This window comes from Monodelphis domestica, chromosome 6 (assembly GCF_027887165.1).
Source record: "Monodelphis domestica isolate mMonDom1 chromosome 6, mMonDom1.pri, whole genome shotgun sequence".
Taxonomy (NCBI): domain Eukaryota; kingdom Metazoa; phylum Chordata; class Mammalia; order Didelphimorphia; family Didelphidae; genus Monodelphis; species Monodelphis domestica.
This window is the reverse complement of record NC_077232.1, coordinates 54619731-54691819: the sequence shown is the minus strand read 5'-3', so window position 1 is coordinate 54691819 and position 72089 is coordinate 54619731. Positions and strand designations below refer to the sequence as shown.

At 35.7% G+C, this 72089-nt stretch overlaps 1 long non-coding RNA gene across 2 annotated transcripts; it reads left to right on the top strand.

The window, feature by feature from the left end:
• The first annotated feature begins 20017 nt into the window (after positions 1-20017).
• Positions 20018-52988, top strand: LOC103093346 (uncharacterized). 2 transcript variants are annotated; one of them, XR_469396.3, is made up of 4 exons: positions 20018-20166; positions 25702-25811; positions 52124-52267; positions 52689-52988. It is a non-coding gene; the product is annotated as an uncharacterized LOC103093346 (long non-coding RNA). The 2 variants fall into 2 exon arrangements; XR_008912770.1 differs by lacking the exons at positions 52124-52267; positions 52689-52988 and adding an exon at positions 44196-44469.
• The last annotated feature ends 19101 nt before the right edge of the window (positions 52989-72089 follow it).

Sequence of the window (72089 nt, the reverse complement as noted above, 5' to 3'; positions counted from 1 at the left end):
GTGCTTGATGAAGCAGCAGAGTAAACGATTATGCTATTGGAATTATAATCAGGAAAACCTCAGTTCAAATATAATAATAATCAAATAATAATAATTCAAATATAAATAATAATCAGAGATACAGAGTTTTATGATTTGGCAATTGTTTTACATAGGGTTTCTCATTTTATTTTCACAGCAACCCTAAGGGAGTAATTTCTAGTATTGTCCCATTTATTGATGAAGAAACTGGGACAGACACATTTGATTTACTCAAGGTCACATGGTTAGGATCTGAGGCTAGATCCCTGGAACTCTCAAATGTCTCTTGACAGAGACCTCTATAAGCAAATATCTGTACTGGTGATATATTACCTCCATCAAGTCTTAAATACAAATTGATTTTTTTTAAATTCTTAACACAACCCAGGGTTTTATTTAGGAGAAAAAATGGAAAACCACTCTGGTATTTTTGCCAAGCAAACCCCATAAAGGGTCATGAATTGTTGGACAACTGAAAAACATCTAAACAATGAATAGAAAAGTAAAAACTTTGAAGAAGTCAGGATCCATATTAAAACACCACTACTTTTTTTTTAAACTATTTTGATCATCTCTAATTAAAAAAACTCTCCCAGGTTAAGTGGCTTGATTGTAAATTAGTTACAAGTAGATAGATGTTAACTGTCTTCTCCAAGTTAGACAGGTTCCCATACATTAGGCTCTGTCTTCAGTGATCTCTTCCCCATAATCAAAGGCAATGCATGCTTGCTGGTAATGTGTCACCACGAATAATTTAAGACTACTGCTTTATTCTAGTTTTAGTTCCTATAACTGAAAGGACCCAGATTCTAATAGTATGAATCAGATATGATCCTCTAGCCTGAAGAGCCCCCATTGTGAAACATTCTTGTTTTTGTTTTTTTTTCCTCCTTGTTTGTATTCATGCTGACATCTGTTTGTTTGTTACACGTGTAGTTAGTATCTTTGCTACAACACTACAGAAATGCCATTTCAAAGGGTCTTGAAGTTCAGCACCAGCTGGACTTCAGAATCAGATTGGTTCCACACACTGCTTAGACAAAACAGTGTTGTTATCCCATCACTTCTGGAAGAAATACAAGAAAGTGAGTGGAAACTGAGAGAATACATCTAAATCAGATATCTGATGGAGTATAGACAAAGCACTATCAATACTGACCAAATTCTCCGAAAATTTTTTTTCAGAGACCATAGAATCATATATTGTAAACTAGAGTGAATCTCAGAAATTATCTACGACAGGAATTTTCTATCTCATTGCCTTCTGGACCCCTTTTTTCCGGTCTGATGAAGTTTATGGTCCAATACTTGGAATGCTTTTTAACTCATAAAATGCAATTTATAGGACTAAAAGGGAGCTAATTATATTGAAATACAGTTATCTAATCAGAATGCACTTAACTGAAAGAGAGAATACAAGTTCAGATGGGGACTTAATATGTTTTCTTTGCCCAAGAATGAAACAGAATTCAAAGCATCTTGTTTCCTTCTCCACTTTCTTAGACTTACCATTACCCCTTATCAATAGGTGGAGGGTAGTTTATAATTTGGAACTTAGAGGCAGTAAGTCTACAGATATTTGGTCTAAAAACATCTTCCAAAGAACCAAAGCAAGTTGGAGAGTATACAGAATGAGGCAACTAGGAAAAGCCTTGAGATCACATCATTCAAGAATAGGTCACTTGCTTAACCTGGAAAAAGAAGACTTGGATTAAGAACAGATGGGAGCATTTAGAGAAGTGGTAAATGGAAGTCTTCAAATATCAGAAATGTGATCACAGAAGTCTACTCACCCTATTACCTATATCCACACATATATGTAGGGATGTTTTTGTATATGTAAAAGAGATGATGGATGGATAATTCAAGTTATGAATGGAATTCCCAATGGAATTTGGAGCATGCTCATATATTCTTGAGGTTGTTCTAGTCGATTGATGTAGTGAAGAGTGCTCTTATTGGCTATGCAGCCAAAACTTGGGTATGTTAATAAGACACTACCTGAACAAAGAATTTATTGCTCTAGCCCCTTTATGTCTTAGTGTTCTTCAGTGTGATAGACTGTAATGGAAAGGAGGACTCTCAGCCTGAGATCAGCATATGCTCCATGATTATTGGTCTCCATTCTTTACTTCTTTACAAATGTTTTCCTCCTGTTTATATGAAGGTATATTGGAGAGAGCAATGAAATTGTAAGCTTCAAAAGTCAATAGAATGAACCATCAAAAGTCATGAAACTGGAATCTCTACAAGGGTTTCCCAGAAGCCAGATACTGAGGGCTAAGTCCCCAGGGACTTGTCCACCAGTAGCAGAGCTGCTGACCCATTCATTCATTGTTTATGCTGCATTTGGAAGTGAATTTGGTGGGATTAATGGTATGTAGAAATTCCTTCAAGTGTTGGAATTCTACTAATTCCCTGCTTCTGTTACCAGTGGGTTGAGCAAGCAGCTAATCATAGTTCCTCCTCACCCCCATTTCTTTTCATGTATGTGTCAGGACCTGAACAAGTTTTTAGAAATGAAGCTTTTCTACTGAAGAAAACCTTAAGAAATCAAGAATTGAAGAAAAAAATAAAATTTACTCTAATCTGTCCCTTATTTTTGAGCTTTAAAAATATATCATCTGGGGACACTAATACACTGTTGGTGGAACTATGAATTGAATTAGCCATTTTGGAGAATAATCTGGAATTAAGCCCAGAGTTATAAAATTATGTATACCCTTAGGTGCAGTAATAAAACTATTGAATCTGTTTCCCAATCTAATCAAGGAAAAAAGGAAAAAAGAAACCTATGTATTCTAAAATAATTATAGCAGCTCTCTTTGGTGGTAAATAACTAGAAATTGAGAGAATGGCTATCAACTGGGAGATGGATGAACAAGCTGTAACATATAATCGTCATAAAATACTACTCTACCATAGGAAATTGAGCAGTTTAATTAAGAAAAATATGGAAAGATCTATATGAAATTATGAAACACAAAATGAGTAGGACCAAGAGAACATTATATACAGCTATAGAATTGATATTTGAAGAATAACATGTGAATGTCCACCTACGGAGAAAGAATTGATAAATAGAAACATGAGACAATGAGATATTGTGTGTGTGGGTGGGAAGAGGAAGTGAATAAGATACCTGTAATTATAATGTATATAACAAATAAATCAACTTAAAAAACAAACATGATCTGAATTAGTTGAGAATTCTTTTCTTCATTCAGTCAATCAAACATTAAACCAACCTATAAATACTGTGTTTCTACTATATTAAAGGCTTTGTGTTTTGTGATTCTTTTCCTTTTGGCTATTTCTGATTTTATTTAAATAGGTCAACACCATCCTTAAGCTATCATTTTCTTGACAAAATTTAAAAAGCCAAAAAAAGTCAGAGAAAAAAGAAAATTGAGTAAAACAATAATAAACAGGGGCATTACTGTTATTTGTTGTCTTCCTGAGAATATATTAGTGATGTGCCAAGGAGAAAGATGTTTAAAATGACATTTACTTGTTTTTACAAGAATCATGCTTCCAAAACCCTCTTATCCAAGGTTAGTCAGGTCTCAAAGTCCAGCAGGGCTGAAAAATATGATGATATTGATTTTTTTTTTCAAAAATCAAGATTGCTTCTATTATCCTATGGGCCTTGAACAAAAAAAAAATGATCCAATTCACCCAGCTGCAACTCTTTAGTGAGGGAATCAATAATCAGATACCGATTACGTGTCAATTAAGAATATATTAGTTGAACCTTTCTACTTTTCTCTAGGTGGAAATTACCAAAAACAATAGCCATGAACCAGACTGAAGAACATGCAGATATTAAAAGCATTTTAAAACCTTATATTCTGTCTTAGAATCAATATAATTCTAAGACATAAAAGCAGTAAGGGCTAGATAGTTGGGGTTAAGTGACTTTCCCAAGGTCACAAAGCTAGCAAGTGTCTTGAGTCCAGTTTTGAACCCAGGGTCCTCTGTCTCCAGGCCTGGCTCTCTAACTCCTGAGCCATCTGGCTGCCTTGGGATATTAAAATTCAGTTGCTTCTTCAGATGATCAGAAGTCCCTTTACTCTACCTCTAGAAAACTATAATCTATTATGATTTAAGACCTCTAGTGAAAAGAAGGCCCACCATTCTGAAAGGGGAAATTCACTTTGGGATAACTTACTGAAAATAAATTGTTTCTGACTTTTCTTCTCCATCTCTAGAGAGTTTTCTAAAGGGCAGAGTTCATCACTTTACTCACATTCCAATGGCTTTCTATTACGCAAAAAGTGAAACATATTCCCTTTCATTTGGCATTTAAAAGACTTCATTACTTCCCTTCATCCTAATTTTCCAGATTGCTTACATATTAATCCTCTTTTCCCATTCTATTGTCCAGCTAAACTGATCTTTGTCTATTTCTCACTTATGAAATTCCATGCCCCATTGTACAGTCAGTCTTTGAGATAGAACAAGTATAAGTGACTCTAGGTTTTAATCTTGCTCACTCTTTGAGTATGGTGTTCAGCTAGCCTGAAGGAGAGGGCTCAGTCCCCGTTAGGACTAATCATTTCTAGACTGGGCAACCCTGGGCAAATCCCTTAACCTTGCTTGCTTCAATTTCCTCATATGTAAAATGAGCAGGAGAAGAAAATGGCAGACCACTCCAGTGTCTTTGCCAAGAAAACCCCAAATGGGGGTCATGAAAAGTCAGACATGACTGAAAAGACTGAACAACAATGAGGCTTCTTGAATAGAGCAAATGGCATGGTCAGATATGTCTTTAGGAATATCAATTTAATAATATGAAGAAAAGATTGATAAGAGGAGAGACAGGAAAAAACAACTGGAATTAAATAAAGCATTTATTAAGCGCCTATTGTGTGCCAGGAAGCATGCTAAATGCTTTACAAGGATCATCTCCTGTAGTCTACTCATCTCTCAATGATACTTCTAAATAGGATGAGGGAGCAGAGGAGACAGTAATCTTGCCTCTTCATTGAGAGATGCTCTTATCAGGATCATCTTCCCTTTGTACATGTAAATTATTTTACTCCTATCTATAAAAGCAGCTACCAGCTGGGATTTTGCTGTCATGTCCACCTCAAGTTTGAATCTTTGTGGAGGCCAAATGAAGATTTCTTTTAACACCGTCTCCATGACTTTCCCCTTCTCAGCTTTGATTCTTTAGTTTCCTTCAAAACTCAGTTTCAAGGACCATTTTGTTGTCCTTTATGATATTTCCAGCCAGTGTCTGCCCAACCCCAAATACATTAAATGTACTTTTTTATGTGTCTTTGTTTCTCCAGGCTGAAGGTGAGTTCCTTTTTGTCTTCATATCCACAGCAACTATTGAGTATCTGGTAATAACAGTCACTTAGTAAATGCTTAGTAATTGATTCCTTTCATCAAGCTTAATTGTAGCACTCACTGTTCCTATGTCTGTGCTCTTAGCCCCAGAGAAACAAATTAAATCCTTCTTAGACTTTAGAATCCATTAAAGACAATTGTTATTTTCTTTTTCAGTTTTAACACTCCCAGGTTCTCTTCACATGGCTTGATCCCTTTCCACCCTAATCCTCCCTTTCTATATTCAGTTCTCCAGCAGACATTCCCCTTCCTAAACTGTGGTTTTCAGAATTGATCACAATTCTTCAGATTTTGTCTGGTCAACCAAGGCAAAGTATAATGGGACTAGACACCATTAACATTATTGCATAAATTAGATTAATGAATTAATAAATTGTCAGAATAGATAGCAGGGAACAGGGTCCTCAAGGAATGAAATGAATAGGGAAATTATTGACAAGGGAAAAGGATTTACTTTCTGTCCCATTCCCACCCTTCAGAGGAAATTTCCACTGGGAGCACTATCCTATTGTTTCCTAATAGAAAGTAAGGCAATGTCCATTTGTTTCTTCTGGAAGTTTTTCAGGATTGCTTCTAAGTTGATTTGATAAACAAGGACATTATGATGAGAGTGAAACCAATCACCTTCTCCAAGGTTCTTTCTTAATTGTAGCGCTTGGGATAATGTAAAGGAAAATTAAGGCTAAAAACATCAGACTATAACTCAAATGAATTTAATCTGAGAGATCCCAGTAATGGCAAAAGAAAGGGAAATAAAAATACTTTAAAAATGCTTAAAGGCTTCTCTAGTTAGCTAACTGGGTAGCATAAGTTAGGGTTTGCATCACAAAAGACCTAAAAAATAACCACTTTCAAACTAAAGAGCTCTGATGGAAGTTGTGGCCTATGCCCATTTCTGGAAACTTGTCACTTTTCAGGTGGTTGTTGCTACTGTCTAGTCCTTCAGGCAAAGATACTGGATGGTTTGCCATTTCCTTCTCCAGTGTTACAGATGAGGAACTGAGGCAAATAGAGGCTAAATAACCTGTGTAGGGGTCACACAGCTAATAAGTATCTGAGGTCAAATTTGAATTCAGATCTTACTTCAAGCCCAGTGCCTTTTTCTATACCCTAACTACTCCAGTCAAGTTTATTTGAAGATTTCTTTACCTGAACATAAAATATTGATTTTCAGATTTGCCCTTGGAGAAGATTTGCCTGAAGCTATTTCAGTTCTTTCACCTAGAAAAATCTCATAGACTTGCATTCAGTCAAAGAATTTGACTGCCTTCTAAATGATTTAATTTAATTCAACATATTTTTTATTAAGTGTCTACCACCCACCGAGTTCCATGCTGGGCTCTGGCTTTTGATCTACTTATTTCTGAGGCTTAAAATCTTGACTTTTCTCCTTTCTATGAGCCCTGCTTGCTTTTGGGTCACTACCTGCTGGCTCATGAACTTTTATTACCTCATCTCATATCTGCTATGTGAATAGATCCCAGCTCAAAACACCAGGTCATCTCAGCCTATGCCTCATGGGTGAACAGAAGCCAGAAAAATGAACTATATAAGGACCAAAATATCATAGAACTATGCAAATGAATCTACAAGAGGCATTAGAAATCTATTGATCTAAACTCTCTTACTCTACACAAAAGGAAACTGAGCCCTAGAGAGGTCAGATGATTTGTCCAAAGTCACAGAGCTAGTAAAAGCATTTTAAATCAGAATTGGAACCCATTCTCTTTAATGCCAAATCTGGTTACTTTATACTTCATTTTTTTCTAATCCATTCTTAGATTTTTTTGGACATGTGTATTTGGGAACTTCAAATAATTTCTGAAGGAAAAAAGTTTTCCTATCTTAGTGAAGAAAAGTTTCTCTTCCTTTATGGAATGTTTTATGTATCAATGTGAAAACTATTGTTAACTTTAAAATCTATTCTAAAATATATTTTACTAAGTTTGGATTTCTATATGGAAATGAAGATGGATCCCTTTAAAACACCTCAGGCTTCATTTTTCTAGCTTCCAGGCTCTGTGACTTTATGTGTCAATTTAAATATTCCATGCAAATATCTTATGGAAGAAGAGGCTCTTTTCTTTCAAGAAGATTATAGGATCCTGAGACTGAGAGTTGAAGGGACCTTAATGATCATGTAGTTATGCTCACTTATTTTACAAATAAAGACCCAAAGACCCCCCAGAAATTAAACAATTTTTTTCAAGGTTATACTTGTAGTAAATAGCAGAGTTCAGATTCAAAGACATCTCATTTGAAGGAGAGATTTTCCATCACAAGATTTTCCAAAGCATAAGAATTATACTACATTACACGTTTCTCTGATTCCCAAAATGACAGGTAAAACATGAAAAATACACTTAAAATGGAATCCCTAATAAATGATGTGTATGTTATGTGAGAATCAACTAAATTCAAAAAACATTATCAAGAGATTGGTTACTGGGTAATGATTTTTCCCCAAAAAAGATTCTGAAATGTATTTGTTCTGAACTAATTAGCTATAGTAATTGAATTACATATTTTCCAAGTACTAAACGATTTCTTTATATTTTCTTTTCTGATTCTCACAACTGATTAGTAAAAAGATTCATGTCCCCATTTTACAAATGAAAACAATGACACTAAGAAAAGGAAATTGACATATGGCAAATAATCCTGCTCATTGTATCATTGCCGGAACCCCAACCCATTATTATTCTAAGTACAATATCAGTATTATTATTGGTAATATTAATGATAGTCAACAGTTCAATAACCTTGTAAAGTTAAAAAAGTAAAAATATAATTATCTTATTTAAGAGATAAATTCATGTGCCTATCTTTTAAGAGTAAGCATTCTACAAAAGTTTCAACTTAAGCCAATGATGTTAGAGTAAACTTGATTTGGTTACAGAGGTTGAAATGATTACAACTTTTTGAGCTTGATTGTTATTTCTATCATTTTTCTCTTATGAGACTCATTTTTCTCTATTATTAAAAGGACTGTATTTGATCAACTCTAAAGACTTCCAGCTCTAAAATTCTAACATTCTGTGACTTCATAGCAAATCAGAACACTATTAGGCAACTCCAGCACTCTTTTGCATGATTTCTTTATTTATGTAACTACATCCTAAAATTTGCTTTTGAATATAAACATTTTTGGTGATTACCGAGGGCATTTTGGAGATATGGTATCATAAAAGTTAGAATTCAAGTCCCAGTTTTGCTACTAGCTTTGTGACTTTAGACAAGTTATTTCCCATCTTTGATACCATGAGGGCTATGACACAATGAAAGATTTGCATTGTACTAAAATGCCCTGGTTGGTTTTGTAAATCAAATTTGAGAATGAATTTAATGTTCTGGCCCATTTTTAATGTTTTTTTTTAATTTTACATAACTTTCATTTACTAATATGTCCCTCTACCCTACCTTACCTGCCCTACATAGAGGTCTTATTCTTGTAACAGTTTTTTAAAAGAGAAAAGCCAAGAAAAACAGATCAGCAAAACTAACCAATTTGGGAAGTTGTAGATTTAGAGATGGAAGATATCTCTGAGGTCATATAGACTAAAATTCTCTTTTTACAGATGAGGAAAGTGAAGCCCAGAGAAGTACAAGTTATATATTTACCTTGTTTCAGAGTAGAGGGGCAGCTAGGTGGTACAGTGGTAGAGTGCCTCAAGTGAGGAAGTCCTAAATCCAGAGATAGCGTCAGACATTTGCTAGCTGTGTATCCTTGTGAAAAATGCCTAACTTCATTTGCCTCAGTTTGTTCATCTGTAAAATGAGCTGAAGGGCAATCCACTCTAGTATCTTTGCCAAGACAATCCAAAATGGGGATAGAAAGAGTCAAACATAACTGCAACAACAACAAAAAAATCCAAATTTCAAACCTTAATCCCTTGACATCTAATCAAGAATACTTTTAATCAAGCCCCACTGCTCCTCAAAGTCTGATGGTATATGTAATGTTTGATATTTATATACACTGACCTGAGCTAAGAAGAGAGAATAATACATTTTTCTTCTTTAGGAAAAAGCATGATTATAATTATAGCAACTAGGTTGTTATTTATTTTAATCCTTTCCATTTACATTTTCATAGTAATTATTCATATTGTTTACCTGCTTCTGATCTTTCACTTGGGATAAGTTCACATAAGTCTTCCCAAACTTCTCTGTAGTCTTCCTATTTATCATTTCTTAGAGCCATAATATATTGTATTTTTCAAACATGGGGAACTGACCTCACTTCCATTTCTGTGCTAACAAACACGCTTTTAGATCATAAGTGATGGCTATAGAGATATTAGTGATGGTGATGATGATGACGATGACGACGATGATGATGTACAAGGTGTTAGCTCAACGATCACCCATTGCTGTATTCTGAGAATGAGCCCACATGGGCATGAAATAAACCACAATGATTGTTTTATTATGGCCAGATGCAGCCGATGTGAGAATGTGCTCTTTAGGGCTCTTGACGGCAGAAGTCCAGGAAAACAGACCTCATTTGGAGTTAGTCTTCTCCATCCTGAGGCAAGACAGGAAATCAGATCATTTGATAATTGCTTTACTTAGTTGGGAAACAGGCTGGGCAGTTTTCCAAGGCAGAGCCAGTGGTAATAACACAGTCCAGCACCAGCCCCTACCCAGGTTTCTCTATTCTCACCCTCCACAGGTTGCCACAGGAATAGCAAGTGCCCTGGTGCTGCTGCTGTCCAGCAAACGCCAATCTTCCCCCTCTGTGCTGCATGACAGTTCACCCTATGGAGCTCATAATCATTCTATTTCAAAAGCAAGCCCCTTCCAATGCATCTCAATGGGGCAAAAATCCTTTGCTTATGAGGAATAGCTTGGTGGAATGGGCTATTATAATGGTCACATAATAAGAAATGAGTTGGTCACCATCTGTTCCACCTTCCAATTACCAAACTAAATGGAAATCACATGGTTGCAGCATGTGAAATTCTAGATAATACATGGAGCTCATTGTGCCTTATGAATGTTATGTTTTGTATTTCGCATGGAGATTTATTTGGGGGGAAAGTTCACTCCCATCCTATTAGTAACTTTATGATAAGAAAATTGTAATCCAGAGTAGAAGTGGATTTGCTGTCTATGAAATCCATTGTATAGCAAAGCACATGGGCATTTCTACTTTTTTTCCTTAATCTCCTCCCCTGAATAGGAGGAAGAGAGAAAGCTGATCACATTTTGGAAACAAGTAGTGTTTTCAACAAACCTGGAGCTGCACCTTTCTGTAAAAGCCCATCTTTGTCACACTAATATTCTCCTGAAGTTGCTCTTTGGTTGAAAGCAAGCAATCCATCAAAAAACATATGTGGAGTCACTATCTCAGAAGAATCTCAATTACAGAGGACCAAAAGCAGTGGAAAAAACATATTGGGGGTGTAATCAGACTACAGTATATGGCTAACAATGGCATGTGCTTAAGTAGTGGCTTAAAATACTTTATCAATTGTTTCTAGGACCAGAAAAGGAGATGAGATAATAATGTAGCAAGAGGTTGGGAGAATAAATGAACACACTAAATATTGGGCTCATATCCACTAAATATTAAAAGATATAGAGGGTGGTTTCTAGTATGATGGGCAGATTCCTTACAAAATTTTTGGGGAAAATAAAGAAGAGAATGGTATAAGTTGAAGTCCAGTGAACCAGCTGTTAGCTATACCATTAGTACCACAACCACTATTTCTGCTACTATTATTAATTCTACTAGCTATTATTTATATAGTATGATGCCTGGCACATAGTAAGTGCTAAGTACCTTAAAATTACTATTTTATTTGATCCTCATAACAGACCTGGGATGTAGATATCATTATTATTCCTGTTTTATTTTTCAGCTGAGAAAACTGAGGCAGATAGAGGTAAAGCGACTTATTCAGGTTCACAAAGATAGTGTCTAATGCTAAGTTTAAACTCAGGTCTTCCTGACTTCAGGCTTAGCACTGAACCACTTAACCTGCTCAGTGATAGAAGGAGTGACTATACTGACAACTTAATAGCCATGGATATACTGAAATAAACTGGTTTTCCATAGTCCTATGTTTTGAATTTGTGTTTGTTTTTCTTTTGTTTGATAATTACTTATCCTTGTGTTCTGATTAAACATGAAATTTCAAACTAAAAAATTACTCAATTTCAAACTAAAAAAAATCTCCTCCCTTATCTCCAATGGAAGCCTTTAAAGTGGAACTATAGGATATTGTAGCAAAAGGAAAAAAAAATTAGACCACAGAGCCCTTGGCTCCAATAATCCCTTTCTTATCTCATGCTACAGTAAGTAAAGCAATAATCAGGTAATATGAAATCAAATCTGCTGCTAACATGTTATATGACCTTTTGACTAGTGACTTAACCTTTGTGATCTTCAATTATATTATCTGTAAGATCAAGGTTTTGATGAAAATGTTCTTCAAAGTTCCCTTCAGATTTAAAAATCTATTAATATCTTGATGAGTTTATCAATCATTTGAGCATATCTTGTAGGAATAGATTTAATTGGGTGAAAAAAGATAGAAATAACATTAAACCTATTAGAAATGATAAAAAGTATCTGGCTCTTGCATTTATATTTGTGTGTTTTCAGTACATTAGTTAAAAGCCAAATTCTATTCTTGGAAAAAGAAGATGCCTAGTATAATTTATGATAAGTAAAATTTATTTTTACTAATTTAATGAGCAGAGTTTTGAAAGTATCTTTGAAATACAGTAAATGTGAGACTGATGCACACTATATTAATATATTCTGGATTTATGAATTTGTCAATGTGATGACCCACTCTATCTCAAGGGATATCACTAATTAATTTTCTCCAAATATCTGTTAGCTCTAATTTTTCTAATATTTCATTCACTTCACTTCTTCCTTATTTATTTTTTCGTTTGAGTTATCTAGTTCTGATAGGAGAAGGTTAAGATTTCCTACTAGTATAGTCTTATTATCTATTTTATCCTTAAGTTCCTTTAGTTTTTCCTTTAGAAATATGACTGCTATACCATTTGATGCATATATGTTGAGTATTGATATTTCCTCATTATTTATATTGCCTTTCATCAAGATATAATTACCTTCCTTATCTCTTTTAATCAGATTTATTTTTGCTTTAGCTTTGTCAGAGATTATAATTGTTACTCCTGCCTTCTTTGTCTCAGTTGTAGCCCAGTAAATTCTGTTCCACCCTCTTACTTTTACCTTGTGTATATCTACCTGCCTCAAGTGTGTTTCTTGTAGAAAACATGGCAGGATTCTGGTTTTTAATCCATTCTGCTATCAGTTTCCTTTTTATTGCTGAGTTCATCTCATTCAGATTCACAGTTATGATTACTATTTGGATATTTTCCTCCATTTTGACTTCCTCCTTAGGTTTTGCCTTTTCTCTTATCCCTCTTACTCTCCCTTCCAAATTTTTATTTTTAGTCAGTTCCCCCCTTTTCCCTTTCCTAATATTACTACCCATCCCAGCTCCTCCCCTCTTATTGATTCCCCTCTGTCTTTTTAAACTACCCCTCAACTCCACCCTCCTTTGTATTGCTTCCCTCCCCACAAGTTTGTTGATTACCTTTCTACTTCTCTGGCATCAGACATTTCGCTACTCCAATGGATCTGATTGTTCTTCCCTCTTTGAGTCAATTTCAAATCACCTGTCTCCAACCTCTTTCACCCTTCCATTGTATTGGCCATCTTCCCCCCTCCCTCCATTTGATTTTTTATGAAATATAAATTTACCCTATTTTGTCTCTTTACACATTTCTCATAATATTATCCTCTTTTTTACCCCTAGTTACACACACACACACACACACACACACACACACACACACATATATATAATTAAATAACCGACCATACTTTCCCCTCCAAGAATATCATCAATTTTGTTGGGTAGTTGTTTCTTTGTTATAGACCTAGTTCCCTTGATTTTCAGAATATCCTATTCCATGCCTTGTGGATGCAGCCAGGTCCTGTGTTATCCTGACTGTGGTTTCATGGTATCTGAATGATTTCTTCTTAGCAGCCTCTAATATTTTTCCTTAATCTGGAAGTTCTTTAATTTGGCTATAACATTCTTGAGTGTTGTCAATTGAGAATTAAATGCAGGAGATGATATGTGCATTCTTTCAATTTCTCCTTTTCCTTCTTGTTCAAGAATGTTGGGGCAGTTTTCTTAAATAATTTCCTGTAGAATGATGTCCAGGCTTTTTTTTTTTGTCTTGATCTTCCAGTATTTAATAATTCTTTAAATTCTCTCTCTTGGATGTACTTTCCAGGTCTGTAGTTTTGTCAATGAGGTTTCATATTGTCCTCAATTTGTTTCATTCTTTTTTTTTTATTTTATAGAATCTTGCTGCCTTGAGAAGTCATTTACTTCTAGTTTTTGGATTCTAATTTTTAAAGATTGAATTTCATCTCTGGATTTTTGGTCATCCTTCTCCTTTGGGTCTGATTTTCTTTGTAGATCATCTTTCTCTTTGCCTTGTTTTCAAGCTTTTCTTGTTTTAGCTCATGAGCCTCTGTTTCCATATGACTTATTTTGCTTTTTAAGTTCTTTTCCCAATTGTCTTCAGCCTCTCTTGTTTTTTGAATTGTGTTTTGAGTTCTTCCAAAGTCCTGTGTCCAATTTGCTGGAATTTCTGTATTTTTGCTTGGTATTCCTTGGTCTTCATCTGTTCCATTTACTCTTTGTTCATTACCTGGATAGAAGCTATGGATTGTAATTTCTTTTTTTTTCCTGTTATTTATTCATATTTTTCCTTCTTTCCCCCCTGTGATTTGCTGTAATCCTGATCCTCTGATTATTTGCTGGATCTATGGGTTTGGGTTATTCTGTCCTGAAGGGGCTTCTTCTCCACTCTGCTGACTGACTAGATTAGGCTGATGTATTTTTACAGAGATCTGAAATCAGATCTACCCTAGCTGGCAGCAGAAGCTGAAGTTATAGGTAAAGGGGTGGAGGCTGAAGGGAGCTGGACTTCCCACCTTGTTATCAAGGTATTTTGAAGTGACTGCAGCCTTATGCTAGAGGGCTTAGTCAGCAAGACTCTCAGTGCAGTCAGTGCAGGAAGGGTGTTAGAAATAGAACTTCATTGCCCTCTGAAGGCTTCTTTTCTGCCCTATTGATAAGATTAAACCATGGCAGAGCTTATCTGGGGAGCTGGAGTTTCCCCAATGCCAAAATCTCAAGAAGTGGGGTGCGCCAAGATGGAGAGTTTTGGCTGGAACTGGCTTCTCTCTTGACGCTTCTCCTCCAGCTGCCTCCTTGCCAACTGTGGTCAGTACCCTGAGCCTGGCACAGCTGTGCCAGCAAGGCACTCCCTCTGGGCCCTCACCCCAAGATTCCAGCTACCACTGGAGACTCAGCATAGTAGGTGAGGGAGGCATCCTGGGATCTTCCTTCTTCCTTTTCCTTAAACCCAAGAGTTCAAGAATTCAGGCTTTTACTGGTGTACCTTTTAAGTTGAATCCAACTAGAGGGTCCCCCAGCTCTTACCTGTTGTTAGATTTGGTTTTCTGTCCCCTAGAAGCACTCCATTTTTGATTGGTATGGAAGGGTTTTCACGGAGGTCTGGACTTTTGCTGCGTCTAAGTGGCCCTCTTGACTCCACCTATTTCCTTCCATTTTTAAAGAACATTATTCTAAGAAAGTTTCATCAGCTGGCCAGACATGTACATAACACAAGCAAAAAGTGTGAGAATACTTGCACTATGGGCACAGATTGGTCTACAATTAGTTGTCTTAGAAGGTTGCCTGAAGCTTAGAGATATTAAATTGTTTGCCCTCATTGTGTCACCAATACTGAGTTTGAGATAAAGGTCTTCTGGTCAAGTCTAAAGTCTCCAACTACGACACAATTCTATTAGATGGGGCTAAGGACGCCACTGTGTGCAAAAGGCTACATGCAAATCATAGTGACCAAGGAAATTCTATGAACTTTATACATTTTATAAGGCCATAGTTGCTGTTGTTCAGTCATTTCAGTTTGTGACTCTTTGTGATACCATTTGGAACTTTTCTTGGCAAATATACTGGAGTTATTGGTCATTTCCTTCTACAGCTATGAGAATTTACCTTCTCATATACTGTATGAATTCCTAGATATTAGGGATAACTACTGTATATTCCTCTGTCCTGGATCTGGGTCAGAAATAGCCTCTAGTCTACTATTTTTTGCATTTTCTTTGTCCTTGATCATACCAAAAAATGCCTTCTTTTGTTTGTTTGGGGTTTTTTTTAATACAATTTGGCTAATAAATTAAGGAGACAAGGGTTCTTTTCCTACAGACATGACTCTCCACCTGTCAGTTTGGGGAAGGGTTGAGGGTCTTGTGGACCACCACTTACTTAGCTAATACAAATTAAACGTCTTGGGATGATCAAGGGAGAGGATGAATAATGAGCTCCTAAAAATTATTTATCAGTTTGCCTGACCCAGCTCAGATCATCTCTGGTCATGAGAAATAACCATGGAGACCTATATCTCTTAATGTGTTATGAGGTTGGCCTAACCAATAAACCCAATATATTAAACTTATATTTTAACCCCAAAATCAGTGTCTCCAGATAATTTTAATCATAATACAGATCAGTATCTAAAATATAATTAAAAAATAATATCTATAATCATTAAAAATCTTATAAATTAAACATTTTAAATATATTTAATTTTAAAATAATAATTTTAAAATAATTTAATTTTTAAAGTATAAAAATAGTTTTACTGATGAGAAAACTGAGGCAAGAAAGATTAAGTGTCTTTCCCAGGGTCATATAACTGGTAAGTATCTAAGACCAAATATGAACTCAGGTCTTCCTGACTTGAGCCCTGGAGGTCCCATTGTATAACTAGCTTTCTTTTTAAGTACACAGGGGACTCAACTGAGCTACAAAATAATTTCAAGCCAGAATAAGACCACAGAGAAAATAACTAGAATCTTATCCTTCATTCATGGCCCATATTGGAGATTTAAAATTTTCCTTCCATCTTAAATGAAAATCAACCCCATGCATTCCCAACATGCTTTGTTTCTTAATGGCACTGCTGCTAAATCTACATAGAATTATCAGTAACTAAATTGTCAGTCCTCACCTCCTAGTTTGTCAGCAAAGTGGTATGCTTTGACTGCCTGACAATATCTGAACAATAGAACATTCTCTCTATACTGAAGCAAATTTGTTTTGAGTGTTAAGATAAGTCAATAAATCCGATTATATTTTCAGTTGGCCCTTGGGATAATGGAGTGGTGTTGTTTCTTTGTTTTTTTGGAATGTCCCTGAGCCCCTAGCTTCAGGGACTAATCATCAGCTCCTCAGTAAATAAGCCAGTTGACTATTACCAACCAGCTAGTTGGATTTGGAATGTCTTGTCTTAGAATGGGATGTGGAGAGGTTATACGATGCTCATGATAAGGCAGTATCTACACACTATCAAAATATCTGGGCAATTTTTTACATATTTTGGCTCTTGTAGACAAAACAAATGAGAACCCCAAAGGTTTGTTTTGTTTTACAGTTTTTAAGTATTTATAATCATGCTGAGTAGCCAGAAATCAAGACAGATTTAGGGGACAGATATTCAGAGAGTGAAATATAATACCAGTTATCCTTTTTCCAATTGCCATAATCTGAGTCAGGAACTTCCTTACCATTCTTTAATTTCCATATCCCCTGAATCCTACATTTCCCCTTTCACCCTGGCCCCTTCTTTGGAGGAAATTTATCTCATTTTTGTAAGAAATGACTCTGAAAATTATTAGCTGAGCAAGCAGGTTTTCTCAAGGCTTTCAGAGTAAGATCTTTCACAGTAGGAACTCTGCCATTTCACAGTCAGAATGCTCATATAGAATTCTTTGAATTTGAAAATTCCCTTCCTTTAGGTTCTCTGGACCTCAGATCTCCATCCTCAACTGGCCAGCTGTGTATGTTGATGTTTCTCTCCTAGGACTAGCCCATTCCATATTGACACAAGAGAAATATGTCTTTTCATCTTATTCCTTGTTGATTGGGAACGAGTGGGTAGGAATTTCTCCAGTCTGATGACAGGAATTCAATCAATTAATTCAATCATCTTGTAGTAGTGGAGGTGAAAAGTGAATTCATTCTCGTCCTGGGAGATGACCATTGTAAAGGTGTGGAGATGAGTGAGGGAGGATATTAGAGAGAAACAGCAAGTAGACCAGGATGGCTGTAACTCAGAGAGCTTAGAAGCAATAATGGGTAAGGAGGAAGGGAAGAAGCATTTACTAAGTGTGTTAGTATTTGTGCCAGTCCATGTGCTAAGTGCTTTATAGGTATTATCTCATTTAAACCTCATAACAATCCTATGAAGTACAGTTGAAAAAAAATGAAGCAGGAACTGGTTAAATTACTTGTTCAGTGTCTTGCAGCTAATGTGTCTGAGGTTAGATGTGAACTCAGATTACCCTGATCCCAAGCCCAGTGTTCTATCCACTGGACCACTTAGCTAAAGACTAAGGAGTCTAGTAAAGGGCTTTAATTGCCAAACTAAGAAGTTTACAATTTGATCCTAGAGGAAATAGGGAACCATGGTAATTTCTTGAGCAGGGAGATGGTATGATCAGATTAGCATTTTTACAGCCCTCATCATCTGTCTTATGAGCAATATTAAGCATAAGTTCCAAGGACTAGGCAATTAGGGTTAAGTTATTTGCCCAGAGTCACATAGCTAGGAAGCATCTGAGGCCATATTTGAACTCACGTCCTCTCATCTCCAAGTCTGTCTCTCTACCCACTGAACTATCTAAGCTTCCCCCAAATTTCATTTTTGCAAAATCCTTATGGCAATTAGAGTATTTCTTGAAGATAGACTCTTTGCCTCAAATCTATGCTAGGTAGGAAGTCTATAGGAATTATTGCCCCTTCCTCCTGATGAAAGTTTACACTGGGCTCCTGGCTGTTTCATTGAAGAGGAATGGTTATATTATGTACATAATAAATGATATGGAGAGGGAAAGGACAAGATTTGTAAATGATTGGATATAATGATGAGGAAGAGCAAGGAGCTGAGGATGGCACTGGGGTCCTGGCTACTTTGTTTGCTACATTGCCACAAAGACAGCATTTTGCCATTTAATAAAACCAATGCTTATTTAATTACCTCCTGAAGCCCTTCCTGTTAGTGTCAGCAGCTTGAGGCCATTGTAAATGATGACTGTTTACAACTCAAACAGAGAAACCCCAGGAACTCAGGGATGCAGATATGGCAGGCTATAAATAATCTGGCATGTGCCCTAGCTAGAGGAATGTTTATATAGACCTGCCACTGACTTATTCTGGATATAATAAGAATGACACTGTCTAATCAGACAGCAGCTCAAAATTTAAAGCAGTATTGCATATTGAAGTTGAAAGTGGAGTATATATTGTAAAGATAGAAAACTTGGATTTCATTTTCCAGACTTTCTACCTATTGAGAAATGAGAGGGAAAGAACAAGTTTTTATTAAGTGCCTGTTATAGGCCAGGTACTGTGTGAAGTGCTTTAGAAATATTATTTCATTGATCCTTGCAACAATCCTAGGAGATAAGTGCTTTTACCACCTGCAGTTTACATTTGAGCAACCTGAGGCAGACAGAGGTTAAATCACTTACCTAAGGCCACATACCTAGTGTGTTAGGCTATCACCTCAAGTTATCCTGATTGAACTAGAACTATATTCACTGAGCTACTAATTATTATCAGTATGATATTAGTCAAGTCATTGATTTTCTCAGGACCTTAATTTTCTCAACTGTAAAATGAAGACAATGGAGTAGATGACCCCTAGTTTCTTCTCTCTCTAAATTCTCTGATTATATCTTGCTTGTGATAAGAATGTTTAATTCTTAGTTTTATTGGGTATTTCTTTTTTATTATTTTATTTATTAGCTAATTTAGAATATTTTTCCATGGTTATAAGATTCATGTTCTTTTCCTCCCTCTTACCCCCTCCCATTGCTGATGCACAATTCCTCTGGGTGTTACATGTGTCTTTGATCAAGACCCATTTCCATATTATTGATATTTTCACTGGGGTGATTTTTAGAGTCTACATCCCCAGCCACATCCCCATCAACCCATGTGATCAAGCAGTTGTTTTTCTTCTGTTTCTATTCCCACAGTTCTTTCTCTAAATGTGGATAGTGTTCTTTCTCATAAGTCCCTTTGAGTTGTTCTGGATCATTGCATTGCTACTAGTAGAGAAGTCCCTTATTGATTATTTCACACTGAAAATAAAATGACATATCTTAAAGGATGTATTGAGGATCATAGGGGCTTGGTTTAGAACTATAAGTAGATCTAAGAGGTGATGAAGGTCCTCTGGATGCAAATCCAACACTCTTACCACCATGACACAGGTGTTTTAATAGAGTTTTAAGTGTGAATTGGTATAGATAACCAATGGAGTCATTTCTATCTTGGACATACATAACTTCAATTAGATTATTTCAAGGGGTGTCAATCCTACATGGTCTTACAGTTGGCCAACATCCCCATCCTATATATAGATGTCTGCTTTCTTCTGAATCAAGTGCCCATCTAAATGCCATGATTCTTATCTCTGTTCCCAAGAAAGTGGAGATCCAGTGAGGAGAACCTTAGATACTGTAGTAGATACCACTATTAGGAGAATTATGGTAATAGGAAATGCTAGAGCCAAAACACCAGGAAGCCAACTAGGGGAAAATACTGGATCTTGCACTCCTCCCGCCCTACCCTACTTCCTGTTCCCTTTTCAACTGTCTTGAAGTTCTTCTCAGAAATGGTAAGTTTGAAGGTTTCCATTAATAACTAATTCCCACAATCAAATCTTTTAACTAAGAGGTCTTTTATTCTTTTGGGTAGAGGAGGTAGGGAGAGGGTAGAGGTGAGAGGAAAAGGGTGTCTCCCTATATTTTCTAAGTTATCCCTGTTGATTGAAGAGTTCAAGATATATTCAAATCCAGGAAATAACATTATCTTTCCCTAAGGGGAGGTGACAGCAAAGGCTGATGGGTTTCTTCTGAGCTAAACTCAAAAGTCTTCTCAGCACTCAGACATAGAGATAATCAATGACCAAGGAGAGATTTTCTTCCACCTTCTCTTTCCAACAGTCAGAGAAGGAAGTGAAGTTCAGGCAGCCGGGTTTCCCTAACTGCTCCCTTCAAGATTCCATTGGAACTCTGTCTCCATCTCAATTGATTGGCATTTTACCAAGTTCCAAGCCTCTTAATTTTCTGCAGATCCATTGTCACTTCTCAAAATCCTAGTTAACAATAGGTAATCAGGAGGCTAGTTAACGCTTATCAAATTGTCTAGCATTGCCTCTGAGGAATGACTAGAGGTCTGTCTGGGAGTGTAGTTCTGAGGTCCTCCTTACTCAAATAATGAGAACAGGAGAGAAGCAACCCCTTTCCACATAATGAGCATAGAAAACCTCATTTCTAAATCAGACTCAAAGCTTAATAGATCTGACTTTCTGGGAGCATTTTCACACTGTGTGAGAGATTGGGCTAGTGTTTTGGGGTCCTTAGTTTGGGTCTCAGTAACCCACAATATCTACCATTTATTAAAAAGACCTCACACTATAATATTCCATGTCATGCCATACCAAAACATGCCATTCTAAAACACACCAGAAAGTATCACATCAGAACATATTTCTGCATGTAGATCAGTATGTATATGTATGTATATATATGCACATACATAAAATCCATCTATATGAGAATAAACCTATGCAAATAGCATCCCACCAGTCTTAGCATAGTTTTATAGTTTACATGTATGTGTACATTTTTTACCAATACACTTACTTTTTGAAGAATCCTAAAGCTTTTTTGTATCGTGGGCCCTTTTGGAAATCTGATGAAGCCAATGGACCTCCATCTCAGAATAATGATTTCTAAGTGAATAAAATAAAATAGATAGCATTACAGGGAAAATGAATTATATTAAAATGCACTTTTCAAAATACTCTAAATCACTTCACAGACTCCAGGTCAAAAAACAACTAAATCTATATAGAAACGCATATACTTATGTACAAAAGTGTACATGCAGATATACGTATGTGAATACATTCATACATGTATAAGCATAAATTGGTATATGCCTATACATGACTATATTCATAAATGTATAAATATCCCTTTCATGTTGTGGGGTTAAGAACATGGTACCACCACAATCTGGAAAATCTACATACATTTTTTAGCCTTTGCCATACCAAAGATGATATATCAGTTTTTCTTCTTTTTCTTTTATGGTTATTTACACTACCTTATAAGAAAGTTTGGGTTAAGTATTTGATCATGGTCTTGATGTTAACATTCCCAGCTTTTGTGTGTCATCTGTTGGCTTTTGGGTTTTTTTTTTTAACAAACTGTTTCTTTATACTTATTCTAACTTTAAAAAATGTTGGGGATATTTGTGGAATTAAAAGATAAAATATGTCTATATCATACAATACTAAATATGTTTTTATGTATTTCTGAGTTCCTAAACTTTTTCTGTGTTGTCTGCTGACCTTTACATGTCATCTGAGGCTTCTGGAAAACTTCTCCAAAATTCTAATTTAATTTCTTTTGTTGACTTGTGAGATATTGAAACTATGATGGAGAAAGTTGCATTGTGAAATAGAAGTCTTTATATATGTAAACAAATGCATTCATACAAGTTTAAACATGTATATATACATGTGTTTACAAATCAAAACATGACTTTGCATGAGTTCATAAATATGTATGTATATTCTCAAATAAATGTGTATATTCTGATATAAACTGGGTTTATACATGCATATGTATACATATCTTTATATTCACATATATGTGTACATGCATAGATATGCTCTGATATAATGAGTTCTCTTATGTTTTAGTATGTATAATATGCTGTGGCATGTTCTAGTATGGTATGGTATGATCTGAAGACTTGAGAAAGGTTTATCTCCGCTAAAATTTTTTTGTGTGATCTCTGGACAAGTCATCTAAAAAACAAACAAACATACATACCCCAAATAATTGGGAAATTAGACAAAGTGGCCAAGATATACGAGAACTGATAGAAAATTGAAGCTGGCAGAATTGAAGGAAAATCATACATAATTCTTTTCTTTATCTTCCTTTAAATTCTCCCCAAGTACTTGTTAGTGTAGTTCCCAAGGTGTTCAAGTAACTAACACCATGAATTGCAGAACAGTCACCAATCTGCCTTGTAGAGGGAATACCTTAACAGGAATTTACTATGCAAACGACATAACGATTCTAGAGGATGCATACGAACATACATGCACATATGACACTTTAGCTACTTGAGCACTTCAGGAAGAGTGGGAGCTTTAAGGAAAACTCCAGCTGCTCCATTTCTAGATGGGATTTTTATACCCAGATCTGGTGCCACCAGATATGTTTCCACAAAGGAAAAAGAAAAAAGAAAATCTCTCAGATGGCAGAAATTAATACATGATTCATTTTGGAGATGAGTTGCTACATTTCACAAGTCTATTTATCAGGCATACAGCTTGCTAGCACTCTGTGACCCTTCTAAAATAATCGTGTCTCATAGTCATGAAACTCTGAAGACCTATTACAAATAAATGAAGAGAGAGAAGCACTTTGAATCAAATGCCTGCAATAAAAAAGAAACTCTTTCCAAATCTAATTAAAGACTAAATCAAAATGCTAACTTGGCAGGTGAATAAGATGTGGATACCCCACCTCACAGTGCTGACATCCAGTTACCACAGGACATTACATACCATGTAACTTAAATAATAAATAGTAGAGGCATAGGGTCATTCAAGGAAAGTTATTCTCTGTCTTACTGGACAGGAGGCTCACATTACTTTAATTGCATTTATTAGCTGTGGTTCATATCTCCAGATGATAAAAGGATTTTATATTTTCATTAACAAATGCATAAAAGAAAATCCATTAGTGCCTTAATCTTCCCACACTCACAGTGCATTGAGCAATTCTTTTCAATTTTCATATGGTTTCAAAACGAGCTTGTTGTATTAATCCCCATTGAAATTGGGTCATGATCTTTCTATAGGGAAATCCATGGTCCATTTGATTAAATTCGGTACATTTGAGACAGTGCCTCTAAGACAACTGCCGCCTTCCTTCTCCAAGAAGCTGTAGGAAGACAGTCACACTAATACTCTGTGTTTGGAGCTGTCAAATAGTTTAACTCTTCTGGGGAAAAACAACAACAACAAAAACTCCTGGAATTATTCTAGAAAAAGTCACTAAACTTTTCCCAAAGATTCCACTGCTGAATTGATATTCCAAAATTTCAGAGGCAGAAGAAAAGAAATTATATTGATAGCAGTACTTGTGGTAGTAGCAATATATTTAGAATCAAAATGGATGCCCATTTGGCTAGGGAATGGTTCTATAACTGAGGATCTTATGCCCTTAAAAGTAATACACAGCTATAAAGAAATAAGAAAGAGATGGGAATTCTAGTATGTGATATAAAGCAAGGCAATCAGAACCCAGAGAATGTTCTACATGATGACTACAAAAATACAATGACAATCCTAAAAGGCTATAGGATACAGATCAATTGGAATTATGTCTATTGGTCCAGACTTGCACAATTTCCATATCCCTGAAATATCATACTGGTCAGGGCTTGGTGGTATGTCAATGTTTTATCTATTTTTGTTTCATTTTAAAGGAGTTTACTAATTCTAAAATTAAGGAGAGAAGAGAATATAATAGATAGAAGGCTGCTCTGGAAGTTAGGAAGATTAGGAATCAGTTCTCACCTCTGACACATACTAGCTGTAAGACATTAGACAAGTCACAACTTCTCAGTCTTCTCTGGTAACTAAGGCTCAAGTTTCCTCACTGGAAATTACTCAGTTATGAAATCATGGGTATTGTGGATTTTAAAGTGTTTTGTGGCTAGAACTGGATCCCCCAGCATGCCCCAGGGGTCCCTCCACCTCCCTTCCTGGCCTGGGATTGGTCTTGAATGGACCAAACACGTGCTGGGGGAGGGACAACGCCCCTTACTTCCTGGAGTAGGATTGATCTTAAATTAGACCAATCCCATGCTAAGAATGGGCCATGCCCCCTACTTCCAGGCACAGGATTGGCCTATATGAGGACCAATCCCTCTCCTAGAAGGGAATTTTGACTCTTAGAAGATTCAAGGTTTAGGAAGTTAATTTCAGCCTGGGGAAACTCCGGTTTTTCTTACTTTATTAAAGTTAATAAGATAAAAAAAGAGTTTTTCTTATTTTAATTATTTCAATATACTGCAAAAAGGGGAGTACCGCTGTATGTCATCTATTGAGATGGAATAGATTTTGATGATAAGGCTTCTTAGTTACTAGGAAATGGGCTAACATTACAAATGCAGCTTCAGGAAGGTCCAAATGTTCTCTACCTTTATTTAATCTCCAAGACTAGAAGATCCTCTCTCTCTCTTTCCCTTCCCCCCACCTTTTTTTTTTTTAATCATTTCCCCATCTTGATTTCCCTCCTAGGTGCTATGAATTCTAAAGAATGCACTTCACATACTGGTTCCCACAGCCTCTTCTCAGGTGCATTTTTGTGGATAGATATTTTAAATACACATTAGACATGGGTCTTCCAGTCCCCTGGGCACCACAGATAAAATTATTACTGGCTCAATCAAGGATGTGCTGAATGAAGTATTCCCTGGAACAGTATATTTGGTTGTGAGAGGACAGACAGCTCTACTTTAAGCCTGAAGAAGTACAGTTTCAATGAGCCCTCTGCTTATACACTATTTGATTGATTGTAGGTTGTACATGGCAACCTCACAGCCTCAGACTCACTCAATGGTCCTTAACTATAGGAATACTTTGTGTGTGTGTGAGCTTGTTTCAGGAGGAGAGAGAAAGGAGATTGGCATATGAAATAATAAAAGTCCATGGTTCTAAGAAAAAAAAAGGGAGTGTTTGAAGTAGACATTTACCAAATTCTAAAAAGTATTATGTAGTACTGTAATACAGTAAAAGTTTTTAGTTGTTCTGTAGGTAGGTGTTATTTCAGCTTCCAGTTTCCCCACTCTGTGAGTTGGAACACTTGGTTCTGAAAGATTGTAGGGGAATTGTACAAATTGAACAGCTTAGATTACTACTCATTTGGCTATCACCATTCCATTTCTAGACCAGTCTGTACATCTCCCTTGGTCAAATGTCATGAATATCTCTGTCTCTTTTGATAGATAATCACTAACTTTAGCAAAGACCTGATAGATCAATCTCAGGTGGTGATGGGTTTCAGAGATCTAAAGCCATTCCTGAGTTGTGATTCCCTATTTTACTTTTAAATAGATAATGAGAGGACTCCTGGTGGAGAGATGAACCCCTTTCAGTTCACCTATAAAATGAGGATAAGGATACTTCTGCTACTTAAAAAGATCAAATGAGCTAATTTATATAAGGTATGTTGCAAATTTTATAACCCTCTAAAATGCCAACTATCAATATTACTCTTATCAGTAATGGTTAGTATTGATAAACAATAACCATAATTACTGGGTTTTTGAAGAAGCTTCCTACATCATCATCTCTAATTGGGTCAGGAAGTAGATCTGGCTAGCTGAGGTTGAGGGTTTGCACAAGAACTTTGAGCTCACAGATTATGAAGTTTACATATTTTGTCCTGTGCAATTGTAAGAACTCTGTATTGATCACATGAAACAATCCAATAGTTCCAGAACCAGAACTCTTTTACTAACTTATCCTCGGGGCTAGAGATTGTGCCTAAGAATAGTGCACATTTGCTCTGTGGAGTTTCCAGCCAAATAAGAAGTACATCCTATTCCGAGTCTCCCATAAGGGTTCATGTACTACTTCTCTGGACAGATTCCAGGTGAGCATTATTCCTTTCAATTCCCATGGAGAATGAAACAAGGGCCACAATTACTTCTTCCTTAAGAAAGAAGTCCTTAAGAAAGGACTTCTCTTTCTTCCATGCTTTTAATAAGATTGATGAGATAATTATAAATGGCTCATGTGAAATTGAGTTCTCATCTCTCACCATTATCCCTAGTATGAGTTCAAAAGAAAGAACACTTTCATCACTAGAAGAGAGGCTCATCTTTCCTTAATTATAATTGGTGTTCAAAGCTTAAGTACCAATGAGCTATGTCAAGATTGAGGTAGTTAGAAGGCTCAGTGGATAAAATACTGGACCTTGAAACAGGAAGATCTAAGCTCCAATTTGGGATCAGACACTAGTCGTGTGATCTAGGGCAAGTCACCTAACCTCTATTTGCCTTATATCACTGGAGAAATAAATGGCAAGCCATTCTAGTTACCTTTGCCAACAAAGCCCAATGGACAACATTGGCATGCTAAGGTTCACAGGGTTACAGGGTTGGATGCAACTGAATGAACAACCAACAACAATCAAGATACCATGATTAATTAAAGTAAATATAAGAAATTGCTAAAAAAAATGAAGGCACTCTAAGAAAACCTTTCTCCACTCTATAATTGATATCAAAAACATTTACCAAAATGTTGGCATGTTTTATCTCATTCATTTCCCCCTTGAAACAATCTTGTGAGGAAGGTATGATACATATTAGAATCCCTTTTTTGATAGCTGTGGAAACTGAGACTTATAAACCATGAGCTATTTTGTGAATAGTCCCACTGTGACTATTTGTCAAAGATTTGGATATATCCTTCAAGCAACTCTTTAACCCATCTCCAAGAATTAGTGAAACCCAAAAAGGTATATTTGGCTAATTTGTTGCAATATTTTATGTAATAAATAATAACTCTAGAAGGACACAATGAGAAGAAATAGAAATATGCAAAGCATCCCAATAAATTAGTAGTTTAGGGAATTGTGAAGAGAAAGATTTTATGATTCAAAGATCTATGGGATCAGTTGCAAGGCTAGGCAAGTGGGCAAGAGCATAAGGAGATGCAGATAGAAGAGAATGTAAAAGATGCCTTGGGAAAGCAAGTGATCTCTTTTTAAAATTTTATTAATTTAATTTAGAATACTTTTCTATGGTTACATGATTCATATTCTTTCCCTCCCCCCTCCCGTAGACAATGAGCAATTCAACTGGGTTTTATGTGTATCATTGAGTGATTTTATTTCCAAGAAATAATGTGATAAGTTACAAAAGGACCATCTGAGCTTTCTGCTAGTATTCTGATATCTTGATAAGACATCATTCGATCTTGTGCCTCCAAGATATGTACTGACGTAGGTGGTAGGAAGAGCCAGCTAATGTTAGATACGTGACTGCAGTTTTTGAAAGAGAAAAAGGCAGATCAATCTAAGAATCTTGGTAGCTAGGAAAATCACAGTCATGGTAGTTCCCCTGCTTCCTGCCAGCCTCAAATGTGCAGGGTCCAGTTATCATGAGACCTAGAACTTTTGGAGTCGAATCAAGAGGGATGTGGGAATAATAGATGGGATGGTGGAGATGCTTATTTGAGATAAGATGATTCCTTATCTAATCAGGGCTCTTTCACATGAATTATCTGATATGGAACCTATTGGAGTAGTTTCAAATTTGGTGGAGAAGCCAATCTACACACAGTCGTTACCCACTGCCAGAATTATTGAGATTCTGTTGGATTGCCACCATGATCTGGAGAGGAAGGGATTTTGGTTATCCACACTGCACATCCAAGTTGGCTCTCTCCCAAATAGTGGGTGGGAAAAGTTAAGCCTTAAGCCTTCTGAAGTGACAAATGTATGATCCATGCTAACCACACTTTATGCACTTTTCATACCCTAGAATAGATGGGGTTGTGCTAATGGTATTCTCCATTTATTGGATCCTGCAAATACCAATTTTGTGCCTCAACGACTTTTCTTGGCCTTGAATCCTCCTCAAGGCTCCAATATGAATTTGTGGTAATTCCCTTCTTGTCTATACTGTGTTACTTGGGTGGTTTTTCTTGATGATCTTGAAGAGACAGCATAATTTATTGAAAAGAATCCTGAATTTTGAGTCAGAAGACTTGAGTTCAAAACCCTGATTTGCCATTAAGATGAGACCTTGGATAAATGACTTCCACTCCCTAAGTCTCAGTTTCCTTTACAGTTAAACTAAAAAGGGTGAACTAAATTCCTTCTCGGGTCCCTTTTAGTTATGAGTTCCATAACAATTAGATCAACACATATTTGACATTGGGTTATTAAATACACCATTATCTATATCTTCTGATATGATGTAACATGTACCCTCTTTTTTCTGGGCTTGGCCAGATGTCCTGATTTCAATATATAAAAGTAAATTTGACTGCTTTAAGCTTAAGTACTATCCCAGCTGCCTTTGTTCCTATCAGACATAAATAACAACTCTCTGTAGATTCCACTTCGCCAAGTTCAGCCATCATCTGTTGGTTTCTGTGACTGAGACAGAAGAATCAAAACCCTAGATGAATGCTAACAGAAACTCCACCTCACAAACAGGCTTAACTAACATCAATCAGGATAGGAACGAAGAAAAACTGACATTCAAGCTACAACTTACCAAGTCCCCCAACTTAGTTTTTTCCTAGCTGGCATTCATAAATAATTGACCTCCATGATTCCAAATTCTGACATTTTCTCCAACCATATGTACCAGGCATATTGATGTCCTTCCTAAACTGTAGGTCTTAGAAGGGAATATGTTATTCTACATATTGTCTGAGCAGGATAACGTATGCTTTCTTATACCGGGTACTCCAACTTTCTTAATTCAACCTGGAATTCCTTTAATTTTCTTGACTGCCATTGAACTATACTCTACTTTGGACCACCTCTGCCAAATAGTGACATTTTTTGTTCTTTGCTTCCTCATGTTTATATGAGCAAATAAATGACTGCAGAGTCTTGGTTCAAAAGAAGAGCAAAGTGCACCTGAGCTACAGTCTCCCAGAATAGAATGTTACACTTCATATTTAAAAGAAATTTTGGAAGGGAGATATCACTTGAGTCATAAAAAAAGCTTTTTTTTTTAGTTCTATTAGAGAAATCCAAAATGCTCGCTACATCCCACTGATTTAAAGGACATGTGTCTAAGATTTGAAGTCTTATTCCTAAGATTATATTTAGAGCAGAAAGCAACTTCAGAAGTCATTTAGTTCAGTACTATCATTTTACAAATTAAGGAACTAATGTCAAGGGAAATTGTGACCTCAAGGTTACACCACTAGTGAGCGTAATAAGCAGAATTTGAACTTCTGTCATTTTGCTCCCAAACTAGTACTCCTTTCACTATTATATATCATTGAATTATGGTCTTTTTTTGCAAACCCTCAAGCCTTCTGATGCCATCTTAAGAACCCATCTGCTACAGCATGTTTTCTTTAAGGTTTTGTCAATCTTAAGTCCTTGATTATATCAAATGAATTTATTCCTAGCACATTCCTTATTTGCACAGATATTTTTCTGCATTATCCTTTAATATGTATGGTTTCTTCTTCTGCTCCTTGTGCCTAAGAGGTAGCTAGGTGGCTTGGTAGAGAGAGCACAGGGTGTGGAGTGAGGAAGACCTGAATTCAGTCGGACCTCAGATATTTACTAGCTCTGTGATCTGAAGCCAGTTACAACACCTCTGTTTTCCTTAATTCACTGGAGAAAAAGAGTGGTTACCCAGTCTAGTATAATTGCCAAGAAAACCACCCAACAGTCCACAAGGCCATGAAAAGTTGAACAATTGAATGATTAAGCAACTTATTTGTCATCAAGGTTCCAGGGCCAAGCATTCTGAAGTTCTATTAGTAGTATTCCTCTAGCAAAAATAGACACATGCAACCCCATATCAGAAAAAGAAATTGAACAACCCACCAAAGAACTCCCTAAGAAAAAATCCCCAGGTCCAGATGGGTTCACAAATGAATTCTATCAAACATTCAAAGAACTAATCACAATATTATACAAACTATTTGACAAAATAAGCAAAGAAGGAGTTTGACCAAATTCATTTTACAACACAAACATGGTACTGATTCCAAAGCCAGGCAGGTCAAAAACAGAGAAAGAAAACTATAGATCAATCTCCATAATGAATATAGATTCAAAAATCGTCAATAGGATAGTAGCAAAAAGACTCCAGCAAGTCATCACAAGGGTTATTCATTATGACCAGGTAGGATTCATGCCAGGAATCCAAGGATCGTTCAATATTAGGAAAATCATCCACATAATTGACCATACTAACAAGCAAACCAACAAAAATCACATGATTATCTCAATTGATGCAGAAAAAGCCTTTGACAAAATACAACACCCATTCCTATTGAAAACACTAGAAAGTATAGGAATAAAAGGTCCTTTCCTAAGAATAATAAACAGTGTATATCTAAAACCATCAGCTAACATCATCTGCAATTGGGGATAAACTAGGAACCTTCCCAATAAGAGCAGGAGTGAAACAGGGATACCCATTATCACCTCTATTATTTAACATTGTACTAGAAACACTAGCAGTAGCAATTAGAGAAGAAAAAGAAATTGAAGGTATTAAAATTGGCAATGAGGAGACGAAGCTATCACTCTTTGCAGATGACATGATGGTCTACTTAAAGAATCCCAGAGAATCAACCAAAAAGCTAGAGGAAATAATCAACAATTTTAGCAAAGTTGAAGGTTACAAAATAAAGACACAAAAATCATCAGCATTTCTATATATCTCCAACCCATCTCAGCAGCAAGAATGAGAAAGAGAAATTCCTTTTAAAATCACCCTATACAATATAAAATACTTAGGAATCTATCTGCCAAGACAAAGACAGGAACTATATGCACAGAACTACAAAACACTCTCCACACAATTAAAACTAGATCTAAAAAATTGGAGAAACATTAGTTGCTCATGTTTAGGATGAGCTAACATAATAAAAATGACAATCCTGCCCAAATTAATTTACTTATTTAGTGCCATACCCACTGAACTACCAAAAAACTTTTTTACTGAATTAGAAAAAAAATCATAACAAAATTCATTTGGAAGAACAAAAAATCAAGGATATCCAGAGAAATCATGAAAAAAAAATGCAAAGGAAGGAGGACTTGCAGTCCCAGATCTCAAACTATACTATAAAGCAGTGGTCATGAAAGCAATTTGGTACTGGCTAAGAGACAGAAAGGAGAATCAGTGGAATAGACTTGAGGTAAATGATCTAAGCAAGACAGTCTATGATAAGCCCAAAGACCCCAGTTTTGGGGACCAAAACCCACTATTTGATAAAAACTGCAGGGAAAATTGGAAGACAGTATGGGAGAGATTGGGTTTGGATCAACATCCCATACCCTACACCAAGATAAACTCAGAATGGGTGAATGCCCTCAGTATAAAGAGGAAAACGATTAGCAAATTAGGTGGACACAGAATAGTATACTTGTCAGATCTTTGGGAAAGGAAAGACTTTAAAACCAAGCAAGAGTTAGAAAAAAAAACACAAAATATAAAATCAATAATTATTACAAACTAAAAAGTTCTTGTACAAACAAAACAAATGCATCCAAAATTAGAAGAGAAGCAACAAATTGGGAAACAATCTTAATTACAAAAACCTCTGACAAAGTCTAATTACTCAAATTTATAAAGAGCTAATCCAATTGTACAAAAAATCAAGCCATTCTCCAATTGATAAATGGGCAAGGGACATGAATAGGCAATTTTCAGATAAGGAAATCAAAACTATTAATAAGCACAAGAAAAAGTGGTCTAAATCTCTTATAATCAGAGAAATGCAAATCAAAACAACTCTGAGGTATCACCTCACACCTAGCGGATTGGCTAACATGACAGCAAAGGAAAGTAATGAATGCTGGAGGAGTTGTGGCAAAGTAGGGACATTAATGCATTGCTGGTGGAGTTGTGAATTGGTCTAACCATTCTGGAGGGCAATTTGGAACTGTGCCCAAAGGGCACTAAAAGACTGCCCTTTGATCCAGTCATAGCACTGCTGGGTTTATACCCCAAAGAGATAATAAGGAAATAGACTTGTACTAGAATATTCATAGCTGCGCTCTTTGTGGTGGCCAAAAATTGGAAAATGCGGGCATGCCCTTCAATTGGAGAATGGCTGAACAAATTGTGGTATATGTTGGTGATGGAATACTATTGTGCTAAAAGGAATAATAAAGTGGAGGAATTCCATGGAGACTGGAACTCCAGGAAGTGATGCAGAGTGAGAGGAGCAGAACCAGGAAAACATTGTACACAGAGACTGATACACTGTGGTTCAATTGAAGGTAATGGACTTCTCCATTAGTGGCAATGCAGTGATCCTGAAAAACTTGGAGGAATGTAGGAGAAAAAAACACTATCCACATTCAGAGGAAACACTGTGGGAGTAAAAACACAGAAGAGAAACAACTGCTTGAATACATGGTTCAAAGGGACATGGTTGGGGATGTAGACTCTAAATGAACATCCTAGTGCAAACATCAACCACATGGAAATAGGTTCTGATTAAGGACATAAGTAATACCCAATGAAATTGGGCATTTGCTGCTGGAAGAATGGGTGGAGGGAAGGGAGGGAGGGAAATAATGTGATTATTGTAACCAAGGAATAAAGTTCTAAATTGAATAAATAAACTAATTCAAATGGAAAAAAAAATAAAACCCTTATCTTTTAATCCCAGAAAAAAAATAGACACATGACTGAATATATTTATATTTGAAAGGGCCTTCTATATTTTTGTTTTGCTTTCAGGTCTTTTCTAATCTGGTAGTTTGGAGTTACCAAAATGCTAATTTTCCAAGAAAACTAATTAATTGACCCTACATGGGCTCCATATTCAAGCTTACCATTTAATTAAATGTCCACATCAATGGACTCAGCTCCATTATATCTTCTTGACAATCTGAATCAGTTTTTAGAATAGCCTCAAGGTACCATGAAAATTTGAGTTTCAAAAAATACACTGTTAGGTTACTGAGACAAGAAAGGGTATTTACTTATCCTAGGACATCTTTGAATAAGTATTGAAATAAAAAGAGACTTTCTTGTTAAGCCTCTGTTATCCAGAAAATTCAGTGACCCAAAACATCACCCTAAAGTCCTCTAGTTAATTGAACTATTGCTATTCTGTGTTAAGAGGTGCACAGATAATCTACTGGAAATGAGCAATAAAAATGCATGGAGGAAGGTTTTAGTACAGCAGCAATTGCCTACATATTGCAGATTAAAAAAGGATAGATAGTCATAAAGAATCTCTTAAACTGCTTGATAAGGCACTGACCTAAACATTTTTTTCTTCTGTCTGGCCTGTTGAACATCTGACCTTTTTTGATATTGCTAGCTAACATATATTGAGAAACAAATTACCTCACCACATATTTTCAATCTTGGCATTCCTTCAGTTTATTCAGGTTTCAAATATCAGAGACAAAATTCAATAGGGAAAAAAAAGAAGAACAGGGCTTGAAGTTTTAAAAAAAAGAATACATTTGAATCGCCACTGAAATTTATGGCCAGGGCTTTGTTGTTAATCTGTTGTTGTTTAGTCATTTCAGTCATGTCTTACTCTTCATGACTCCATTTCGGGATTTCTTGGCAAGGAAGAAGAATGGCATGCCATTTTCTTTTCTAGCTCATTTTATAGATGCAGAAACTGAGGCAGAGTTAACTAGTAAATGTGTGAAGTCGGATTTGAATTCACAAAGATGAGTCTTCCTAACCCCTAGGCTCAGGACTCTATCCACTGTGCCACCTAGCATCCTCTGATTTTACCTTCCTGGGACTTAGTTTCTTCATTGGTAAAATGAAAGATCTGGACAAGATGATATAAGACCTCTTCTACTTTAAATTCAGTGACCCTAGGACTTGGTAAAAGTTATTTGACTCCATTTCCAAATCCTAAAATTAAAATGCATTTTCAGCCCCAGTAAGAAGCTTAGACAAGCAGAAACTACAATTGTTGCCAATAAGCTCAATGACTTTTTCTTAATGAGCACAGCTTGAAATGTCCATTCTCCATGCTTTCGGTCTATTGAAGCTACCTCTTGTGACAGTACCGAAACACTCCTAATTTGTAATCAGAAGGTGTCATATTCATATTTCCACTTACATACTGAAAAATTATTTGGACCTATAGACTATTATCTATGTAGCAACAGAGAAACTGGCCATGATAATTATCTGAAGCAAGAAACCCTTCTCATCTAAGAGCATTCATCAAGACCAGTGTAATCCTGTTAAGAGGCGGCCCCATCTATTGAACACAACCCCTGATGGAGGAGTCAAGAGACCTAAATCTAATGCTTTGCATGACTTCAGCCAATGTGTTTGACCTTTCCAAATTCGCAAGCTGTAGAAAGGTGATAAAAGCAAAGACTTTCTTTGTCAGATGTGTGATGAAGTTTTAAATAGCTAATAGAATTATCAGAATGAATAATAAAATAAAACCCTGAACAGAGAATTACTATTGAGGTATCCTTACTGAATGCTCATAAGAATCCTTGGACAAGTCACGTAAACTCAGTTTCCTCATGCGTAAGATGGCAATGTTGAACAGACACAAGCAGAACAGAACAAGTTTAGTTTCATAAAAGAGGGGAATCTAGATATTCACAGATTTTTGGTATTTATTATGATAATAGTCTCTACCAAGTTTATAGTCTGACCATCAGTCAGTCAACAATCATTTATTGAGGGGTGGCTGTTTACTCAGCCCTGGGAATACAAAGAAAACCAATGTTCCTGACCTCAGAAAGATTACAATCTAATGGAGGAGACAATGTTTAACTATTTCTATTCAATCTAAAGAAATTATAAAGGGATAAATGCTTAGGGAGAAGGCAGTATAAGTGTTTGATGGAGTGAAAGATTGGAAAAGAATCCTTGCTGAAGAGGATGGTTCAATAGTAGGAAAACTATCCACATAACTGACCATATCAAAAAGCAAACCAACAAAAATCACATTATCTCAATAGATACAGAAAAAGTCTTTGACAAAATACTCATTCCTATTGAAAACACTAGAAAGTATAGGAATAGAAGGGCCTTTCCTAAAAATAATAAACAGTATATATCTAAAACCATCAGCAAACATCCTCTGCAATGGGGATAAACTAGAAGCCTTCCCAATAAATCAGTAGTGAAACAAGGATACTCATTATCACCTCTATTATTTAACATTGTACTATAAACACTAGCAGTAGCAATTAGAGAAGAAAAAGAAATTGAAGGTATTAAAATAGGCAATGAGGAGACCAAGCTATCACTCTTAGCAGATGACATGATGGTCTACTTAAGGAATCCTAGAGAATCAACTAAAAAGCTAGTGGAAATAATCAACAACTTTAGCAAAGTTTCAGGATACACAATAAACCCTCATGAATGATCAACATTTCTATATATTTCCAAAACAACTCAACAGGAAGAGTTAGAAACAGAAATTCCATTTAAAATCACTCAAGAAAATATAAAATACTTAGGAATCTATTTGCCAAGACAAACACAGGAATTATATGAACACAACTACAAAACACCTTCTATACAATTAAAATTAGATATAAACAGCTGGAAAAACATTAATTGCTCATGGATAGGATGAGATAACATAATAAAAATGACAATCCTATTCAAATCCTATCCAAATCCAACATACTGTCTAACATGACAGCAAAAGAAAGTAATATATGTTGGAGGGGATGTGGCAAAATTGAGATATTAATGCATTGCTGGTTGAGTTGTGAACTGATCCAACCATTCTGGAAGGCAATTTGGAACTATGCCCAAAGGGCGATAAAAGATTGTCTGCCCTTTGACCCTGCCATAGCACTGCTGGGTTTGTACCCCAAAGAGATAATAAGGAAAAAGACTTGTACAAGAATATTCATAGCTGCACTCTTTGTGGTGGCAAAAAATATTGGAAAATGAGGGGATGCCCATCACTTGGGAAATGGCTGAACAAATTGTGGTATCCTTTGGTGATGGCATACTATTGTGCTCAAAGGAATAATAAAGTGGAGGAATTCCATGGAGACTGGAACAACCTCCACAAATTTATGCAGAGTGAAAGGAGCAGAACCAGGAGAACATTGTACCCAGAGACTGATACACTGTAGTACAATTGAATGTAATAGACTTCCTTACTAGCAGCAATGCAGTGATCCAGGATAATTCTGAGGAATTTATGAGAATGAACACTATGCACATCCAGAAAAAGAACTGTGGGAGTAGAAAAACACAAGAAAAACAACTGCTTGATCACACGGGTTGATGGGGATATGGTTGGGGATGTAGACTCTAAACAATCACCCTAGTACAAATACCAATGATATGGAAATATGTCTTGAGCAATGACACATGTAAAGCCCAATGGAACTGCTCATTGGCTATGGGAGGGGGTGTGAGGGAGGGGAGGGAAAGAACATGAATCTTGTAACCATGGAAAATCTTCTAAATTAATGAATTAAATAAAATTTTCCAAATTAAAAAAAAATTAAGAATCCTTGCTGAAGGTGGGATTTGAGGTGCTTTAAAGGAGGCCAGAAAGTAGAAGAAAGGGGAAGCACATTCTAGGCCTTCAAAAATTAAAACTGGGAGGCAGATAGAATGCTCACTAAAAGCTAACTCGACGTCTCTGACAATGGAACATAAACCCTTCCACAAGGAAAAGAAGTTCTAAGAAAATCTTATACAAATGGTCATTAGCTAACTAATAGGAACCAATTCTTTATTCTAAAGAACTTTGTATTTGGGCTGAGAATATATTATGCATGAGTGGAGTAGACAAGACTCTCAAAGGAATGACAAAAAAAACTAAGAGTCTTGCTTTTTTCGCAATTCCAAGTTCTAGAATAAAATATCTCTCTCATCCTAAAAAGGAAAGATGTGTTCTCTGACAGTTATATCAAGCTAAATGAATTCTTTAGGACTCCATCTGCTAAAAACAATAGCCTCTCATTTTTAAATAGCAGACCACACAATTAGTTAAGACAAAAGCATTTTAATGAAATAGCATAGCAGAAAGGTGTGTGTGGGGGGGGTGGAGGGAACCCACAGAAAGTCTGGAGTCAGAGGACCTGGATTCAGTTCTACTACTGATAATTATCTGCCTTATGAGACCTTGGCAAGTCACTTGACCTCTCTAGGGCTCAATTCATTTCCCTCTATTGTAAATTGAAGACATTGAATGAGCTGGCCTCTGAACTCACTTCTAGGACTAGGCTTATTATTTAATGAAAAATAATATTTCCCTCATGTAGCATGGATGCACACTTGCACAGAAAACCTCAATACCCTCTACTAGAAAAGGAAAGAGTTTTCTCTTGAACTCATCACCCCACTGACCCATTTTTGCATACCCATAAATCATTTCTGGGTTAAATAGAAATACTTCTATCATCGCAGAGATTAAAGTAGCAGTAACCTTTGGAACTCTCCAGTGTATAAATGTGTTTAATATATACATGTGTATATATATATATATATATACACACACACACACACACACACACACACACACCCATGTGTTCCTTGAATACAACAAATTGAACCCAGGATATTTGTCTTCTCCAATTTAAATTGAACACATTAGATAGAACATTTAAGAAGGACAGACTATTACAGGTAACAGTTTACTTATAGCGACTACCTTTGGAATCTAATATTAGAATCAAGCTATACTTTAGGGCTTTTAAAAAGGCACAGTTGGGTGGGGGGGAGCCGGGGTAGTTCAGTTGATTGAAAACTAGGCCTAGAGATGGGAGGTCCTGGGTTCAAATCTGGCCTCAGACACTTCCCAGCTGTGTGACCCTGGGCAAGTCACTTGACCCCCATTTTCTAGCCCTTACCACTCTTCTGCCTTGGAACCAATACACAATATTGATTCTAAGACAGAAGGTAAGGGTTGTTTTTTAAGGCACAGCTGAAATAGGCAGAGCCAAGTTGGCTCAATAGGTATACAGACCCACCCAATCTTTAACAAGTTACTTCCCAAAAAACTAAGTTATAACACCTCAAAATGAATTCTGGAGTAACATGGCCCATAAAAAGATGGAGTAAAATAATTTTTTTACCACAAACAATTTAGGAGGTTGACACAAAAGATTCAGTGCACCAAGGTGGAAGTGAAGTACAAAACAGTGAGCCAGTTATTAGGAGAACTAGTATTCACCAGTGTATATAGCCTCAGGGGAACAAGGGACCCTGGTCAGAGTTCAAAGGCAGAAAAGTATGTTTGTGGTTACTCACAGATCAGAACACAAGCTGAAGAGTATTAAACCCCTCTCCATTGAAAGAACTGAAAATTTATAGATCCACAGAGCTACCTCTGGAGGAAGATATACAAAGAGCCTGAAGTTTGGAATAGTGCTTCCTTCACCATAGATACGGAGCCCCAAATTAGCAGTTTTTATTTAATTTTTAAAAGGCTGAGAAATGAGCAAACACTAATGAAAAAATAAGTTCAAAATAGAAAATTATTTGATGAAAAAAAACATGAACTCAGAAAAAATGACGTCAGAATTACTTCATCCAAAGCCCCCAAGAAAAATATGAATTGATATCAAGTCCAAAAAGAATTAATAGAGGAGCTAATTACTTTTTAGAAATCAAATTAGAGATATAGAAGAAAAATCAAAAAAAGAAATGAGAGTGATACAAGAAAATCATGAAAAAAAGTTAACAGCTTTGTAAAGTAGGCAAAAAATACACTGAGAAAATTAAAATCTTAAAAAAAGCATAGGCTATATAAAAGAGACACAAAAATCCAAAAAAATAGAAGAATTCTTTAAAAAGAAGAATTGGCCAAAGGGAAAAAGACAAAAAATGCACTGAATAGAAAAACTTCTTGAAAGGCAGAATTGGCCATTTGGGAAAAGAAGTACAAAATTAAATGAAGAAAACAACTCACCAAAAAACATAATTGGCCAAATTGAAAAGGAGATACAAAAGCTCACTCAAGAAAATCATGTTTTAAAATTTATATTTGGGTATGTGGGAATTGACTCCATGAGAAATCAAGAAACAAAGTAAAAAGAGTGAAAAAAAAATAGAAGAAATGTGAAATATATCACTGGAAAAAACTGATCTGTAAAATAAAGCACAGGAAAGATAATCTAAGAATTATTGTACTAACTAAAAGGCATGATAAAAAAAAAAAAAAAGCTTAGATACCATTTTTCAAGAAATTATCAAGAAAAACTCTCATGGTATTCTAGAACCAGAGGGTAAAATAGAAATGGGAAGAATCCACCAATCACTTCCTGAAAGAGATAGCAAAAGGATTACTCCCAGGAATATTATGGTCAAATTCCAGAACTCCCAGACGAAGGGGAAAATGGTGCAGTCAAAAAAGAAAAAAAAACAATTCAAATATCATGGAAGCACAGACATGATAAGATTTAGTGGTTTCTATATTAAAGGATGAGAAGGTCTGGAATACCATATTCCAAAGGGCAAAGGAGCTAGGACTTCAACCAAGAATCATTTACCCAGTAAAGCTAAGCATAATTCTTTCAGGGAAAAAAACGGTCAATGAAATAGAGGACTTTCAAAAATATTCCTGATGAAAAAAATTAGAGCTGAAAAGAAAAATTTGACTCACAAATAAAAGACCCAAAAGAAGCAAAAACAGAAAAACGCAAAAGAGAAATCAAGACATTTAATAAGGTTAAACTGTTAATAAGCTTACATGGGAAGATGATTCTTATATAACTCCTAAGAACTTCATCATTACTAAGGCAATTAGAAATAGTCAGAGGGCAAGGGTTTGAGTTGAATAGGATAGGATGTTTAAAAAAAGTAAATTGATCAAAACCTATTTCCATATTATTAATATTTGCACTAGGGTGATCTTTTAGATTCTACATCCCAAATCATATCCTCATCAACCCATATGATCAAGCAGTTGTTTTTCTTCTGTGTTTCTTTTCCCACAGTTCTTTCTCAGATATGGAAGGCGGTAGGGGGAGGAGAGAGAAAGAACATGAGTCTTGTAACCATGGAAAAATATTCTAAATATTCTAAATCAACTAATAAAATGAAATTTTTAAAAAAGTAAATTACGGAGTTAGAAAAAAAGACATGCATTGGGAGAAGAGGAAAGAGAAAAATAGAATAAGATAAATAAATTCCCATAAAAGAATCATGGAAGAGCTTTTACAGGGAAGGGGAATATGGGGGAGTTGGAGAGGGGCGCACTTGAACTTTACTCTCATCAGAATTAGCCAAATGAGGGAAGAATTTACATAATTAATTGTGTATAGAAATCTATAGAGTAAATACAGGAAAGTAAGAGGAGAAAGAAAAAAAAGAACAAAGAGTGAAAAAAATTTGAGAGGAGGTGGTGGTCAGAAACTAAAAAAGGAAATAGGGTGGAGAGCACTAGGCAGTAATAATAATGGTACAAAAAAAGTTTTATATATCTCCAATGAAGGCTTCATTTCTTACATATATAGAGAAAGGAGTCAAGATGTATAAGAATACAAACCATTCCTCAATTAATAAATGGTCAAAGGATATGAAGTCATTTCTCCAAGTATTTAAAACTCTCTATAGCTATGTTTAAAAATGTTCTAAGTCACTATTAATTAGAAAAATTCAAATTAAAACCACTTTTAAGTACTATTCCACACCTCTCAGATTGGCTATTAAGACAGAAAAGGAAAATGACAAAACTTATAGGGCATATGCGAAAATTGAGACACTAATGCAGTATTTTGGGAGTTGTAAACCGATTCTACCATTCTGGAGAGTAATTTGGACCTGTGTCTAAAGGACTATAAAATAATGCATACTCTTTGATTCATCACTATAATTACTAGATTTATATCCTCATGAGATTTTAAAAAACCCAGAAAGATGAAGGACTTATATATACAAAAAAATATTTAAAGCAGATCTTTTTGTTGCGATAAAGAATTGAAAAGCAAGGGAATACCTATGAGTTGGGGAATGGCTCACTAATTAGAGTATATAATTGAAATACTATTTGCTATAAGATATGATGAGCAGGAGGAGCTCAGTAAAACCTTGAAGTACTTACACTAACTGAATCAGATGAAATAAGCAGAACCAAGACAACATTGAACATAATTGTACACAGTGACAGGAATACCTTACAATGAATAACTATCAATGGCTCAGTAATTCTTAGCAATACAATGATCCAAAACAATCCCAAAGGACTCATGAAAAAAAATGCCATCTGTCTTCAAAGAAGGAACTGATGCAGTTTGAATCCAAATCAAAAGGAACATTTTTTGCTAATTTTTGTCCTAATTGCCTTCCGCAAAAAAAGATTAATATAGAAAAGTGTTTTACGTGATCACACATATACATCTTTGTAAATGGAAATGAAATTGTTTATCTCAGGGTAGAAAGGAGGAAGGGGGAGGATTCAAGGGTCAAAATTATTTTTAAAATGTTATAAACTTTTTACATGTAATTGGGGAGAAAAAAAGGCATAGTTACATTGTATTAAGTTCTTAGAAGTTTGCATATGTGGATGTATCTTTGTTGTTTTCCGCTATGGTCTGCTAGTATCGAATCACATACAATATTTTTGCTCATCATTTATTCCTCATGAGTCTTATCTCTTTTCTGTCATCTGTCAGTGTATCAACTGTTCATTTGCACTGGTCTTAAAGTTACTGAGCGGCCCTCTGCTATCATCTTCTAGGTTTCAACTTGATTTCAGCTACCATTTTCTCGAGTATCATGTCTATCAGGCTTTCCCTTTCAAAATAGATCTCTTATTCTTTTAATTAGCTGTTGAAAGCTATATACATCTAGGTAGCTAACAGAAGCAAGTAGATGCCCTAGGCTAAGAATAAATCTATTCTTTTGATTCCTGTCTCAAGACATCTACCAGAGGTCCTTAATCTCAGACAACTCTCTGACCTAAGGTTTGAAAATTCCTTTTAACCTCTATTAAATCCCTTGATTTTGTATCCTCAAGACCTATTCAAGTTACCACCCTAAAAGTCACATAGGAGTTTTTTAGGGATCAGGTAATGACACTCATCTCATTCCCAATTCTCTTTTACTGGCATGCAAATTAAGCTAGGATTTAGAATTGAAAGCTCTGTGGGAGAAGAAGGTTTGTTGTCTTCTTCCCAGGCTATATACTCCTCCTCTTATTAAATTCCACTGAGAGGGGAAAAACTCTTAGCATTCTGACCCTCACAAATATGCCTAATTCTTGAGATATTTAAAGAGGTCTTCAAAGACACCAAGAGTCAAATAAAGAAGCAAATAGTATCATTGGTGAATGTTTCACCTCCTTCTTTACAAGGGTGGCTAAGTTTCACAGTGGAAAAATTATGAGACATAAAGAGATAGGAAGACATCAGATTGAATCCTGTCTCAGACCCTAAGTGTATAAAGCATGAGATGGTCACTTAATCTCTCTCTGCTTCTGTTTATTCATCTGTTAAAAGGGAGATGATATCATCTACTTCCTGGGATTCTTATGAAAAACAAATAATTTAACCTATGCAAAGCACTTTGAAATTTTAAAGTTGTATATAAGTAGATTGTATTATTATTATTATATAAGCAATGAATAAATGAAAACTTAGAATGCTGCTAGAAAATGGTAGTTCAATTCTCTGGTAGACAATTAAAATGAAAGTCAGCTGGTAGGCAGAAAGGCTGGAAATTCATGAAATCAGTGACTAATAGTTGGAATAGACCTCAGATGTCAACTGATCCATTCCATACCTAATTGAGGTATCAGATCCACAATACTCCCAAGAAATCATCCAACTACAGCTTACAACTTCACTGATGAACTTACTACCCCTATAAATCAACTCATCCCATTTGTGGAATTTGTAAATATTAGGAGCTATTCTTTGTTTTAAGCCAAAGTCTACCTTCTTATGTGTAAATCCTGTTCCCTATTCTGGGGGCATGTAGAGACATTATAACACTTTTGCTAATAATGAACTCCTCTCCAAAATTTTTTCACCATCAAAGCCCATAGTAGATAATAAAGAGCTATATATTCATTGTTTGATTTTATATAGACCTGTGATTTTATTACTAAACTCTCAATGAGAAGACTCAATTCAGATCTCAAAATATTTTGCAATTCTCAGAGCTGTTTGGAGACATGAGTCATATAATGAGTATGTGTCAGCAATATGACTCAGATTCAGGTCTCCTGGACTGAGATAAAAAATCTATTCAATATATTATTTGGTTACCTGACTTTATGATTTCTATATGACAAATATCTTTTTTAATTGCAAACTATCTTGATGCCCCTCTCGAGGGAAAACATCACTAGTTCCTTCAACTTGTCTTTGTGTAGCAGTATTTTCAATGATCTCCACATCCTGACCATTCTCATCTAGATATATTCCCATTTTCCAGTGTCCTTTCTAAAATATACCTCCCCCACCAACTATAATAATACTCTATTTCTGGGGATGCCCTTCCTTTTTTTTTCCTTTTGTATGCTGACACTAATTAAATCCAAGATAAACTCTGAGACATAACACTCCTAATAAAATGCCTGAAGCTGTTTGTTTATATGGTACAAATCATACATATTATGATACATTTAAAAACCATTAGTCTTGATCCTTGCTTTATTATATTGTAAATGATGAAATAAAGATGCCAGCAGAATGTTCATTTCCTCTAGAATATTTAGAGGTCAACTTGTTGATTGTCTTTCAAAAATTTTGTTTCTGAAAGGTCCCTAATAATTATACATCCTTCCTCCCTTTTAACACAAATGTGGCATGGAATTTCCTATGTAACATTAGTGCATCTTATTGTAAGATAGATCTAATGATTATAAAATCCTTAGCTGCCTTGAGTCCAAATCAATCTCTGATAAGTTCTACCTGTTGTATAAGTGATATGTATCTTCTTTCCTAACAGAACAAATGTAGAATTATGCATTACATGTTGCCACATGTACAAACTACACCATATTACCTGCCATCGTGGGGAAGAGGAAAAAAGTAGAAGGGAAAGGACATGGACCACAGAATATCAGAAAATTATTATTAAAATTTTATCTACATGCAGTCTGGAAGATATGAAATATAAAACATGCATTATCCAAAACAACAATGAAACCCAACAAATTTCTATGCATTAGTCCAATTTCTGTCCTCTGGAGATGCACAGAATAAATCTATTCCTTCTTTGATGTGAGAGCTTTTTGAATAATTGAATTTTGTTCTCTTTTATACCTGTGGCTTACTGATCCAATCTAAACTTTTAAATTTTCTTCTACTAGTCTTTCATAAAATATTATTTGCAGACCTTACAATTTCCAAATTGATTCCTCATGCATTTTCCAGCTTGTAAATATCTTTATTATATACATAATATAATATATATTATATTAATATAAATGTAATGCCAGCCAATGAATGGGTTACATAGATGTGGTCTCTTTAGACCACTGCACAATGAGATTATCCATCTGTGCTATGTCATGACTACTCTGAAGCTCAAGGATAATAGATCACTGTTACCTAATAAATGACTGAGCTTTTTTATAGGACACAAATCTGATTTTGTCTGGTCTGGATCATAGAGAGTATGTGGGTTGATTTTGTATTTGATTTTTTAAAAATGTGCTAACATCTTTAAGTATCTGTGAGGTACCTTTATATACTCTACAGAACACCTGGGTCACTGTAATACTATAAGTAGATCAATTCTGTCATTCTGAATTCTACAGAAGGGAAGTTCTTCATTATATGATTTATCCAGTGAGCAAATACAAATACTATCCTATTAGCCCACTACATGGTAACTCACTCTGCCCTCTAGCTCAAGTGGTCTTATCAGTGATAATCTGGCAAGTCTTAGCCTCACACCCTACTGGATGATAGAGTAATAAAGACCAGGTCTGAACATTTTAACCTGTGCTGAATCAGGTTCTGAATTTTCTAGATAATATGAAATATTGTTAAAAATAATACAAAATGAGAAATCTATCATTCCTACTCCCTACACCCATATCTATTTGCCTATCTGTAAGGAATTATTTTCCTCCATTGAATTACTTCTCTATCTTCTCCCCATCCCAAGGTATATAAAATTGAAGGACATATAAAACTGAAGTGTAAAATGTTTAGCTAAGCCCTTTTATATGACTGTGTATCCATCTCCCACAACTCTTCTTGATAACTTTACCCCTTCTTCCATTGTGTCCAGGAGGATTACTAGACTACCCTTCCTTAAAAGTTCACTCTAAATGTATAACCCAATAAATAAACAAATAAATAAATAAATGTATAACCCACATCAAATTTCTTACCATCTCTAAGAGGGGGAAGAGAAGGAAGGGAGGGAAACAATTCAGATCTTATAATTTCAGAAAATGCATGTTGAAAATTGTTATTACATGTAATTGGAAAAATAAAATATTTTTGAATAAAAAAAAGCTTATTGTTGAAAAGAAATAAAGATGTGTGCTCAAGACTCCAATTCAGGGACATGGAGTATAAATAATTGAAAGAAAGGGAATAGAGACAATGATCACAGCTAATATAATAAATAAGGATTCACAATACCTGAGTTTCTGGAACTTGGCAACTCCTTTCTCTCCAGTGTTCTCTTTCTTTTCTGGTTCTAGGTCATCTTCATATTACTGGTCATGACCATTTCATCTCTAATTTCTGACACCACAGATAGAAGTTCAGTCCCACATCTGAAAGGATTGTATCTGTAAAGCCTTAACCTACTCACAGTGATCCCCTTCTCCTTGTTTCTCTCAAGCAACTAATGCTTACCCAAGTACAGGCAAGAAGTAGCAAGTCAAACACAATTGATCTCACCTGCCTGTTCTCCAAATGGGAGACAGAAAGTCCTCCTCAAAAGGAAAAGAAATAAGCAGGCATGAAACTCCTACACCTGTGTAGAGATCTTGCCCCTTCCCAGTGTCTCAGTTTCCCACTATGACAAATCCCAGGGTCCTTCAGCTCCGTATAGAGTGTTAACACAATAAAAGAAAAAAAATAATTATTTATTTCTATTCTGAGCACTTAATTGAATACCTATGAAGAGAGAAGACCTGTGAGATAATGAAATCTGACATAGTCATTGTTATTATAAACTAAGATCATAAAAGTACAATGAGAGCTTAGAGAAAGGTGACATAAAGAAACAATATGTTAATTAGCATTAATATGAAGGCAACTTGTCTTCCTGAAGATTTCTCTCTTAAGAGTTTGGGAAGAAAGGAGAATTGGGGTTTCAACATTGTTAGATGGATGAAATGGATAGTCATGTATAGTTTTTGGTTGTAGGGGTGCAAAAAGTCCTATAAGAAGGGACGTCATGGATCATTCTGCCCAAACCTTTAATTTTATAGAGTAGGAAATTTAGACAGATGCAAGGGGTAATTTTCCCAAGTTTATTCAGCTGGTAATCATAACTCAACCCCTGTCCTTCACCGTCTATTTTTCCAGATTTTCCTTTACACATTCCACTTTCCAATTAAACTAATCTAATAATTAGTTGTTCCTCAGATTGAACATTTATCTTCTGTTTCTTTCCTTTTGCCCCAAACTTAGAATGCACTCCCTCCCAACCATTGCTTCTTGGAATTTCTAGATTCCTTCTACATTGAACTTAAGGATCACTGCCTATAGTAGTCTTTTCCTCTATTTAACATTTGTTGTACTTTTCACTCTCCTGAATTTATTACCCTTAAGAATTTGGACAAAAGTGTTCCTTAATTGATGCCAAGAAATCTTTCCTACTTTTGTCTTCCTATGCCAGTGCCCAATGTTATATGGCTATTAATATGAAATGCAAATCTCTAAATGATTAACAATAAGTCACACGAAACCCATAGAAAGTAATAGAGAATAATATAGTGGGCATAACAGGCTACAACATAAGACAAATAAAGATCTTCAAAAAATACCAGGAGAAGTAAGGATAGACTTAGAATGACCATTTTTCATTTTACAAATAAGGAACCTGTTACCTGAGAAGGTAGTAGGACTTTCCCAAAGTCACATATATACTGTAGCAAGTTTCAGAGGCAGAATTTAAATCCAAATACTCTTCCCCCAGAACCAGTAATATTTTCCCCACATCACACTGCCCACTTCTGAAACACAAATATACCATCAAGGAAATATCTGCCTTGAAAACAATAATAACTAGCATTTATAGAGCAAATTTAATAATGGGAAAGAATTGAACATATTGTCTCATGTTCTCATAGCACCTCTGTGAGCTAAGCCTTATTAATATCCCCATTTTATGGAAGAGAAAAATTGAAGCTAAAAAAAATATTAAATGACTTTTCTATGGTGACATGGCCAGTAAGTAACTGGGAGAGCTTTGAAGTCAAGTTTTTGTGACTCCAAGTCCACTTGTCTATCTCCAATGCCACCTAATTACCTAATGATAGCTAAAAGAGAACTTGGTCATTCAGGAAGGGTAAAACATAAGCAGAGTACTCCCTTGTGATTCTGGAGTGGAGAAGGAAGGTCCCTTAATGGAGAATTAAGGCTGGACATGGACTACAGTAGTACAAAATGTGCCAGAATGTATGTACCATCTGAATTTATGAGATTTTTTGGAATTTCCCTGAGCAAAGCATGCTATTTGAGTTTACTAGATGCCCAATAAATGTTTGTTGAATTAACCAATTTTGGTTTTTGCCTCTTCTTCTAAATATGCAATCACCTGTAATATGTGAGAGCCTAATTATTTCCATTATGTATTTTTCAGTCGCTCATTGTTTACTTTTCAATTTTAATATTTCCCAAATGCCTCATGGTCTTATATGATTTATAGTCACATAGTATTACCTGAAGAATATTTGTTTTTAAGATTTATTTTTTGCTGTGTTGAGCAATTTGGAATCTTTAAAACAATGGTCACAATTCAGGCTACCCTGTTTAAAGAAGATTTTTAAAAATCTGAGATTTTAGAGGTCACTTAATTAAAATCTTTTGTTTTGTAATGAGTAAGTGGAGTCTCAGAGAGATGGAATTTCCTAGCCAAGGTCACATAAGTAGAAAGTTAGGTGGATAAGCTACTTCACACAGGTCAGATGAGAATTCAAACTCACATCCCCTAACTGCAAATCCTATGATCTTTTCTCTGTACCACAACTGAAGGACCTACTAAGACAAATACTTTCAATTCACTGCTTCTAGATCAAAGAGTGCTTATTTGACTCCAGAACTGTATTTGCTTCCTTTAATTAATTACATGGGCATACTTTTTTTGATCATGCTCCTTAGATGAGCAAATTAAGGAGAGTTGGGGTGGGGGGAAGGAATTCTAATGCTTTAGATGAATATGAATATTTGGTAAAATTATTTTATAACTAAATCCTGGGTATTCATAGTTTAGAATGTTGGTACATCATTTGTAGGACAGCTAGATTGCTCAGTGGGTAGAACCTGGATTTAGGAAGATTCATCACTGTGAGTCAAATCTGGCCTAAGACACTACCTATATGATGCTGGGGAAGTCACTTAACCCTATTTACCACAGTTTCCTCATCTGTCAAATGAGCTGGAGAAGGAAATGGCAAACTACTCCAGTATCTTTGCCAAGAAAATCCAAAATGGGCTCACGAAGAGTCAGACACAACTGAAACAAGTGAACCACAACAATGATCTGATTTGGATCTTCTCAATGAGTTAAGCTATTCCCCAGGACTAAAATACATGACCCATCTGATCTCTACTTTTGAGAATCTTTAACTTCCTTCTAATTTTAGTTTCTTCATGTATTAGAGGCTTTCCTCCACTCCCCTCAGTTACTCTCTGGCTCTCTGGATCCACAAATTGCTTATTTCTGTTTTCATTTGTCTAGTTAACATGACCATGACTGTGGATATTTAAAATATAGTAAGATAGAATGTGACTGCCAGAAATACACCCTGCCCCTGCTAAGTTCAGCAACAGAAACCCATGGCTCTGGTCCAGACACAACTGCCAGCCCTGATATGACCAGCTGCACCTTTTCCAGACAACAGTCAACCAGTTTTGGTAGAGGCAACCCTAAAGTGTCTGTAGCAAACTCGTGAAAGGCAAATGAAACAACCCTCACCTGGCCATCTGGATAAGCCCCAAGATGCACCTATAAATTCCCCATAAAACACAAGTTCTCTGTAGCCCAAATCCAAATCAGAACCTTAAAAAGCTGTGAACTGTTGGGGGGTTATTCAATTTCTTCCATGTTCCTCCTATGCTATCTTAAATAAATGCTCAGCATTCTTGGTGAAAGCTCAATAATTTCACTATGATTTTGACTCTCTCTCTCTCTCTCTCTCTCTCTCTCTCTCTCTCTCTCTCTCTCTCTCTCTCTCTCCATATATGTGTATTTCTGAATAAAGCATAAACATTTTGAGGTCAAGGGATTTTGAACGGGGGTATATTGGTCTTGGTTTCACTAATGCCTAGTAAAAAGTGTCTAATAAATATCCACGAAATTTAATTCAAATGTTGAATCAGCGTAAGATTGTAATTTAGAGTTTTAATGAACTTTAATAATATTTAAGCCAAGGCTTTCACTTTAGATATGAGAAATCTGAGACTCAAGAAAGCTTGTCTAAGACTTGTCTAAGGTTATACAGATATAAATTGGCCAAATTAGAGTTCATAACCAGGTCTTTTTTCTCAATCTCTGATCACATTACTAGAAATAATATTCACAGTTGCTATGAAATGGATATAAATAAACCTGATGTCTTATGTACTGCAGAATGATTAAAGAAAGAAAGTATGATCTCTGACCCAATTAGATAAGGGATGGAGATGCCAAGCCTGGGATCTTTTATCCTCAGCATTTTGAAAGAGTCAAAACAACAGAGAACTACTTAATTGCTGAGAAATCTGTCAACAGATTAGCTGGTTTTACCTGTAAATAAAGAGACTAAAACAAAATTATTTGTTACAGAAAGCATTTATTCTATGGATAAAGATAAAAGAAAACACTTTATTCAAGGTTGCTACTTGAGTATGACTTGTAGCCAAACCAACAAGGTATCATTTCTATATAGCTATAGTCCCATATTGCTCCTCGCTTTTTTGGCTAAACAGCTGGGGGGGGGGTGTCTAAAATAGTTTCCCCAATTTCCTTTCCATTGAGTTTTATAAAGCTTTTTCAATATGACTTCTGACTTTATCACTCATTTGAAAATTCTCTTCTCAAGGTTATATCTTAATACACATATAACCCACAAAAAATTGCTTGCCAGCTCCAGGAGGGAGGGATACAATTTGGATCATATAATTTCAGAAAATTTATGTGGAAATTTGTTATCACCAAGTTACATCTTAATTACATCTCAAATTGTCTTTTCTCTGTTTTCATTCTTCTTGGTCTCTCTGGAGCATTTCACATCATTTGTTCATGTCTCTTAGGATATTTTGCAACACTGCTCTTTTGGTCTCTTCCTAAACTTTCTCTATTTCCTATACTGGGCCATCAATCATAGTGTATTCTCTACCTGTAAATTTATACCAAGGTTTGATCCTGGGCTCCATTTTGTTCTCTCTATATAAAGATCATAGTGATCTCATTAACTTTGATGGATTTATTTATCATGACTAGAAACTGACGCCAAGATACATATCTGGGTTTTCTCCTGAGCTCTAGTCCCACCTTGCCCATCACCCTTTAGACTTGGAATTGGGGATCTGATAGGCACCTCAAATGCAATGTGTCTAAAGCAGACCCCATTATCTTTCTCCACAAAGTCACCCTACCATCAGACTTCTTTATTTTTGTTGAAAGTAGCATCAAAGTTTACAATCTCAATGTTAGCCTTTACTCTCACATCATATATCCAGTCCATTGCTTCATCGTGCTATTTATCTATAAAATTCTCTTGCATCTGTCTTTCTTCCTCTATGTCAAGTACACTTTATCATCTACATCCACTGATTGCTTCAATAGCCACCTAATTGGCTTACTTGCCTCTCCCCACTCCAGTCCTCTTTCCACACAGCTACTGATTTCCATAAAGCACAGGTCTAATCAGGTCACTATCTATATCAATAAAAAACCTAAAAACCCTCTTTTGTCAGGACTAATTTGTAAGGCCTTTGAGTACCAAATAAAAGACATTTTTAAACTGTATTTATTCCTGTAGGAAATGACATGATTAGATCTGTGCTTTAAGAAAATCGCTTAGTAGCTCTTTGAATACAGAACTAGAGTGACAATCATCATCAGTGTTCTGGAATCTCAGCTAGTCATTGCATTGATCTGAGATCTTAAGTCTTTCAAAATTTGTCTTCATATTTTTGTACTTTATTATTTCCCAATTCCCCTTGCCCCAGTGCCTGTCCTCTCCCTATCAACTTTGCCCATTTGTATGTGCATATTGCCTCAACCTATTAAGTATTCGCTTCTTTCTCCTTTGCCTTTATATCTTCTAGTACAGTTCTTTATACAGGGTTAGTATTTGAAAAATCCTTCTTAATTGGTTGACTGGTCATGCTATTAGCTCCTTTGTAACAGAAATTGTGATGGTGGGATGTGAGAGGTGACTGGGATGTTGGGAAAAGCATTAGGCTTTGAACGAAGAGACTTGATTTGTTGTCCTAACTCTGTTAACTTCCAATGTAAACTTGGGCTAATCTTTCAGCTCTTGGGTTTTTTTTTCTCCTTCTGAAAATTAGAAGGTTGGACTAGATGGCCTATAATAACCCACTCCACTTCTCTGGTTCAAAATCCTTCAACTGAATTCAACATTGATTAAAATGACCATTGTGTGATAGGCGTTATGCTAAATGCTAGGGCCACTGAGGAAAAATGAAATATAGTTCCCATCTCAGGGAGCTTAAATCCTTTTCTTCTTCATTTAGATAAACAACTTCCTTCTTTAGAGACAGCTTCCACATTCTACCCACAGAAGACAGAGAAGAATATTGGATCTTTTTATTTTGATGACAATTAATCAAAATGACCTACTGGACCTCAGGGTGCAGGAGCCTGGCTGATATCACTAGGTAATAATCCTATAACTAGTGCTGACATTTTAGAGTTTTCAAGACCCTTTCACATCTGGTACATGCAAATTTTAAGCAATTACATTGTATAAGATACTGAGGATATGAGACTGTAGCTGTGATTTTATTGGCTTGGTGAACTACATGGAGAGAAAAATCCCTCCACTAATGTGTATCATTATCTCCCCTATAATTTAACATCTCTGAGAGAGAGAGAGATGTCTGGGAGACACTGAGGACTTAAGGGACTTGCCCAAGGTTATATCCCTGGAATATTTTAGAGATTAAAATCAACCAAGGTCTTCTTAAATTTAAGATCCATTCTTTTTTTTTTAATATTTTATCTTATTTTTAAGGATAACTATTTTCTTTTTTAAAAATATTTCTACAATATAATATGTAACATAATTTTATCCATTAGGTTACCTGTCTCTTGGACCCTGGAGTGACAAAGAAAAAAATTAAAAACATTCCATAACTTGAAAGCCCAAGTGGTTGACATTTCCACCATCAAGGTTATCCCAGTTTTAAAGTTGAGACATGTTTTACACTGTTGCTATGCTATATAAATAAATATGTAAAATTTAAAATTATATTCCTACTAATAAAAATATTATATTTTATGAGGTTTATTAAGGATTATATAAAATCAAGGAATATGAAAATACAAAATAAGAAAACCACATGCCTAGGGCTGATTAGCCCACTCAGCTTACTTACTACATATTGCAAAGGCTGAGTAGAGGAAGAGGCTGAGGTAGGTGTTACAGCCAATTTAAATACTCATTGTGATCTTGCCCAGGTGGAGACTCAGATGAGATTATAGGAAATTTTGGGAAATACCAAGGACTTCTGGGGATTGAAGTCTAGGGTTCAAATCTCCATTTTACATATGTGCCTTGCGCTGTGCTGTGATGGGAATACAAATATGAAGAAGAAAGACAATCCATACTCTTGAGTTGCTGATGATTTAATAAAGATAGACAATACATAAAAGGAGGCTAAAAAGGTGGCTGGTGGTGGAGGGAGGGCACACAGAATCTGTGTGTGATAAGAGAGTCTAGAAGACTACAGCCAGGTGGGAAATGAGGAGGTTCCCCCCCACACACACACACACACGTACCTTAAATGTAAGTTTTCAGAGGAGTTCTCTACCTTACCCTCCAGAGGAGTCCCAGGAGCAGAAAATACTAAGGAAATGCAAAGATTAAAGACTAAATGCATCTTGAAGGATGATGAGTTCCTTGAAGTATGATGAGAATATCCAAAAGAATGCAACCACTGATACACTGTGGTACAATCGAATGTAATGGAGTTCTCTACTAGCAGCAACGCAATGACCCAGGACAATTCTGAGAGACCTATGAGAGAGAACACTATCCACATCCAGAGAAAGGACTGTGGGAGCAGAAACACAGAAGAAAAACAACTGCTTGATCACATGGGTCGATGGGAATATGATTGGCGATGTAGACTCTAAATGATCACCCGAGTGCAATTATCAATAATATGGAAATGAGGGAAAGAATCTAAAATAATTAATTAAATAAAATTTTTCAATAAAAAAAATTCAATCAGGTATAAAACTGAAAAAAATGTTATCTTTAAGGTAATATTAATATTTTTCTGAACACTGAATTAGGGACTTGATTCACAGTTCTATGGTACTAACCTTGTTTGCCATTAACTCCCAGGAGGTAACATATGGGCACCGATGAGCTGAACTGACCCTTTACATTGCCAGGTCTGTAAATAAGAAGTGCAGCTGTAAATCAATCTGAGCTGAGGTCACAACCTCCCTGGTGCCAACAGTAAGGAAATCCTAATAATAAAAAGCCTCTGCATTCAGCAAGAAAAGAAAGAAAAAGGAGAGCTTCTTACCCTTGACTCCCATCTAATTAGTTATTAGCATGGTGAATGTTTTCACAAAGGGAAATAGCTAAATAAGATTCAAGTGGAAATATTAAAGAATTTGATCTTGTTGGTCCTGACAAAAAGAACAGTATGGAAAAATTTAATTAATTATCTCTAAGTCTAGGAGGAAATGAAGACTGTCTTTAAAGGGACAGGTACAGACTATTTTCTTTCAAATTCCATCCAGAACAGAATACAACACATGTATTAAATTATGGCATGAGAGATTAATGCTAGGGAGAGAAATTCCTCACATGGAGTATTGCTACAGAGGTAGTCATAGCCTGAGCTAAGATCTCTGTCTTAGACTTTTAATTTCTGTGTGACCCTACGCAGGTCACTTTTTGGGTGGGCACTGAGTAATGGAGAAACTTAGAGGGAAGGGTAGTAAAGTCATATCACATTTGACTCTCTCTAACATTCTCCTCCCAACTTCAGTATGGCTTTATATAATCCCATTTCTGGGCATAATTTAAATGAAAACTGTGATTAGAACAGAGTTGTATTAAGGGCAGAGCTAATGGGATTTTGCTTCAGGTCATTGAAATCACAGGGAATAGAGTGGGGCACTCACAAACATTCTGTGATTCAAGTGATAATAGAATTAAGAGATATCTCTTCTCTCCCTTACTGTTTCTCCTGAATGCTCCCTATTCAGTTTAAACTAAAGTCCTGAGGTATATGTTCATACCTTTTTTATCCTTTATTTGGAAAGCAAAGTAAATCCTCAACCTATTCTAAGAATAACCAGAGATTAACATTCCCTTCTGAAAGTTGAGAAAGCTGTAGCATTTAGAAAATTCTCAGGATCCTTGGGGGCTATCAAGAATCTAATAGGATTTAATGAGATCTTTTGGAAAGAGGAAATTTTTCTTTCCCCTCAATATCAAGATTAGTTGTCTTGCTAAATTCAGCAGGTGACTGCACCAATATTTTTTATTGGCAAATTTATGCCCCAAAAGAAATTACTGGAATTTCAGATTATTTACATCACTAAGTATAGCTATTATATCAAAAAATGTTTGCTCAATTACAGGTAATTGTATTAAATTCATCTGCTCCAGATTTCTAAGGACAAAATGTCTTCACTCCAGTGAGTGAAGGAATATTTTCCTAAAACTCTGTGTTCTAACATGCTCCATTTTTAGTTCTGACTGAAAAGGGAAAACAGAGAAAGTAGACTAAATCTCCAGAAACTGTCTACAGATCTTGGCAGATAAATGTAGAAATCAAGTTAAAATGTCAAGAATATATATGAAACTCAATCTATTAAATGTAAACAACTATCATATGTCGTTATATCTTACTAATCACTTCAACCTTTTGAGGCAACTTAGTGTACTAGAAAGGATATAAGAATTAGAAATGTGATATCTGGGTTGAACAATGTCCTCTTCAGCAAATGGTTTAACCTGTCATCCTCATCCAGAAGAATTTACATTTTGTCAGTGCATCCCTGATTTTCATGTTTGTTTTTGTATGTCTAGTGTTTTTTGCATATGGTAGTCACTTAGTAAATATATCTTTTTTTTTTTCTAAAAATATTTTATTAAATTTATGGATGAGAAAAGAGTAGATTTTCATTGATGTAAGGCAGGGTAGGATTTGGTATGAGAAAACCTGATTTTGATCCTTACATGGCTACTTATGAACTAGAGGAATTTGAGCAAGTCACTTAAGTTATTCTTGCTTCTAGTCAAAAAAGTCTAGTAACAAAGCATTTCTTAAGGATCTAATATGTACCAGGAAATGTAATTTTTTCATTCATACAATAAGATATTTGGATTACATGATCGATTATGTTACATCCATCTTTGTTCTAAATTCTTATATAAATGTAAGCATATGAATACTTTGTTATATTTCATGCTCACACTTGACATGAGTTCCTTAAAGTTGTACAGATCTTAAGATTGATCTAGCCACTCCAGACTCTTTCTAGGCAATACAGGAGAGAAAACTCAAGAAGGAACATGAGCAGAGAATGCAGGAACAAATCAGCCATTAGTTGGATTGTTTATACTCATAGTAACTCCAATGCCCGAGTCTGAATATTGAGTTGGGGTGCTGTCTTTTGTTCTTTGTATAAGTGGCTTTAGTATAGGTATGACTTTTTGATATGGGGTTTTATTTTCTCTTTTTTCTCCTTATTATACTATGGCATTATGCTAACTATATTCAACAACAAAACAACATTCAACTCTAAATCTGAAAACTTCAAAATCTTATTTATTTTTAAATATGTTATTACGGGTTCTCCTATGTGCTTCCCAATTAACTTCTTCAAATCACTCATGACTCCGTGTCTGATTCAAAGGGAATTTTAAAATAATATATATTTATAGATAGATGCACACATATATAGATATTTATGTACATGTGCATTTGTATATGAATATAGAATTTATATATGAATTTACTATTTATATAGATATTATATATGTATATAACATTTATATACACATATATAAAATTGTTAATTGGTTCTGTGAAAACATAACTTTAGGTGAAAATGATATTTTGTGTGAGTAGGTGGGAATTATTTCCAGAACAACGATATAAATAGAATTGATACTCCATAGCAGTTGAAATTTAGACTGCATTAGCCTAAACATTTATATTTTATAGTATTACCAAGCTTAAAGTATAACAGTCTTGACTAGATTGAACTAGTCAGCACTGGTGAGACTTAATTAGGGCTGATCCAGGCTGTCCTGGATTACTGTAACTGTCATAAGGAAGAACAAAGAATGGCAGAACTCAGTAGAGAAATTAACTCCCTCTGCTCATGCCTGTTGACGCCACTACCACAACTTACTGGGAGTCCAAGAGTCCAAGTGACTTGTCTAGGGTCACATAATCAATATAATTCAAAGTCAGTACTTGAAATCCAAGTTTTCTCTAGCATTGTGTTATCCCTCTATGGTGGTAATGCTAGAAGCCTACAAATCATTATCTAAAAGGGCAATGAAGAGGTGGAGAATAAATATGTGTTCTCAGGCTGCAACATATAATGACGGCCTGAGTGTAAGAAATCACAGAAATTATATTAGCATGGAAATGTATGACCAGACAAAGTGATAGGCTGATCATCCATTAAGCACATGGAATAATACATAAATAATCTCTGTGTTACAGTCAACACAGTTTGGGTATGATTCAATGGATGATTTATGCAAGAATATGAGCAAGAAGAGATTTATTGTGCCATGGATGGGTTCTACTCTGTGCTTTTAGAGGCATATTGAGGATCTTTTGAGATGTTCAAATGGTTTTTTAAATTTTGCCCTATATCCCACAAAAATAAGGAATAGTTTTCCTTCACATATATCATACTCTATTTTGCATAGCATATAATACTCTATTTTGCAATGTTCTAGAGGAATTTTCATCTTTAGTTTGTACAGTAATTTTATTAATGAAAGTATCTCCTAATGAAAAACATCCCTCAGAGATGCAACATGAATCATGAATAGAATTCTATATTTCAGAGAAGACAATCTCAATTCCAATCCTGCCAGACATTTATGATCTGTGTTACCATGGATAAGTACCTTAACTTATCCCTGATTCAGTTTCTTCATCTCTAAAAAATGGAGTCATCCTCAGCTACTTCTGAGGTCCCTTCCAGCTTATATCTTTGACTCTATGATCCACAGATGCACACTGGAAAGAGCTCTGTAACTTGTCTCATTCTGGATCATTGAGAGGTAAATAACTTGTCCAGGGGCATACATAAATATAATATATTTATAAATACACACATATAAATTATATATATGTAAAATGATTTAAAACTCGGGTCTTCTTGATTCCCAGGCTTCTTTTAGTGAAGTATTTATGCAATATTTTGCATTATATTTCTGTTTGCTTCTCATTGCTATAAATGAGTCCCCTTTCTAAGGGCAGGGAGCATTTCTTATTTAAATTTTAAGTCCTTTTTTCCACAGCTACTAACATAATGCTCTGCACATAGCAGGTACTTAATAAATGTTTCTTAAATGAATGATGAATTAATATGCTTTTTTGGCTCCTTACTTTTTCTATATTGGAATTAATGAGAATATAGGCATTTAAGGAAATTAAAGATTTTATTTTAGCCTAGTATAGTGGGAGATGATAGCAAACTTAGCTGATAAGGTTGGGTCTCATGAACATGATCTTCATGGTTATTGTTGCTTTGGCTCTCAGTACTTCTCTTTCTTCTTTCTGATAAACATAGGTGACACTAGTGATGGTCTCTGAGGAGTATATTGAAATTCTTCTGGGTTTAGGAAAGAAAATTATGATAATCATTGCTGACCATCTTTCATGAATATTTGTGTGCCTTGTACCTTCTCTTTAGGGCTTCTGTTCAATATTAGATATTCTGAATTTAAATGAGTCATTTTGATGAATTGTATGATTGTACTAAGAAATTTCTCTGAAAATCTTTTAGTTTTCATTAAATCTCTGTCTATGTCTCATTTCCTCACCCTACCCCACCCCCAGTCTTTCTGGCATCCTAATATCCAAAGATACAATAGTACTAGGATGAGAGATTTTGACCTTTTCCAATTATGGATCATTCTACTCTTACGACCAAATAATAAATGAAGCACATAAATGTCAAACATAGGGATTGCAACATTCATGAATGCTGTATAATTCAGATTAAAAGGTAATTGGGGAATATTTTAAATAAATAAAAATACAGTAAGACATGAATTGCATTTTGAAATTAAGATAGCTCATAGGGAATTTCATTTAGGGATTAATGGATTCATTTCTATTTGAGTTGCACAATTGATATAGTAGATCAATTGTTGTTATAATCAATAAGGCTTGGGTTCAAGTCCCACCTCTGATATTTATTAGCTATGTGATCTCAGACCATTCTCTGGGGCTCATTTTCTCATATGCAAAATGGGAGAAAGAATTCCTCTGACTTCTACCTTATAGAGCTATGGTGAAGCTCAAATGAGAATATATATGTAAAAGCACTTTCCAAGCTCTAAATTGTTATCTAAATATCAGTTAATAATATGATAGGGCTTATACTAGATAAAACTGCTGTGTGTAACAACTAAGAAACTCTGACCAATGCACTTTGTATCCATAAAGTCCTATGTGCATGTGGGTTATCATTTTCATTATTTTTCTCTTTCTTTTCATCATTTTCAATAGCTTCAGGTAGAAAAAGACCAAGAACAAGTCACTAATGCACCGTCATCCTTTTGTTTGAAATTTTAAAATTAAAGTATGGACCACTTTTAAATAGATCAAATAATTGCTTACTACCACCATCACAACTTATTATAATCATAATCATCACAACCCCTAGCACCTGTCGCCATGATGTCAGCAATAACAAAGATAAGAATGGTCACTACCATCATGACCAAGGCCACCACCACCATGATCTCCATGACTGCCATAGTTACCACTACTATGGCAACCATCGTTATCATTCCTGTAGCCCATACTAAAATGTAATTTACAAGAATGTTGTAGGGATGTTTGGCATCACCTAAGCTGATCTAGATCTCAAAACAGCTTGCTCTTTTACACCATTGATATGACTATCTCTCCAGCCTATCTTTTAGTAGTGCTGTAACTTTTCTGTGCTTGAAAGACTCAACCAGCAGCTGTGTTCTACTCAATGAAAGACTTAGGGACCACTTGTGTCTGGAGTACATATGACAACATTTGGCTCCCTGCCAAGATTTACCACAGAATAGCCTTCCCACATTTCCCAGTCCCAAATGAGTCTCATAGTGGTTCTGGGGACCTTAATCACTGATCAGGAGAACAACTGCTGCAAAACTCATGCATATTCATGAGGAGGATTACAGTGGTGCATGCAAATACTATATTAGTGCTCCAAATCAACAACCACTTTCTGTTTTATTGGGAAAAAACATAGTTTGGTTACTGATCAAAGAGAATTATGTGATTACCATTTAAAATATTTATCTGGGGCTTGGGCTAGGAGGAAGGAGAACAACATCAACTGCAATGGGGAGACAAGGAAGGATAATGAGGAAATGCCTCATGGTGATGGTAAAGATGGAAGAGATTTTCTAAGAACTCAATTACATTCAACAAACATTTTTCAAGTACCTACTATGTGCAAATTGTTGTCAAGTGCTCAGGTTAAAAAAAAAAAAAACAAATCTAATATTTCCTGATCTTAAGGAGATTATATTCTTCTGAGGAAGCTTGTATATGTTCTCTTTTCTCCTTTGATGTGGTCATTATTCTAGTTTAAATCCTTAATATTTCACACTTGAATTATTGAAATAGCCTCTCAACTTGCCACCTTGCCGATAAGGACACAAGAAATTTGCACTGATAGCTCTGAATCTAAGATGCTACAAACTTGGGCATTTCACCTCCTTCATGAAATATGTATAGTGGGAGATACTGAGAAAGATGTTATATAGTACTTTTTCAAGATGTTTTTAGCAGCTCAAGAAGACATAGATCCTTATAGAAAATTCACTAAAAGGGGGATGAATGATCAGTGTTTAGAAATGTAAGGGACATTGTAGCACATCTAATCGAACACCCTCATTTTATTGAAGATAAGCCTAAAGTTCAGAGATAGGAATTGATTTATGCAAAATCTTACTGGCAGTAGATAGCATGTCTAGGATCTGAAGGCAGGATTTTGTTGTGGGAAAGAATGCTGAATTCATAGTAGGAGGACCTGGATTTAAATTTTGACCTCGTAATTCACTATCTATATGATAGTGGTCCAGTTACTTAAATTTTATGATCTTCAGTTTCCTTAATTGCAAAGTGAGTTGAATAGTTTTGATGGCTTTTAAGTTTCCTTTTAGGCCTAAATCTATTATCCTTTGAATAAAGCTCAAATTCAGTAATAGAGAACAGAGGGAGATGATACATATCCATCAAGAAACATAAGATCCTAGAATATAAGAGTTAGGAGGAAATTGAAATATCTTCTGTTTTAATTTCTCATTTCATAATTTCTTTGTCTCACCGAAAAGTAGTAAAGAATATGAACATATTATTCCTTAAGAATTAATGGTAGTTAGGGGGCATCTGGGTAGCTCAGTGGATTGAGAGCCAGGCCCAGAGACGGGAGGTCCTAGGTTCAAATCTGGCCTCAGACACTTCCCAGCTGTGTGACCCTGGGCAAGTCACTTGACCCCCATTGCCTAGCCCTTACCACTCTTCTGCCTTGGAGCCAATACACAGTATTGACTCCAAGACGGAAGGTAAGGGTTAAAAAAAAAAGAATTAATGGTAGTTCTAAATATATCAATATAAATATTTCTGACTAACCCACAGCAAAAACAGATACATTTTTTTTTTGCTGCTGAAGACACTCACTCAACCTTTCCACCCTCTTCTCTTGATATGTTTCTAACAACTGCCTTTGAAAAACTTAACTTCCACTTTTATTCCAGTACAATTTTCCATCTTGCCTTGTTTGCCCTCACCAAACTGAGAGGACTTGAATAGTCAAGCATCCTGCAAATAAATTGCAATATTAACTTCTGATGCCAGGGGAAAAGCTGAGGTACACAGATCTGATGATAGATGAAACCTATAGGCTTCTTGACTTCAAAAAGAAATTGAAGTGGAAGGACTAAGGGACCACTGAGATGGATATTCCAAGTTTCTTGCTGGGAGTGAACCTGAGTAAGACATTCTTTTGATCCACACAATAAAGCTGTCTAAACCAATGAAAAGAACCTGCCTATCCCACTTTGCACCTATTAGTCTCAACTATGCAGCATTTTTGAGTACAGTAAAATCAAAGGGTAAGAGAAAAATATAAGAATGAACATTTGGAACCATCTGCTTCTGCTAATGATAAGGTTCTATTTCAAGGAATCTGCTAATTGACATATGAGTATTGGGTGAAGGAAATAGGTTGTTTAGCCTGAAGAAAAGATTATTGAAGAACAGGATAGAGGTATTCAAGAATTTTAAGGATTTGTCATGTAGAGAAGGGATTAAACCTATTCTGTTTGGCCCAAGTGGGAAAAACCAGGAACAAGTGTTAATGCCAGAGAGGCACATTTAGAGTTGATGTCAATAGACTCCCTAGAAATTTGGAGTTGCCTAAATGGGAAATGACTGCTTTGGGTTGATGTGCATTCTCCCTCCTTGGAGGATTTCAAACAAAATTTGGTTGGCTGCTTGGTGGGTATGTTATAGTAGGGATACTTTTAAGATATTAGTTCATGACTGCTAAAGTCTCCTCAAATTCTCAAAATTCTAGGATTTCTCTTCAATGGAATCATCTTGGAGAGCAACATTTCCCAATTAGGTGAAGTTTAAGCTTTTTTTCTTTGTTTTATTTTTATTTTAAATATTTTGCATATAATATTTTAAATTATTTTTAGATTCTGCTAAAATGCAAGAAACAAGGCAAAAGAGATAACTGAGTCTAAGAAGAAAATTAGTTTAAGTATCATATCTAATTATCTAATCCACCATGGCTATGATACTTGGAAGGTCATGGAAATTTTTAGTATTTTAGGTAATTCTCAATAATAATTTTCATAAATAGAAGGTATATCCTTTACCCCATTTCTTTACAACACTTGAACTGTTCCATTTCTTAGTATTCATTGAAATTTGGGTTGCCAACAATTATGTGATGTTTTGTGGGTGTAAATCATGGACAACTTTGTGAATCATGGAATACCATGTTTCAAATCCACATACTCTCCCTGAAAGAACCTTGGTTGGTAAAACAGATGGAATTGGGGGGTAAAAAGAACCTTGAAATCACTAAAAGAGATGAACAATTATTCACATTTAATAATTTATCCTGTAACTTGGTTATTCAATACTGGCCTAGGTCACTGGACAGTTGTAGCTGCTGTCCAGGGTGCTGATGGACTAACTCTACATACTTTTTTTCTCAAATGCTTCAAATTATAATCTAGGTGACACTGGTTTTGCCATTAAAAAAAATATGGGTGCCTAAAACAATCTCTTTTGAATTAGTATAGATCAATGATGGTGTACTTTTGTGATATGGAAATCACATTAAAAGACTTATATATATATATATTAATTTAAGGTCGCCAAGGAATTCAGCTATGTAATTCCTAAATGAAAACTCAAGTCAGCAGTCAACCTTTTATGGAGTTTTTAATTACTAACAGGACGAAGAAAGGTATTAGAGAGAGAGAGGGAGAGGGGGGAAGAGAAAGGGGAAAGAAGGGAATAGGGCTTAAATACCCCCTCTGCTTAGGCTGGGCCAAAGGCCTAAAGCCTTAGATAGCCGAGGCAAAGAAAAGAGATCAGTCCCTATCACTCACGTGACCAAAATGGAGAAACAGTCTCGGGGCCTCCACCTCAAGCACCAAGCTCCAACAACCTCCTTTCCTCCACACAGGAAGTCCCCAGACTCCTCAGCTGTCCTCTACCTCATTTCCTGTGTCTCCCCTGTGCCAATGGTGGCTCTAGCTTAACCCACGACCGCCCAGAGGTCTGTCCCCTTTGCACATGTCTGTTGAAGATCATATTCTCAAATAATTAAATCTTGAGCTTTGCTGCAGCCCTTCCTAAATCCTGTTACCCTGAGTAGGGTGGAGATTGTAGTTTCCAAGACCTGATTCTGTCATTCCAAGTGTTCCTATTGTTATTGATCAGGAAATAGCCAAATCCCATCCTCTAAAGAATGGTTTGAACAGGGTTGAGTAGTTTTGAAATTCATACTTTTTAGAGACTGAGTGTCCAAACTGCAACCCTCATTCTGCCTGTGAGGCCCTCCCTGTAACCCTACCCCTTGCCTTACCCCAGACAAGAGGAGGAAGCACTCTCATTGTTGGGCAGAGGGACAGGTGATATGAGAAATGTCCTCAGCTATACTTAGGAAGAAAGGAGCAGTCCCCTCTGGCATGTGCTGGCACCACTACAGCACACATGCCATTGGTTCACCAACATATGTATAGCTCTTATTGAGGATACTTTATGTCATTCTGTACCTCATATAATAGGTGAAATATAATCTGTAAAAATAAGCTGAAGAAATTTATTATTTATACAGAGAATTTTATGCCCTTTGGACTTTGTGAAGGACAGTAATTAAATATTTTTCATTTTTAAGTATAACTATTAAAATGTACAATACTTTTAAAATTTATACTTTACCATTTCCCCTCACTAAGAATGAAAAAAAAAACCCTGTAACAAAGATAAAGTCACATTTTTAAAAATCCCACATCAGCAGGATCCAAATATTTTGCAGTTTGAAACTATCACCTCTCTGTAATAGTTTCAAAATGTAAAATATTTACATGTAAAATATATTTATTTGTTTTTTTAATGATGGATGGTGGCTATCCACTGAGCCATTTACCTGCCCCCTCGCAAGTCTTTTTATACTCCAACTCATCTTTCACTCATTTCTCAATTTGATTTTTCCAAATATACTTTGCTTGACTATATTACACACACACACACACACACACACACACACACACACACACTCCTATTGTGCTCAATGAGATTTTGTGCCTACATATTACCCCCAGGACCAAGAAGTACTGCTGGATATACAAAACTCTTCATAATCCTTACAATGTTTCAAGTGTATATTCTTCCCCATTTTCAATGGCTTACATTGTGGTTTTCAGACATAACATTCTATCTTCCAACTCCATCCCTTTGCACTATCTGAAAAAAGCCAAAAATATTCTCCTAACTTTCCTCATGTCTTAGTTGCTCTGTCTCTCTTGAGAACTCAATCTTCTGCAAGATGTTCATGCTTTTCCTCAGTAGTGAAAGCCTTCTCCCCTGAAAGTAATTTCCATTTCCTCTGTATTTGCCTTATTAGCACCCAGTTATTTAGAAGTTGTCTCCTCTATTACAAATACCTTGATCACAGAGATGTTTTTCCAGGAACAGAAGATTTTTTTTTAATTTGGAAAAATTTAATTAATTAATTTAGAATATTTTTCATGGTTATAAGATTCATGTTCTTTCCCTCCCTTCCACCATGCCCCTCCCATAGCCGATGTGCAATTCCACTGGGTTTTACAAATCACAGAGATTTTATTATTATTATTACTATTATTAGTATTATTTACTTTGGGTGTTTTGTTTTGCTTTTTTGGTATCTATATTAGAATTGTTTAATTCATAAGCTTGATTAATGCTTATTGATAGACTGCTTGAAATTTCACTAAAGGATAAGTTTTTGGGTTAGATCATAAAAACTATCTTCTTTTTTTGGTGGGGAGAAATACCACTTCTTGCAATACACTGTACTAATATATTAGTATCTTCTCTGTTTTTGGAAATCTTTAATTCCTAAAGTCTTTCATGCTAGAAAATTCCATGCTTCACTAGATCATAATAATTGTTATGACATCAGAGATGGGAAACCCATCAGTGGTATTTAAGCAAATGCCCATCCCTCAATATGGAATCCCTGGCCTTGAGACCCATTGATGAAATGAATCGTAATATTGGGGGGGGGGGAGTGTCATCCATTTACATAACAATCTAAGGACTATAATAAGACTGGGTACAAACTTGGTTCTAGGTCCAAATGGACAGCAACTTTTGAGAGACCATTTGCTTTTTTTTATTAATCTGTTCTGATCATAAGATCAATTTTCTATCTGAAACCTTAGAATATCCCTTTTCTGGCTGACTCATGGATAGATCCCTATGTCATTTAGCGATTATAATCCATTTTTATAACCTATCCATATTTCCATGGAGTGATATGAATCTTTTCTTTACCCTTAATCCCCTGTCCCTTGCCTATTTCATATGCCTGCCCTTGTATTTCTCAAGTTTAGGCTGAAAGAAAACATGTGCTAGAGATAAATAGTTGATTGTTAAATTTTCATGGTTAGCATTTAAACCTCAGAAATCAGAAAATACTATGTTTGATTTACTGTTCTTTTGGTTGTCTAAAGCTAAAAGTATGTTGTGTAAATTTTTTTCCCTGAGAGCTCATTGTTAAATATTTACCAGTGCAATCCCAGACTCATGTGTCTTCTTGCATGTGTTAAAATGAACCCACAGTAAATATCTAGATATTTTTTTAGTATCTTTGGCCAGTCTGTCCCCTCCATGAAAGTCTCAATATCCCCAAAGGAATTGTCATAGCCTGGGGTGTGTATATAAAAGATTTTAAGTACATGGTCTCATTTGATCTTTAAAACAACCTGGTGAAGTAGATATTATCCTTATTTTAGAAATAAGGAAAAGGTTTAATCTTAGAGACTTCAAGAACTGGCTCAGAATCCCAAACTTAGTAAACTTCAAAGGTGGATTTTCACTTTAGATCTTTCCTGACTCCAAGTGTTTTCCCCATTAAGCCAGGCTATCTCTCTATGAGCATCAATGATTGTACCAGGACATCCATTGGTGCCTTTAGGCATTACTGATTTATGTCATGTTATATGCTTTTGTGCTAAATGGTCCAAAATTTTTTTTCTGTTCACAGATGGTTGTTCTTATTATTTTTACTGCCTCATTTTTACTAGCAGGCTATTAGTTATCACTTCCTACTGTTTCTCACGTGCCTACCTGTAACTGTCTTTTTCTCCTTTCTAATTTGCTTCTTTGGTATTCTAAGAGATCTTTGCAACTTGCAACCCAAGTGATAAAGATTACTAAAATTGTTTCTAAATTATAAGCAAATAGGAGGTAAGTCATAGACTAAGAAGTTCTTTCTGTGTAAAGTGTACATGTGTCAGTGTGTCAACTTTAGTAGTAATTTATTTTAATTAATTAATTAATTAATTAAAGTAATTAAATACAATCTAATTTATTTCCTTCAATGTTGAGAATTGTGTTCTGTTTAGTCAGTCATTTAACATTTACAGATTTAGGGGGCAGCTGGGTAGCTCAGTGGATTGAGAACCAGGCCTAGAGACAGGAGGTCCTAGGTTCAAATTCGGCCTCAGCCACTTCCTAGCTGTGTGACCCTGGGCAAGTCACTTGACCCCCATTGCCTAGCCCTTACCACTCTTCTGCCTTGGAGCCAATACACAGTATTGATTCCAAGATGGAAGGTAAGGGTTTAAAAAAAAAAAAAACATTTACAGATTTTGTTGTTGTTGTTGTTTTAAACTCTTAATTTCTGTTTTAGGATTGATACTAAATATCAGTTCTAAAGACTAAAATCTATTCTAAGCAGAAGGGTAAGTAGTAAAGGCATAGTAAGGACTATCCAATTGAGGTTAATGGACTTGCCCAGGGTCACACATCTAGGAAGTGTCTGAGGTCAGATTTAAATTCAGTTCCTCCTGACTTTTTCTCCATTGATATGCCTAACTACCCCCATCTAGCATTTGTTAAGCACTGTGTGTCAGACAATGTATTAAGCACTGGGGATAAACAGAAAGACAAGACTTCCAGGAGATCAGACCAAAGGAGGAGGCAACATGAAAACAATTACATCGAAAGGAAGACACATGCAGGATAAATTAGAGATAACCAATAGGAGGAAGGCATTAGCATTGAGGTGAATTGGGAAATATTCTTGTAGAATGTGGAATTTTAGCTGGGCTTTGACAAAGGAAGCATAGGAATCCAGGAGGCAGTGAGGAGAAAGGAGAGGATTCCAGCGAGTGGGGACAACCATTGAAAATGCCCACAGTCGGGAGATGGAGGGTGTTGTGAGGGCAATAGCAAGAATGCCCTTATTACTGTAATACAGGAAACATGGTGGTGAGTAAAGTGTAAGAAGAAATAAAGATAGGAGGGTAACAAGTAAAAAGTTTACTCTATTTTGGCATTATGAGAAAGGTTTAATGATAGACCTTGTTAAAGGAAGTTGAAAGATGTGGATTGATAAATGACATCTATGTGTTATTATATAATGAGGTGTGTCTATGTGTGTGTAGTGCTCTTAAGATTCATAAAAGACGTTAAAGAAATTATCTCATTTAGTCATACTTTGAAGAAGGAAGTTTTAAGTATTATCACCATTTTAAATATGAAAAGACTGAGGCTCTAAGGAGTTAAGTAACTCAATCATGATCACACAGAGCTAAGAAGTGCCTGAGGCAAGATTTGAACCTAGTTTTTCCTGCCTCCCAAGTCCAAAGCTCTATCTGTGGTGCCATACTTCTATTCAATGTCACAAAAAATACTAAAAGCAAAAAGAGTGGAAAGGTTTGAGTGAGGAGGCTTTACTTTTCTTTTTTATGAGTCTGATGAAAATGGAAAAATGACCTTTCTAATTTAGACTAACCAGCAAAAGTCAGTCTACTTAAGAAAAAAAAATCTGTGGTAAAGAATAATTTGGAATAAATAGAATTTCATTACTTTTTCTTATATTTAGAAAGCTGAACTACATTAATATAGTTTCCCAATCAATAAAACTTTCCTCGAGGCATAGAGAAGAATATTTTAAACTGGCATGTCAGTGATCAATACATATATAAAAAGGGGGCAACTAAGTGGCTTAGTATATTGAGAGCCAGGTCTAGAGAGAGAACATCCTGGGTTCTGTCTGGTCTCAGACACTTCCTAGCTATGTGACCCTGGGCAAGTCACTTAACCTGGTTTGCTTAATCGTTATTGCTCTTCTGTCTTGGAACCAATACTTGGTATTGATTCTAAGATGAAAAATAAGATTTTAATGCATTTGTAAAAGGAACAATGATTTGGGTTTCTGCAGGGAGGAGAGCAGACGTATCCTGTTCCAACAGTTCCATTTGGCCCTTCTCAGCTTTGTTCCATAGTTCATTTGTAGAGCAACCAAAAGTACGGTAGAATTCAAAGATATCCATTGACCACAGCCCAAATCTGCCCCTTTGAAGTTTTGCTGAGTGAAGTCTCCAGGCTGATTTAAAAGAGACCCAGGCTCAGGACTCAGAGCTATAAAATGAGTTAAAAAGGAATTTGGATCTTAGCTCATATTAAAGTCAAGACTGAGGAACTCTGCGTAGCAATAGAACAAGAGGAATTCAAAAGTATTTCTGTAAAATAGATTTAATGTTCTTCCTGTGGTTTTGTTGAAAGTATTAATTAATTTTGCAAAGCCTTTCCTCACTGATACTTCAAGCTAAACTTCAATCTGTCTGATAGCTAAATAAACACCAACTCAAAATCACTGGAATTCAAATTTGTGTTTCATTTAAACATCAAAAACAACTTGAAGATTTCAGATCCTTATATAACATGACTATTTTTGCAAGTCAAACCACTCAAGGTGAGCTCTATGACTAGACACATCTTGTTCCCTACCCCAGTGACAGCCTCTCCAGCAATGACCTGAAATAGAAATCTGTACCCTAAATCTCGGTCCTCTAGGTACCTCTTGAGACAGTCTTTTCTGTTTCTGCATAGTTTGATTGTTAGGAATTTCTTCCTCCTGACAAGCCAAATCTTTCTTATTTTGAAAGGACTTGTCATTGGAAGCACCGAATTTCTCAGTTTTGTAGCTCAGATCCTATTTATGTGGGGTTCAGAGGAACATTAGACTGAGAGTAGGAAGCTGTGCTAAACTATAATATTATAGTTACAAATTATTGTTACTCTAATAAAGGGGAATTAATGACTGGAGGAGGTTAAATATGAATTGCATCCATTAGTAGCATACAGGCTCTTTATTACTGTTCCCATCATCCTTCTGGGAGGGCATATCATCACTCCACATAACAATTAAATTTGTTTTCACAATGAGAGGGTTGAAAAAGTAGTTTTATGAACCTAAGCTGCCAGCCAGCCTCTTTGTGGGGATGAAGTACATGCTTTTTTCATTTCCCAGCATGCAGGAATTTTTTTCATTGATATGAAAATGGACTCTAGTTTTTTTCTGTGATGTCAGTCCCTGCAAACATCACCTCCTCCTGTACATGGGGAGAATTAAATAAGCAGTAAGACAGGACAATCCTTCTGCACATTTTCAACTAAGAAAGTTTCTGGATAAAACCTAAGAGAAAGACAGAGGGGAGTTTGGCCCCCTGCTTCTCACCTGAAAACGAGATGTCAGCCCTTTTTGATCCAGACTAATCTTGCAAAGAGGACTCTAGAGACTGATAAGTATCACAGTCAGCTGTCTTTGGGCATGTTTTTATAGTGCTTAACTCATATAAAGCTGAATATATTGATGATTTAACTGCAAAAGAAAAGTTATTAGAAAATAGCTCCTTTAATGTCATACAGACCATATTTTACATGAGTTTTCTCTGAAATGTATCTTTTAGAAATGTGTTCAAAGAATACAGAGCTGGTCAGAATCCAGCAAATTGATGCTTCCCTTCTATCGAAACAAAATACTTTGAAAGGATGAAATGAAATTTGAATGGACAAGGCAAACTCATTTTCAGGAAGAAATTTGCCCTTATCATGAAGTCGCAGTACACTGAATTAACTGATGTTCTAGTCCATGCACCTTAGTCACGATTTGAAAATACTCAAAGTCCTGGAGTACAACAAACAAACAAGAAAGCCAGACAAATGATTGCATTGGCCTCTCTCATTTGCCTCTGTTAACAACCTAGATTTGAAAAGAGTGAGCGGGCTGGGTTTTTCTCATCAAAACAAGTGCTTATTGTGGACAAGGTAATAGCCTGAATGAGAACACTTTCTTAGTGTTTCTTTTTTTAAACCCTTACCTTCTGTCTTAGAATCAATGCTAGGTATCAATTCCAAGACAGAAAAATGGTAAAGGGTAAGCAATTAGGGTCAAGTGACTTCCCCACAGTCACACAGCTAGGAAGTGTTTAAGCACAGATTTGAATGTAGGATCTTCAATTTCCAAATCAGAACCTCCATCCACTGAGCCACCAACTATACCTTTATGAATTGCCTTATATTCTGCTTCATGAACAAGGATTAGACTCTTCCAAGAGTAATCACTTCCTTTTCTGGGGTCCGGTGACAATCATGATCCACATCTTCAGAGCTACTAGGGTAGGATAGCTGCAGTAAAATTTTCAGGGAATTGATGTTTAGACAGAACTGACTAATTATAGTTCTTCATTAGATTAAAAATAACTGAATTTAGCATCTGATTATCAAAAGTAATTTTTTAACATAGGAAGATAACTTCATCTACAAGAAGCCACAGTAAAGATGATTCTATTATTAGATAAACCTTGTTAACTGATCCAGGCACAATGACATTTTGGTGTCTTAAGGTCTTTTTCCACCCAATGCATTGCATTGCAAGGCTTTAAATTTCATCCAGATCTCTTCCTTCTTCCAGTTTAATTTGTCTTTGAAAGATGACTGGAGTGTTCATTGCTTCCCTGCAGCCAACTAGAGTTCTCTTTGGTCCAAGACCATCAAGAAGTGGCATAGGTCATCAATGAAAAGTATTTTACTTGCATAGGGGCAATGACTTCTACATCAACAAGAATGTCTAGGAGGACGTTATAATCACCGTCAGCAAAAAGCTGCACAAGAAGATAATACAATGTTAATCTTCTGAAAAAGCAGATCCAAAGGAGTCCTGTAAGAAGTATCTCCATCAAATTGCAGGAAGAAGAAAAAGAAGGGTGGGATAACTATATCCTTGAGATCTCCATTATAGATCAGAAGATCATTGAAATGGACCTAAGAAATGTTGAAATGTCCATACTTTGGCAACTTGTTCAGTCTCTAATAAAGATCACAACCTATCCATATTAGCTTATTATTTGAGTAACTCTATACTACCCCAAATAAAAAGGGGTGAAGGAGGGCCTGTTGAAAATTGCCTGCTATAGACACTGGGATCTTTTCCACTGATTTACCTCTCTATTTTTTAACCGATTCTAGATTAAATCATTGTCCTCAAGGTTTTATGGATGAATGTTATCTCTGGGTCATTGTGGGTTGTAGTTCAGTCTGTAACAGGGCTCCAGTTACAATATAATTTATTGATTGAGGTTTCCAGGATAGTTTGAGATCTATATTGGCAATAGTTATTTGTCACACCATTCCACTAAAGATGAACTTCTAACCACAAAAACATTGT